A 72,089-nucleotide genomic window follows, 5' to 3' on the forward strand; every position below is an offset into this window, starting at 1 on the left:
TTAGTAGTCTTGCATTTAAAACTTACTCTTTGTCCCCAATAGTTAGCTCTATTTTTGCACTAGTCGGTTAAGATGTGGCACTTACAGATATGGAAATATATATTGCTACTACAAGTATGTACGTCGTCCTATCCCAGTTGAAAATTAGAACTGAGGTTGCCTTCAGTAATACAGAAATTTCTGTTGTACAACAGGATTTTTCTGTAGTATCTACATATTCCTGATGGAGCGACATACTTTTCTGATGCACAACAGACATTTTATTGTGACTACAGAAGTAAACTCTGTCGTATGTCTCTTGTTACAACAGAAAACTTAAGCACTGCAACATATTTTTGTAGTACTATAGAAAAATTTGTCATCACAACAGGCACCCTGTTGTCCCAACAGAAATGTTCCTGAAGTAACCCGACAAACTTCTGTGGTGCTACAGAGAGCTGTTGAAATACTACAGAAACCTATTGCGGCAACAGGCCTCAATTGATATTGATATTACTACCGCACCTATGAAGAATTGTATATCTGACATCGACATGCCAGAAATTGATGTAACCGAAGCGGGCATATTTTCCCTTTAAAGAAAACTGAAAATTTCTTCTCCAAGTGCTCATAGTGGTATCAATAACACTATACTGAAAAATGCACGCCATGGCATTTGTAGTATTCTGACAGCCCTTTTTTCACGATCCCTCGCGACAGGCACTATCCGCGATGATTGGCGATTTGTCAAGGTAGCACCCGTTTTCAAGTCAGGTGACCGTTCTTCACCATGCAACTACAGACCTATTTCACTAACAAGTACCATATGCAAGGTCATGGAGCACGTCATTCACTCCCGAATTGCCAAATGCTTAGCAAGCCACAACATAAAATACCAGTATCAGCACTGTTTCCAGAAGGGCTACTCTTGTGAAACTCAACTTGCAGGGTTTGCTCATGACTTACACTCATCTGTTGACACTGGTTTACAATTAGATGCAGTTTTCGTTGATTTCTCCAAGCTTTTGATCGCGTTCCACACCACATATTTCTTCGCAAACTTGCATGCCTAAACATTCACCCTAACGTCCTCGCATGTGTTAAAGCTTTTCTTTCCTCCAGGCTCCAGTTTACTTCCGCTAACAACTACAATTCTTTTGCCCACGTTACTTCCGGTGTCTCCCAGGGCAGCGTACTAGTTCCTTTACTATCCTTAATATAAATTAACGATCTTCCTTCTTGCGTAACGTCCCGGGTTCGTCTCTTTGCCGATGATGTCGTAATTTACCGCACAATTTCCTCTGATATTGATGCTTGCAATCTGACCTTGATGCAATTACCTTAATTCCTTTAAAGTACTAGGTGTACTTTTCAATGAGAAAATGACGTGGGATGACCACACAAACTACGTAGCTTCTAAACTGTCACGTGTCATCGGATCGATTTACACTCATAAGAACATCCTCCCTGTAACAGTGAAATTGCTCCTTCACAATTCATTGTTCTGTTCGCATCTAAATTATTTTCATTTGGTCTGGGGGGGAAGATCCTTGGCGAATCTACGAAAATTACACATTCAGCAGAAAAGAATGCTCAGAATAATATACAATGTAGCATATGACCACCCATCTAAACCGCTCTTTACGAAAGACAACATAATGCCGATTCATGATCTGTACGCATACCGCCTAATAACTAAATACATTACCGAGGTCAAAAATAACGTCTCGTTCATTGCACAACTGGCATCACTGCAGAAAAGAAATTTCGCCTACGCAACCAGAAACACCGATATTTGGCACATACATTCATCCAGAACAGGTTACGGACAACATATGCTCAGATACACTCTTCCACATCTCTTAAACCTGTGCCAACATTACAATTTAAATCTCCAACGCACCCGGTCAAAAGATTTGCTTCCTTTTGTTTCACTTATGAGTGAAAGGGCGGCACTTTCTGTCTGAAATGTACGACATATTATGCACAACACTTTGTTTTTTGGAATTGTACATTTTTGTAAAAATTGTCATTTGTAATCTTCATTTTTGTCTGTACTGATATGCTTGTACTGTTTGCCTTTTTTTTCTAAACATCATGTATTGTATCGGGGAGGCGAGAGCCCATCAAGCTGGATATGTAGCTTTTTCTCTCCCCCTCCCACATCCTTGAGATGGAAAATAAAGGCATTATTATTATTATTATTATTATTATTATTATTATTATTATTATGGGGCTCCAAATGGCTAATGTCGCCTAATATCTCTAAAACCAAGTTAATGACATTTAACGGCCGAAAGTGTCAAATTAAAAACACTTACTTCATTAATAACGGCACGATTGAGTCTTCCACTTCCAACAAATATCTTGGCCTTTATTTCCAGTCTATCCTAACGTGGCATCACCATATCAATTTAACCCTGGCAGCTGCTAACCGTACTCTTGGAATACTTAAACGAACCCTCAAGGAAGTGCCACCACTCGTACGAAAACAGGCATCTATTATAATCATTCGCCCGAAAATTGAATATGCTGCGGCAATTTGGCATCCCCATCAGGTATATCTAGCCTCTAACCTTGAATCCCTGCAGAACCGTGCTGATCGACTTATTTTTTCAGATTATTCAACATTCACCAGCGTTACATACCTAAAAAAATGTGCCGGTTTGCAATCCTTGAGCCTTCGTCGAAATCATTCTCACTTATCACTATTTGATTAAATTTTTCGCCACTCCTCAATTCGTGATGATTCTTTTCAGTCACCGCCGATTATCTTTCCTAGCCGCGATGACCCTAACGAAGTGAAACGCATTTTGTGTCGGTCATCAACTTTCGCTCAATCCTTTGTACCACGCACTATCATCGATTGGAACGATTTACCCTCATACATAGCCAAATTTAAGGAAACAATTTGCACTACTGTGACGTGCTGTTAAATATGTTGTGTTTTCTTAAGTGTGTTTCCCTGATATTTTGGATGCCTTGCGAGTTGTGGCTTGCTCTTGATGTTTTTATGTACGTAGCTTTTTTTTCTTTTTTTGGGGGGGGGGTTTCTTGGTTCAAATAATAACTACACTGCCTTGTTGAGCGGAACAAAAATCTCTTGTATATGTTTTTCTTTTTATGTATGCTGTACTTGAATGTACAGTTGTGTTTTTTGTTGCATCCCCCCTCCCTATGTAATACCCTCCTTTGAGGGCCTTTAGGGGTATTGAATATAAATAAATAAATAAATTGTCACAACAGAAGTGTTCCTGAAGTAATGCGACCAACTTCTGTTCTACTACAGAAAAATGTTGTACGACAGACACCTATCGTTGCAACAGGCCCCCAATTGTCATAACAGAAGCGTTCCTGAAGTGATGTGACAAACTTCCGTTGTACTACAGAGAACTGTTGTACGACAGAAACCTATCGTCGCAACATGTACCCAATGATGACAACAGAAGTGCACTGAAATTATGCGATGCGACAAGCTTCTGTAGTGCCCAGTTGAAAAAGACAACAGGAATTCCTATCGCAACTACAGAAATTTCTGTTGTACGACAGAAGTTCCTGAGGTTACAACAGAAACTCTGATGTCGCAACAGAAGCATTCTGTCGCGAAGACCAAGAATTCTGAAGTCGCAACAGAAACGTTCTGTCGCCACAAAAGTTTTGAAGTCGGAAAAGCAGCTTTCTATCGTGACAGCGACTCTGACGTTACGACAGCAATTCTGAGGTCGCAACTGAAACGTTCGGTCGCGACAACCAAGAGTTTTGAAGTCGCAACAGAAACGCTTTCTATCGCCGGCCCTTTAAAAATTGTATGTAAGTTTCGCATCGGTGGTGTACACGGTACTTTTCCCTTGCGCGGTATTCAATCGTGTTTCTCTGAAGCCGGCAATGCTGATAGCACCGAAACCGGTAATAAGGTCGACGTGGCGAATTGTTATAATTGTGCTGTGATGACGCGGCACCAGCAATACCCTGCCGGACTCCTAAAAATCGGTCGCTGATCAAAATCATACCATCTGCGGGAATGGCTGCGTATCCGCTTCATTTTATTTGGTAAAATGTCGCACAGGCCTGTGGACTTACATGTGTGGTTACACTGACACATTAGTTAATTTCCCAGAAATATTGCACAAGCTTATGCGAAGCGGAAAAGAAGTTTTGGGTTGTTCCACAAAGTTGCGTGAAAAGCTGTCTAGTTCGGGTCTCATTAATCTGGTATAGCGCTGCCGTGAGAAGCCAGTATGCTGTCAGAATGAAGACTCGTCCACGAGTGTTTATGTAGCTATTTTGCATTGAACATACGAGTTATATGCGCGCTCAAAAGTTTAAAGAGCGAGAGACAACTGTCGAAATCAGCAGTAACAACCCTAACAGTGTCCCCGGTAACCGTGGTCTATTTCTGAATTTCTTATTCAATATGGACATCGTACAGCAAAATCGATGTTCTAGCACTCCACGATGTACCGGTCGATGGTAACAACACTTTTGCTCTTCTAGAGATGCGGCAGTTGACGCGGTGGAGTGAAAGCGCATCTTGGCTTTTAAAATTCAAATGTAAGCAGCAACGCAGACAGCTATTTTGACTGTTGACATAGCCAAAATGTACGGTGATAGACATGTTCGGCGTGGTGCAGTGATAAGATGCTGGGCTCGGGATCCTCATCAGCTTTTTTTTTCTTTTTTTTCCTTGAATATTTTTTCTTTGTTTTTGTACTAATAAATTAACATATCCTTAAAGAGGTATCTGTCCACATTTAATTAAACAATAATTAGGAACTACAGAGCTTTCGACTACAGGACGTCACACTACAGACAACAGAACTACATACAACAGAACGACAGAACTAACGTCCTAAAATACGACAGACTGAAAATTTGCTGTTGTATTTTTCAAGTGGGATGGTTATTCAATATTTGACACTTACTAGATTGATTTATTTCGCATCTGAAAAAAAAATAAGATTCGCTCACCCCTACTTCTTATACGATGCACAAAGATGCGCCCAAGGCATAGTTGTGCTTTCTGAAGTCTTCCGTTGCTGCATATGACAGTGGCAAAAAGCAGCTCTTCAGGGGGAACTTGATTGTGATTGGGGTATTTTGTTCTTCTGCCATATGTATTGTCAATTGGTAATTTTGTTGCAGACCGATATAAAGCCTCTCAATGGAACATAGATTTATTTGATACACAGGAACTCGAACATTGTTCCGCTGGCTTTCACAATAATGCTGATTGTGGGTAGCCAAAACATGTATAGGAGCAAGTCCACGATGTGGTCTGAGGGTACATGTGCAGTGCTACTGTGTAGCTAGGTATTGTTTTCGCAGCAATGCAAGTAAGGCAATTGCGTGATTATTATAAAAAAAAAACAGCATCAGTCAGGTTGTAAGGATGAGAAAAATCATTTGTGCAATTCACCAAACATACAAACACAATATGACTACATACAATGTGCCATTAGTATTTTTATTGGTTAAGAGAATGATATTTGGGCTGTTGTGTTATTCTGCTCCATTTTGTTGTGTTATAACACAGGCTTTTAAGTTAGCTTTAACATGTCGAAGTATATACGAAATTGGGAAGGTGGCAGTGACACTCCTTGGGGAAACAACACATAAGTCGTACTGATGTTATGGCTTCACCATATAATTTCATCATTGCTTGTTTAGAAATATCACGGTGGGTTAGAACCTACGAAATGCCACACCAGCAAGGCAGAACATATATCCTTGCTTCTCGGATGCCTAAATAATGATAAGCAGTTATGCTTTCAAGCACAGTTTGGTAACAAATATACGCCACGTTCATTTCGGTGGAATGAAAAGAGGTGAATGTGCACTGCCATACTTTCTACCATACGTGAAGGAATACAGGAGAGCCGAGGCACTAATACATTTTAATAGAATGAACAGGTAGCTGCGACTTGTAAGGTTATTTTACTCCGCAGAGAATGCTGCAATGGGGTTCGTGTAACTGTAAGCAATATGAGAATGAGCAAAAGATTACTTGTAATACATAGATTTGTATGGTACACGTGGATGTGCGCCCGATTTGCCGCTATGCATTTTTTTCGCTTCTATGTTCAGCAGAGTCTGAGTAACTGTGGCTTCTTAACTGCAAATTTCCGTGTTCCGCTTCGTCGGGCTCATGAGGCTATCTGCATCTGCAAACCAAAAACACGAACGTTTCTCAAAATTATTGGTAGCACTAGACACTGTTCCACATTGCTGCGTAATTGTAAAAGCAGTTCCACTTTCGCTTTATCTGTGCAGAAATAAGACAGGTCATCTGCATAGGCAAGAACACGTATGTCGTTAGATAGGAAACAGAAACCTCTGAAGCTGCGCTCGTGAAGGATACGCACTACAAAGCGGTTCTAAATAGAGCAAAACAAAAGTGGGGACAAAGGTATCCTTTCTCACTGATCACAGAAGATGACCGATTCTGAGAGAAAACCATTAACTACTAACTTCTCGGCTATGTCGAGTCACTCACATAGCAAATTGTGACACCATCCAGAAGGCGAGACTCAATATTTATGTGCTTCAGGGGCCCTTCAACGTAAAACTAATGCAGTCTGTTTTTATTACAGCCTCCTGACGTCAATTTTTTAATCGCCGACGCAAGCATCGAGTGGTGACCCGCAGCGTTCTTTGAAGAGCCCAATCAAATACTCTCCTCATTTATACGATGTCACTTTCTTTGCTTCCAAAGTGAATAGCATTGCCTACGTTGAGATGTCTTTCTAATCTACTTGGCTGACAAGGGGTGAAGAGCACGCATAAGTGGAGATGGTTTTGCTGGGGCTAAGCTAGCGCAGTCAAAGTAGACAACCGGATGTGGAGGGCCGTGCGGTCGTCTGAGATTGGCCCGCTTACCCTTGTTTAGCTTGCGGCGGCTGGTCGAAAATCGCGGCCGCGTGCAACGGAAGGTTAAAAATGCCGTTAAAATGGATCCTCAGCGAGCAGGAGTTGGCAGAGCGATGTGGCATACGTACCAAAAGGTCTCGACATCGTTATACTGCAACGTAAAACAATTTCTTTCATACAACTAAATCCATTCTCCCTGGTAGCTCCAAGTAGTCGGTGCCAAAGCGATCTCTAGGCAGACGTATTCTATTCCCTTCGGAGCGGGGCAGTCTAAAAAAAGAAATTCATTTTTTCGCCATATTAAGGTGCCTCAATGCGTACACGATGAGAAAACGAGAACAGCGTAAAAGCGGGCGCCAACGTTTCCACAAGTGGACTTGTCTAAAGGTGACGTATGCTTTCCTTGGCACAATATACATAGCTAGGTTCTTGTAAAGGGAAGAAGGGGTAAGGTGGGTGGGTGTGGCAACAAGCGAAGGTGGGTCAGCGGCGAGAGTGTAGAATTGAGAATGATAGAGTGCTGCGCACAAGGCCGGCAACACGGCCGTGTGTCAGCCGGCGTGTCAACGGCCGTGTACACAGCACCTTTTTATTACCTGCTTCGCTAGTGGCCGTGGGCTATCGTGTCTCTGAAAGACAATAAAAAGGACAACAGGAAATGGTGCTCGCGAAAGAAAAAATTTAGAAAAACGCGCTGAAATGCAATGAACATATCAATAAAAAAAGGAAAGAAAGGGAGGGAGCAAAAACACTAAGCATCCGAAGTGTTGTTGCCTTGAGCTTAAAAGTTAGCATAGCGAATAGATTCTAAAGCTCCCTTTGAAACGTTTATGCTTATTGGTTAAAACGTCTTGAACTTATGGACAAAGTACGATTCTCTGTATTTTCGTTCTCGTTCAGAAGGGAAGTTTGACTAATAATTTTGAATTCTCGAAGGTCCATAAACCACGTGGTAGCAAAAACGGGAAACTGAACGAAATGTACCTAATTCCTCACTTAAGAAAATTTACACCCTCTGGGGGCTTATGTTGTCCCACAACGATAATCGTCATCTGTCGTACCCGCATTTTCGTTTCTTTAATGCTACTAGCCCGGTGTTTCCATGGCACGAACGGCTGGTGCGTTATCAGCGTGGCAAAGCAATTTTCAAGAAAGGAAATGGAAGCATGGCAGATGGCGATTATCCTTGTGGGACAAACATACACCCCAAAGGCTGCAACTGTTTTGAGAGTGCTGGCTATGAGAATTGACTATTTATGTCGGTGCAATGGAATGCTGCACGCAAAATGAAACGAGAAACTAAAGACTATACGACTTTTCCAGTGAAGAGAAACAGTTTGATCATGCTGTAAATCAATGCATTGGACCTATGCCTAAGAACCTTGGACCTATGAAGAAGCTGCAACTTCTTCCTCACGTCACTTTTTCTTTCTCAAATGCAGTTTGGCAATTGCAGTCCTCATGTCCCTCTGTATTCAATCATGTTTCAATACTGATAACATTAGTCGCCAATAGTTTGCTGTTGATTGCCGCAGCGTTCAACTAGGCACTGACCACCCGCAAGTATACATCTACCGTCCAGAAGAGCAATTGCTAACCAAGATGAGGAAAGTCAGTCTATAAAATGTTTCTTGCCTATTATTTTCTGCCGAATTTTAATGGTAGGGCCGCACATTTCTACGCCGCACTTCTCGGGCGCTTCTTTGTGAGTAGAACTTGGTCGTCTTCGCTTCGGCATGGAAAATGCCCGGTTACAAATAGTGTTCTCTTCAGTTTCTAGGGCGGCAAGTACTTCGGAGCGTCCGGAAGCACAATAGAGACCGCGTCATACGTGAGAATCGTCCGATAACGGGCGTTCTATGCAATCTCATCTTCACCTGGAACGCACGCTGTACGAATAATGCCATGAACTGACATTCACAGACGACGTTTCCTTCGTCGATGGCTCTGCCTGGACGCTTCGCAGTGATCAGACTCAGCTGTGGTATGAAACAATGACAGGGCTTCTACACAACAGCAGCATGCCTTTGTTGAAACGCGATGCGAAGCAGTTTCTGTCTCACTCGACCAGCCACCGTTCTGTGATTTTGTTGGCAATCAGCTACGTGATTAGCGTTTCCTCGTAGCCGCACAAGAACCACAATGAAACGTAATACCACACGCTTCTTTCGACAGCAGCTCTATGAACACCGGAAGGTGCGTATGGGAGAGCGAATGTATTGTAGCACGCCTGCTACGGACAGTGCCCGCTCGCAGTGTAATCACGGTGGCGGTACTCGCGCCGCCCTTCACTCGAGCAGCAGAGGGCACACTTCCCAGTATTCTAATTACAACGTAACATCTGTTCAGAGACATTTAATGCCAATGTGCGCAATAAGATACATGGCGTTTTATTTATTTGTGTGCTTCCGTGCATAAAGCGGCGTTTTGTTAAAAAGGTAAACGGAGCAACGGTGCATTTTTACCTTAAGTTTGGTGGCGCATGTGTTGAAACCCGTGCCATCGTCAGAACTTCGTCAACGAGGACCTACGATGCAAACTCTGCGGATTATCTGGCTCTATTGCAGAACGGTTTGGGTGAGGTCTGCAGTGAACGCCTTTCCTCTGTCGGCGATGTGGACTTCTTGGGCATGATGTCGCAGCAGGATGTTCTCAGCGAAGAATTTATCAGCTTCACCCACATAACTATTAGGCAGAGCTTTGGCTTTGGCGTAGCGGGTAAGATAGTCAGTAGAAACGACGATGCACTTATTTCCAGATGTTGAAGTCGGAAATAGTCCCAACAAATTCATTCCTACCTGCTGAAATGGTCGGCAAGGAGGCTCAATCGGCTGTAGTAATCTCGCTGGCCTTGTCGTCGGTGTCTTGCGTCTCTGACAGCCTCGGCATGTCTTGACGAAACTGGCGACGTCGGTGGTCAGGCACGGCACGTAATACTTTTCCTGTATTCTCAGTAGCGTCTGGGAGAATCCGAGGTACCCGGAGGTCGGATCGCCATGTTGGGTGGGCAGTAATACAAGACACAGTGCTGAAGGAACAACAAGAAGGTAGTCGGCGCTGATGGGTTAGTTCTTTACGAGGACGTCGTTCTGCAGGGAAAACGAAAGAGAATCCTCGCTTAAATGCCCTAGGGATAACGTCGGTGTTCCCTTCCAGGTCCAGGTCCGGGTCTGCTCGTTGCGGTTCAGCGAAGTCTTCCGCGCTTATTGTTCCAAGGAAGGCGTCGACATCCAAGTGGTCTTGTGCCGGCGGGTCAATGGTAGCGCGCAATAGGCAGTCGGCATCAGAGTGCTTCCATCCGGATTTGTAAACAATGGTTATTCCAAATTACTGGAGTCTGACTCCAGCGTGCGAGGCATCCTGAAGGATCCTTCATATTTGCCAGCCGACACAAGGCGCTGTGGACGCTTACCACATTAAAGGGCCTGCCACCAAGGCAAGGGCGGAATTTTGTCGTAGCCCAAATGATGGCAAGGGATTCCGTTTCCGTAGTAGAATAATTGGCTTCCGATTTCGACAGTGACCGACTAGCGTAAGCAATGATCCTTTCACATCCGTCTTTCATTTGGGCTATGACGGCACCGAGGCCTTGCGTCGGTGTGGATTTCGGTGTCGGCGCCTTCGTCAAAGTGGACCAGCACTGCTGTTGACTGCAGGCGCTATTTAAGCTCTTTGAAGCGTTCGGGTTGCGGCACTTCCCACTTGATATTGATGTCTGATGTCACGAGAGAAATTAATGGCTCGGCGATGCACGAAAAGTTATTGATGAAGTGTCTGTAATAGGCCCACAAACCACGGAATTTGTGCACGACCTTTACGGTGTGCTGTGGGAAGTTAGCGATGGCAGATACCTTCTGCGGATGAGGGTGGACTCCACATTTGCTGATGGCGTGGCCAAAAACAGAAGCTCGTCGTAAGGGAAGCGGCACTTTTCCGGCGTAAGAGTGAGCCCTGAAAACCTGATGACCCTCTGGTCGACTTCTATTTGCCAGTAGCCATCGACGAGTAGTACTTAACGTTGCAGGGCCGATCCAATGCGTTGTCTATGCGTGGGAGGGGGTTTACATCCTTCTATGTGATCTTGTTCAACCAACGCTATTCATCGCAGGAACGTAGACTTCTATTGTTTTTCTTCACCAAGAATACAAGTGATGCCTATAGGCTTTTCGACGGTTTGATGATGTAGTGGCGCAGCATTTAATCGACTTGTTGGTTATAGCTTCAAGTTCTCGCATTGAAACTCTGTAAGGGCTCTGGCGGAGAGGTCGAGCGGCTTCTTCGGTTATTATGCGATGTCTTGTAACTGCCATTTGTCGAATCCTAGTGGACGTAGAAAAGCAGTCTTTGTATCGTTAAAGAAGACTTCTAAGCTGCTACTTCTTACTCATGGGGAGACCTGGATTTACGTCGAAGTGTGGTTCGGGAACTGTGGCCGCCGAGGAAGATATAGCAGAATAGGAGAAGACAAACGTATTGCTGGTTTCCACAGTGTCATGGATGTATGGAGTCATGGTGCCCTTGTTGATGTGCTTGAACTGCTGGCTCAAATTAGTCAGCATCACTAGCGTTTTTATCCGTGTAGTCGAGCGATACAACTTGCGACGCAAATTTCGCGGTAAGCAGTATACGTTGGTCATCCTCGATGACGCCATATACGTCTGCGGGTGTTTCGGTGCCCACGGATATGACAATAGTGGAGCGAGGCGGGATGCTCACTTGATCTTCGAGCACATTCAAGGCATGGTGACTATGAGCACTTGATTTTCATATAGCGTTATCCACTTCGACTTCGAGTCAGTGATGGTGCCATGTTGGTTCAGGAAGTCCATGCCGAGAATGACCTCTCGTGAACACTGTTAGAGGATAACGAAGGTGGCAGGGTAGTTCCGGTTATGAATGGCAAATCTTGCCGTGAAGATTCCAGTCGGCGTTTTCAGGTGTGCTACAGCGGTCCGAATTCGGGAGCCTTCCACCCAGTCCTAACTTCCTTCAACTGGGCGGCGAAGGGTCCACTCATGATGGAGTAGTCAGTTGCTGGTTCCATTGACGCGGTTACTGCGCGGCCGTCGAGCAACATGTCGAGGTCGGTGGCTCTTTGTTTGGGGTTACAGTTAGGTCATGGCGTCAATTAACGGCTGCGTCGCGTTGATTTGAGGCTGGTACGTTGCGTCAAGTCGATGCATTCTTTGCTTCCAGTCTTCGTCGGGATGGCGGGGTGTCGTTATGCCATCAAGATAGTCTCTTCGGCGTCTTAGCTTGTGGCCGAGAATCTTCGTCATTTCGACAAACAGCAACCGCAGCTCCATCGGTTGATGCTTTGAGTTTTCCGGATATGGGCTGACGGACCAGCCCCGGGCTGGGCAAGTGTATGATTGGCACTGTGGCGACACGTAGCGCCCTTGTGACGGCGGACGGCGGCTCCACTGAGTGGCGGCGAGGTAGTAGGCGATATCACGGGGCCGTTCACTCGGCTGCGGGCGCGGTGTATTGACGGCGAACCATCGCAGCCCCTAGTCGCGGTATGGGTATCATCAGTAGACATGTCCGATTTGCCCTCAGTGATAGGAGAGCGGGCGGTGGTCGGGGGCACGCCAAATGTCCGCCGTCCTCGGTAAGCTGCGCTGTGCGATTGGTGGGTGTGCTGGCGGTGGACGATGGAATCGCGTTGTTACGGGGCCCTGGCACGTTCGCTAAAGGGGACCTTGACGACTGGTGACGACGGCATAAGTCACCACTTCCGGCTGTGGTTGCGGCGATGCAGGAACTTCTGGTACTTCTAATGCCTGCTGAAACTCTTCTCTTACAATATGAGCGACCGAGGCCGCTTTGGGATCTGGCCTTGGGCACAAGTTCTGCAGCTCTTTCCGTACGACCACTCTGATCCGTTTAGCGCAGATAATTGGCGGCTAGCGCTTGAGCATCGGCGCAGTTGCTTGTCAGCGCAGGTGGTTGTGTTGCCTGGTGCGCGTTTTAAGCGTCTTCTTGAACGCTGTGTCTTCCGAAACAAATTCAGCGACAGTATTGAGAGAGTTGCATGCCAATCCATTGAATAGTTATTTAACACCCGCAGCAAGAACCGAACTTTCTTTTCTTCAGAGATACCCGGGTCGGTGTGGCGGAAGAGGTGAGTCATTTCCTCCGCAAAGATCGCGATTTCGTCATTCCCCAGCTGCTTGCAGGTTTCCAGTAGAGCTTGGGCTCGCTCTTTGCGCAGGATGCTCGTGAAGGTCTGCAAGAAGCCTTTGCGGAACAGGTACCATGTAGTCAGGGTCGATTCTCATGCCGCAGCTTCTCGTCGGAGTTCCGATTGTTGAATGCAGTGAGACATTTGTATGTTTCCAGCCAGTTATCCGGGTATTCAAACGATGATCCACGGAAAGTCGGTGGCTCCCTTGGCTGTTGCAGGCCGATGGGCGACCCTGGGGCTTCCATTGGAATTGCAGACTTGGCCACAATCTATTTGGTTGTATCAGCTAGAAATCCGTGTTGCGGGGGCAGGTGTTCTAGCCTGCGGCTTGTTAAATGGCTCGGGACGACGTTAGTGTTTTCTTCGCGGCTCGGCCTTTGGTGACGGCTAGTCGGTGGCGTCTGGTACATGAACGCAAATCCCCTCCACCGGATGTCACGTGTTAGTGACGGTCAAGAATGCAGTAGCAAACCTGAATGGCGGAACAAACTCTTTATTGGGCGAACCTGGGCCCACGAAAACAGGCTGCACTCAAAGCAGAACGATAGCGGTGAACACAATCGGCGAAAGCAAATGTGATCAGCAGGTCAAGCGCGTCCGATTTTATACATTAGTCATCGAACGTTGCAGAGTAATCCCTGGTGGTCGCGTGTCTTCCAGAAAGTACTACACAATTCGCGTCGCGCATACAGTCAGATTACACAAGGTTCGGTGACAACGGACAGTGGATACTACCATCGATAATATTCGAGAAACGTCCGATACATGCGGGGCCGTCCTCCGCCGAGCGATGACGTTCATTTGACTGAGACGTGGTCAGCCGTGAAAGATAAACAGGCACATGTGTCACTATATAAATGACAACACGAGCCATAGAGTGACTAGTTAAAACTTCATGGATGTTTCTTAATAAGTCGGTTATGCATAACCATTTATCGCGCAATGTTCGCCTTCTCCAGTAATCCAGCTTGATTAAAAATGTGGGATGTGCCTCGGGAAGCTTAAACAAAATTCTGTGCAGTTGAAAAAAATAAAAAGACTGCGTATGTAGACGCTTCAATTGCGATTTGTTTTCTCTACACAAACGGAGTAGTGCTCATTGACCCTACTTAATCGATTCGCGCGTCAGCTGCCAAAGTGGCGGACGTTCGCCTTCACGACTAAAGACGAAAATGACCTTAGTGTCTTGTGCAAGCTTGTTTAACTTTGCATGACTGCGAGGACAGGCAGTGGAAACGTTTGGGTTTCCCATAAGGTTTCAATGCGGCGCTGCAGTCGCCGGCTCACCTTAGGAAGAACAGGAACTACGTGGACTTTCTTTCCTCTAGAACTGTGGAGGGTTTTAGGAAAGCGAATTCAGCGGAGTTGAACGAATAACAGAACAACATATACCACAACACGACAAAAACAATTTCTAGCGTGAGCATGTCGGCTTTATTCGTACATTATCTATATATTCAACACCAAGTATTAAATTGCGATGTTTAACTTCCTGCAAATGTTCATTGCTATATGAGGGTGCCAGACCGGAGGACTCCTAGCCAATTTCGACCAGCTGTGGTCCTCGAAAGTGCGCCTAGATCTAATTGCACGACCACTGTTACATTTCACCTTCACCAAAATACGGCGGCCCCCGCCGGTCGGGACTGAATGCGGCCCTCGTGCTCGACAGCCAAACGACATAGCCACTAAGGAACCACGGCGGGTGTATGTACCACTATAGATAAGCGACTATGCATTTGGAAATCCACATGAAGCAATCCGCATACTGAACTGCCGAATGTGTCAGAGCATGCATTTTAAATGCTTAGATGGATGCGGGTTTGTACGGATATGTTGGCAACTACGTATAGTAAAAAGTGATACTATGGTACTGCGGATCAACCTCGCAAGATAGAGCAAAGTAGTTGTAAATCTCTTTTCATAAAATGACACCTTTACCCACGAGCGTTCTGTGTCCCGGCTAAAAGGAAGTGTCTTTATGAATGCAACACTTCTCATGAGTACATGGTACCTACAGAAAGGTCAAATGCAATATTTATTTGGTTACTCCGTACCGGCGTCAGAAGATAAAATGCTATAAAATATTGTAGTGCACTTTTGAAGAAAGAAGAGCACTGTCGTCATGAACTTGAGATCATTTTAAAACAGGAAAAGCCAACATTGAAAAGCCTCATTCCATGTACGATGATGTTCGCGTACGTGAAGCAACAGTGGAGCCGTAGTCATTGCCACATCAATGAATCCGTACACGTTACGTATTCTTCGGCGGGAACTTCGTCTACATTTAACAAAGTACGTCTGAGTTCATAAATAAGTCTGGCAACTGTGAATGACACAAACATACCACCAATAGCAGCGCTAATGCAAATCAAGGCCTGAGTGTTCAGTGCAAGTTGACGTTGGCAGCCAGAACTGTAATTTGCATTGTAATGTCTCCCCGTGCAGGATATAATGTCTTCCCACGTGTGTCGCATCTCAACCTGCCCATGTAAACCCAATTCAAACTGAATTGTTCACGTCAAAGGTTCCAACTGTCGTTCTCGGAGATCGTGGTTCACGCGAGCACTGTTCTGCGAACGCGAGCAATAGCACAGAAGTGCACCACTTCAGTGCAGCTGTCACGTCCAACCCTACAGAGTGGCCCTGAAGCCGCGGTTGCGTGGCTTGGCGAGTCCTATGAAGGTGGCTGTGGAGCACAGAACACAGGGGCTGTCCTGTACCAGGACGCTGTTCTGACGCTCGTCGTCACGCCGCATCCACGTGATCCGTTTCTCGAGGTCGTCATCCTTGTCCCGATAATGGGCGTGGAAGCAGCGTAAGCGCGGAAGCGTGGAGACAAGCTCCGTGACGTGCTTATCGACGACGTGACTCTCCAGAAGAGCAGTTGACACCAGGCACGAGTACTCCAGCAACTGGACCCGGTGAATGTTAGTCTGTAATGGAAAATTGTACAACCGATTGTACAATTGTACAGTCTTATTTCAAGTTTACCACTCCTAGCGAATGAGTGTCGTTGAAAAAAAAAACACGAAAAAGAGATTGATCATAAGCTCTTTAATGAAATGCAGCGAATCTTTATGCCTATATGTAGCACCCTACATGCTAGTCCGCCCAAGCAAAGAGATCGAGGGCGGGGAAGCTACCAAAGCAACATAACGCACAGATGATAAGGATATGTACATTTCAGGCAAAGATAATTGTGCGTGAAAAAGATGACCTTGTCCATTGAGCAACGCTCTAAGAGGAACAGAAATTTTTAAAAAATCACCGCCCAAGGACCTCGTTGACATGGTTAAACAGCGAAGCTGAAAGGTGCAGCCCCGGTGTTCATCATTGGGTTCAATAAACGATTGCTTGGTAGCATGCCGGATCCTCGGTACTTAGTTGCCGCTTGCGCTCGGCTGCACGGGCCTGTTCTTATGCCCGGGCTGCAGCATGGGCATGGCGTAGACGAGTTCGTTCCCGGTTCTACTCAGGGTGCTGCTGATCGAAAGCTGAGCTCTTGAGTAGTACGTAAGACGCGTGCCCTACCCATTTCCGAACCGAAGAGAAACTGCTGCGCGCGCGCTCGGCTCGGACGCAGAGCAACGTCCCTACTGGCACAGCCAATCGCCCGCCACTCTTTTTTTCGCCCATGGCATTGCAGTTTTCGGTGTACAGATGACGGACGGACGAATCGGCTAGTCATATACAGCTGCGCTGTAAAAATTCACCGACGATTAGGCTATTCCCTCATGCCAAATTTGAGCGTAGCTCTACACGTGCTTTCATTCCCCAATATATGAGCTGACGCGGACACTGTCATGCGGAAGCCCGCAAATGGCGCGAAGTGGGGCGCGACTGCCTTGCTAATCGGGAGGTCGTGAAAAGCAGCGCCTGGGTGACGCGTGGGCGCGATTCACTGCATCCACCGCAAACAGATCTGCTGATGCAACGCTTTGTTTCCATATATGGTATTATTGGTGGGCACGCTCGCCGCATGCCATCGGTGAACAGATGACGGCGCGCCACTATGGCTCCATCTAATAGCGGTCGTCGCCGCAGAGCGCGCCTTGCACGGCACTACGGTTTTTTTCTCACTTTCACGTCATACCCTCCCTCTCCGTTTTCATCCCTCGCGCTCTGTTCGCTATCGCTGTTCCGCTACCGCCGCTCAAAGCAGGAGTGGGCGCCTGAGAGCTGCGCGCTCAAACCATATGGCTGTGGTTTTACATGCGAAAAGTATGAACTGATTATGAGGCACGCCGTAGTGAAGCGTCCGAATTAATTTTAACTACCTAGAGTACGTTATTGTGCACCGAAACGCGGCGGCCAACCATCACGATGGGCCGCCGCGGCTACGATCGAATCCGCGACATCGAACTCTATAGTGCGATGCCATAGCCACTTGGCCTCCCGGGGGGGGGGGGGGAGGGCATGAAAATTCAAAGCTTCACGTATGCTTAACGGAGAAGGCATAGAACCTAGTGTGCTTCTTAGCTTCTAGAATCAACGTATCTGTTGCGTGTCAATACCCTTTAAGTGCGCTTAAAGCGGTTAAATGCGACAGCGTTTCGTTGCCTTGCACCCTATCCAAGTTTGAACCAGAATGGGCTTCTAGCTTTTATGGATATCTCCCTGCAGGGATGGCACCGCAGTGATGTATGATAGATAGGGTAGATTTGGGGGCGCACGAAATAACTGCAAACGAGGCAGCATAGGGAGACAGGGAGTGGACGTCCTTCGAAATATGCAAGATGCAGACGATAACCTGCTTAGAAAAATGACTGACAAAAGTAAATGAAGAGACACAGGTGCCTAAGGTTTTTTTATATATATAACTATGTAGAGAAATTATCGAGCCAAATGGGAAAAAAGAACCAAAAAACTGACAAGAAAATATTAAACTCGCACCGCGAACAGTGACGCAGAAAATGAGTTCAGAGGAAGTTACCAGCATTATGCATAAACCTCCATATTGTGAAAAATCAGATGGCGCTACAGTCGCTATCGTATCACGTTGACGGCTAGCCACTGCAGTTCATGTCGAGGTCATCCATTAGGCCTAGCCACCGCGACGAAGTGAGTTACGTGGATTAGATTCTTTCGCTGGCGCATTTGGTGCACAAGCTGATGTATGCGCACATAAAAACTTCCGGGAATCTCCACGCACGAATTGAAATTTACCACGTTCGTCATTCCCCCAAGCATGAATGAAAGCGTTATTCCCGTGACGCTTGTGCCACCAGTGTCAAGTTAAACGCTAAAACTAGAAAAGGTTAACTGGAAAACACCTTACGCAGGAATGCATTAATGTCTGGTGTCGCACTACAAAATCTCACGCTAAGCGTTCTGAAGTCCCTTAACTACCCTGCATAAAACGAAGCCCGAAAGTGCCATACGCGCAAGCAATCGCTGAAACTACAAAATAAGTAAGCGTACCCAGCGCATCTGTAGTAATTGGTGGTAATAGAAGCTTTCACTTAAATTTACGAAAATGTTCAAGGAAACATTATGCACACGTAACGCTTGTGCCGGAAACGTCTGGGCGAAATGACATTTGCAGCGGAACGTTTATGCAGATGCTACACAATTGCTCAAACGTTTCGATGTATAGGGGCCGCGTGCGTATCAGACGGGCATCAATGCACATGAAATTTATTATGTAGCACCCGTGTCTGTTCTTCTATACATCACATCACCTACACGACTCGTATATCACAGTTTTTTTACGCTCGGCAACGTCAGAAGTCGCCGGTATTCTCCTAGAGGCTTATTTCAGAGCTCCGTTTCTTCCACAGAAAACGCACCGTCTGGCCACAATTTTCACGTTCACTTCCACCTCCACACTCAGCTGTCTCTCTTGCCTCCTTCTCTGCTGCCGACTTTCTCACCTCTTGCTTGCATGCTTGCCTCTTTGGGCCCAGTGTACCAAGTTTTCTACTAAGCAAGGCAGCAGCAACCAGCACCCACAAAGTGAACGGTAGAGTAAAAGAAAGCTTCCCTTTAAAATGCGCGGGTCATTCCATTGAGACCCATGTGGTCCTAAATTTATGCTCACAGTTAGCACATCGCAGGTAGATAACGCAATAAATACGCTGGAAGAATAGCAAAATTTTCCATGTCAGCTGATTTGCAAGGCACCTTTTCCAACGGAGCTGTATAGGGCTAGGGTACCATAGAATTTTCGTGTAAGCAAACGAGAAAGCATCATTATCAATGGCTCATGCCCCCGTAAGCAAGCGAAAAATGCAATGGCTCATAGGCCGGTAAGGCAGATGCTACAAGACATCAGCAAATTAAAGCAAACAGTGCTAATGCTATTTGTAATCGCGCATACAACGGGCAGAACAGCATGTCGAAAACTCACCATCAATGGCTCATACCCCCGTAAGCAAGCAAAATGCAATGGCTGATAGCCCGGTAAGGTTCATTGCTAACCACTTTGCTTGGGTTAGTTGCAATTACTACCCCTGTGGTAGCTGTCCGTAATTTCAATTGGTATGTGTCGCGAGCGAAAAGAGTGTGCCTTGCGCGTTTCGCGTTGCAGACATATCGCTTCCGATGCCACACTGATCCGGCTCAACCGACCATCCAGCGGCGTACGCGCATCGATTTGGCATTATCAAAGAATTTGTTTGCAGTTGCGAGTATGCCGGTCAGTATATATCACAGCGACCACAAAGCTATTGTGACCGTCGCTACTAAGTGACAATTAGTGATGCAATAAAATGTTTACTAGAAGTATTCTTACCACAATGTTTACAGCTCCACTGGTCATCCAGGTTCACAGGGCCGAATGGTATTGAAATGTTTTGCCAAACCACTCAGCGTTAAAACCCCCGCCCAGCAAAGATACATTTATACTGTACGAGTAGAGGGGAAAAATACTGTTCCTGGCTAGGGAGCTCAACTGAGTACATAAGATTTTCGAAGTAATTCCCTGAAAGCCTTGCTACTTGCGCTTTTTTCCTTGGAGAGGGAGAAACGTCGCCCGCGAAAATATTTCTTAGTTGAAAAGCCGTCTTGCAGTGCGGCCGAGTTAGGGAAGCTTGCACATTGCTCCATTACCTGTCAGGTACACAGCTGTACATGCTGTCCTGCCCATCAGAAAAACGCAATGACGACACACGTTGCAGCCAAGCTACGTTCCATTCGCTCGCGGTGACGAGAGTGACAAATCCTGATGCTATTTGTTCGTTGTGCACAAATGAACTGAGCCATTAAGTTAGAGTCTAGGGTGCTTATCAAGGGACAAATTTAGGTTCTCAGCTTGCACCGTGCAATCTATTAGGTTTTACCCACGGGATCGCCTGAAATCGCAGTAGTGCTGCTCCCTTTGTTGTCACCAATTATATATTATATGGGTCAGTGTTTTTTTTTATTCGGGTTCCCGTGCGTCTTAACTTCACTATGAAAATAAATATAAGCACAAAAGCCTGTGTTGAGAAGCTACCGCAACAGTGACTCATCGTTGATAGTGATCTGGTCGGTCACTGTTCGGTTTCACACGCCTAACTACACTTTCGCGAATTGTCTTTGCTCAAGCGCACGCCCAAAGTAGACGGCGAGCGTCCGCTGCAGACGCAGGAGGCGAGCACTTCGGAAACTCGGCATCCTAATGACATGGTCCACCCCAGGTCCAAGCGATGGCTAGTGTAAGGGCCGCCCCGGCCCGAAGTCTCCACAGATATACTTCCTCCACCCGAGAAAGATTGTGAGAAAGGAGACAGACACAGGCGAGGATGAGTGCACACGTGTTGACGGGAGGATAGATTTCCAGGCAATGAGAACAGAACGGAGATCAGAGGGAAGGGAAAGAGGAAGTACGCCTGTCGGGAAAGAGGGAGCAATGCGGTCCACAAGGTCATTGTTGTGGTCATGACCGTCTGCCTACCCCCAGTGGACAATAATGCCCACACATGTGAAACTGCGAATTTTGTCTATATGCTCACAAATACGGAATGTTTTTGTTCCTTGATCAAGTTGCTTAATCGCGCCTAGGCTGTCAGTACGGATATCAGCTTCGTTGATGCTATTTGAATAATAAAGGGCCTGGAAAGTTCGTTGAATAGCTGCGCTTGGCTTGGACCTCAGAGCTTGTTGGACTCGAGAAAGCTATTTGTCCTCCACTTGGGTTAACCGCCTCGTCCGTCGACATGGGTGAGCGATATCATTGGCACCCCACATGACGTTATCGTGACTATACTTCAACCCTGTCACAGCTATAAATTTATTGTTGTAGGTATATACAGGGTGTCTTACGTAACTTGTGAATACTTCAAAATGTGCAAGCGCCACGTACCTGAACGGAACCTAGGTAATATTTGGCTAAGTTAGACTTTTTTTTTTAAATATTTCACCTAATCGCCCAGCGCGGCGGCTTAGCGGCTATGGTGTTGCGCTGCTGAGCACGAGGTAGCGAAATCAAATACCAACTGCGGCGGCCGCATTTCCATGGGGTCGAAATGCAAAAAACGCCCGTCTCCTGGCCGTGCATTGTGGGCACGTTAAACAGCCCCTCGTGGTCAAAATGAACCCGGAGTCCACGGCGTGCCTCATAACCAAATCGTGGTTTTGGAGCATAAAACGCAAGAATTCATTCAATCATTTCGTCTAAATACATAATGAACTGTTAATCATTTAGCTTTCAAATATTATATTCAGAGCGAAATTCTCAATCAAAATTAAACGCCGTCATGAAAAATTGCAATTCCATCTTTGTTTCTCTACACGTGCTAGATAAAAGTTGCTGCTAGTTAGTTGTACGTGTTGAATGCTCTCAGCAGTGAAATAAGACGCTCGGACACAAGGATGAAGACGACACTGGGATATGCTGTTTTTTTAAGTCCATACGCAAACAATTTTGAAATCACCTGTTACATATAACATAATTGTAGACCTTGAGCTGAAATACTTGTTGTGAACACAATTCTTGCACAATAACTCGAAATAAATAACTGAATTAAATTTTACCATGTTCCACCTAATTACTTTACAGCAAGTATTTCAAATTATAAACTTCATCCGGCACATTTTCAAGTCATATCCACGTATAACGAATTTCGAGGATGGCACTAGTTTTTAGATATGCATTGTTAAACTAAAGGTAACTAATAAACTGTTGTTCTACTTTCTTTTTTGAACAAAGCTTGTTTTTATTCTGTGAAGCACAAAAATAAATGGAACGCCAACGTATAGGCTACCGTTGCGCACTTTGGGAATACATTTTTCAAAATTTGTGCCACCCTTATTCTTTTTTTAAATTGATACTTCTTGCAAACTCACAAGTACAATTCGTAATATGAAATAAATTCAAAGAGTAATTTGTCAAAAATCGAATATTGCGATAGCAATCGTGAGGACCCTCTAGGTGAGCTTCCACGATGGTCGTCGCTGTGATGTTCCGTAGGAAGTCCAACTGCGATAAGAGCATATTGTGCCCCGCGGCGCAATGTGTTTCGCGTGCGAGGGAATGCGTGAGAAGGTGAGACGAGAAGGATGGTGCACGACGCGCGACGCCTTCCCGTTCGCTCACTATTTTTGCGCGAAAAGCGGGTCGAAGGGGGTAGGGATGCCGGTGAGCGAGCGAGTCCAATTCTAGCCCGGCTGTGGCTATAGACCAGAACACGATAGTCTCGAACCGGATGGGCTGAGCGCATACCCCGGAACCCAGCGACCGGCCGCCATTTTCTCTGAGCTGCCAAGACGCGTTCGCATGTATGTAGCGTGTGTGTGTTAAGGGTTGTTCAATGTGTATATATGGCTGTGCCCGCAACATCCAAGTACAGAACATCATCGAGGCGTCGCTGCGTCATATATGTATGTGCAAATAGCCAGCGAAAATGAAGCAGATTGCAGCACACCGTTTGCGACGAACACGATGTACGTCGAGAGCTGTGTCGCTGTGGCATATTCAGCCGCGCATGTCCTTTGGCCTCTGTATGTGTGTGTCTGTCTGTGTCTCTCTATGTATGTGTCTGTCTATGGGTCTCGATTACACAAAAGCCTGAGGTGGGCTTCGTACAGCGGCTCTAGCCATAGAACTCCACACCTGATTCACAAGTAAATGCCGCGAAAGTGTTCGTACCGCTACAAAGTTCTGACGCTCATGACACTCGAACTCATGCGTAACAGATTGAATTCCGTGCACTGGCATTATGGGCCACGAAATTTCGCAATACCTTTCAGCAACTATTCGAAACCTTGACGTGTGAAAGCTGGTTTGTGTTGCTTATCGTAACTACTGGCCAGAGGGCAAGAGCGGCGATGTTTGTTAAAAAAGTATGCATACATTGCAGAGTAGATCGGACACGGCTGTACTAATGTTAATTAATTCTTCCACCGTCCCGAGACAAAAAACGGACACGTGTGGGCATCCGCGCACGTCCGCTACGCTTACTCGAACCTACGGCATGCTTCAAGGTGCGGGCCGCGAGATTTTTCCAGGCACTAAAACGCGGAGGTAAAGTATGTGCGCACTGCAAGGTTTTTACTAGTTCATGACGTATTGTCAAACGTGCAAATCAAGGTGGAATAGTCGCAGAACCAATGTTCCCGAGTGCAAAGGTAACGCGGATTTACCCGAACGATCCGCTCCGTCTGCGGACGTTGCCCTTGCCACAGCCATTCCGATGTGCAGCACAATTTTGCCGAGAAGCTGAAGTTTACTAACTAAATTCGCTAGCTAAAATTCACCATCCCGTTCTTTCGTGAGAACTTCAAAGTAATGTCAAAGCGCAAGCACTGCGTCTACCTGCGGTCGCCTCGCCTGGCAGCTCGGAGCCGTTGGAGCAGCAGGTGGCGCCACCGCGCTTTGAAAATGGCGCCACTCGATTTTTTGTTGCGGTGTATACCACAGAGGAAGAATATTTAGGAGCTGAAACACCCACGACCAGATAATATCACAAAAAATAGCATGCGCAGACGGAGGCGCATGCGCTTCATACAAGCCGCATAGAAAAAAAAAGAAAAAAAAACAGCCGCCACTTGGGCCGGCAACTCAGACGCGCTCACTTCGGCGGCATCCGTGTTTCCCGCTCGAAGCAAAACTACAACAAGGTGAAAGCAGAAGTCAACATTTCGACAAGGAAAAAGACAAGTCCATTTGACGAAACGTTGGCTCCTGCTTTGACCTTGTCCTTGTTTTGCTCATCGTAGAAAATTGGAGGAACACTCTTCCAAATTGAAGGAGTCAGAGCCCTGGCACGTTCCCATGTGGCTTTGAAAGCTGAGCTATACTTTTAACTTTTCATGTTGCGTGCGCTCCTGCACGAACATTCCCTTTTGTTTTCTTTCAAAAAGCGAGCGTGGCGCTCTGGGGAACAACAGCACGCTGTGTTCTCAGAAACGTGACACCCGTAACTGCTGGTACTCTCATCCCGCGCGTCGTCTCGACACCTCGACGAGGCCTTTCTTCACGTTTCGCGACGTTTTCTCACAACCCCCGCAAATTTAAGCTGGGCTGGAACACGAGATTGCGATGAATTCGTGTATGCTTGTACTTCCGTCATCGGTAATTGCTCGCATTTACTATCAAGGAGGCAATCAGGAGGGGACCGAAACGACAAATGACTTTCCATTGAGCGAACCTGATTACGGTGCTTCAATCTGTACCGTGTGGGAGTGAGCCTTAACTCATGGGCACGGAGGCGCGTCACCACCAAGGCTGCGTGCATCGACCGTGGCGTGCAGCCTTTCAAGCGACTTCAGTATAGACAAACTCGGCTACTACTGGCCAAGAACTTACGCTGTTTAGCTCGTCCTGTTAGGTAATAATTGTTCCGAGCCAGCAGGTGGGCAAAACCGTGGGTTGTCCATTAGCTGGGAGCACAGGCTGTGCTAATAGTGGCGAAGGAGCGTGAAGACACCACTATACCTTCTGGTGTATGCTGCAGGCTTACTGCAGCAGGCTCCAATTTTTTAGCAAGACTCAGTCACGTGCCTCCATTGTCGGACTTCATAGCTTATCGTAGATAGCAGAGTTTAAATGTCTGCCTAGTATATTTTTCATTCTCTGTTCAATATTTCTTTTTGCAATTTGCATTGCGGCGATTCAGCAATGAATATTGCAATTTTTGCGTTTTTACGCTTACTCTGTAGTGCAATGACGTTCGCGTAATATTTGCTAGTATCTCCCCTGTAAATCCCGTTTTTAGTTTGATGTGTGACATTGCGTTGCGCGAATGTTTTTACTACCCGATGCTTTTTTTTTGCCTCATTGAATAACGCTTCTTTTACGTTGATGGAATCGTATTCTCCGTTATGCAATGCCTTGCTGAAGACATGTAATGTATCGATAAATATGTTTTAACAGATTCAGTGGCCATTCAGCCTAAGTGCGTTAGTATCGCGTCTCAATTTTTTGAGCTACCGGATCTATGATTTAAACCACGTTCGCCACATTGCAGTGTTGTTCACAAGCTCACTCGACACACGTCCTGCCTCTTCCAGGAGGGAAGTACAACTGACGATGGTCCGGAGCAGACCACCGTCAGATGCACCGCGCGTGCATGGCCACGCACGTACACACAACAGATATACGGTGTGCCACGTAATTTGAGTCAACTTAAAAAAAAAAGAAACTTCGAGGACACTTCAGCTTCCCCTCTAAGAGTGGAACGCGATAGCATTCACAGATACCTGACTGCTACTCACGTTTCCCCGCGACAGTAGCTTAATTATGTTACCATAATGTTTACCGGGAAGCACTGGCGGCGAACGTTATGCACGAAGGTTCTGGTAGAAACGAGGCCTCTTGCGTGGGGTGATCCCGGAGGTAGTGCACAGCCGTTTCAGGTTTTAGGTTTCTGTTATTGTTTCACACTTTTATTATTTAAGCCTGGGACGATTAAACATATTGTCGCATGCGTTGTCGGTGTTATGTTTCATGACACTTGTTTGTGTGCTGTCGTTATCGAAATTCAAAGAAATAACTGTCGAAAGCGGAAGACAAGGTATGAACAATTTAGGTGGCAGACTGGCGTGGCAATATAACCTGCATATACGGCACGTCATATAGCAACGCGTGGCTTATACATATACCTAAATATATACAGCAGTTTTCGCAGACAAACGACTCCGCCACCGCCGACAGCGGATTTTTCTTTGACGCGGGGCCCTTACCATCATCATCATCACTGTCATCGAGAGTTTTCGTGCTGTACAATTTTCTCATTATTCAAAAGTCTAGCGCAAATACCAGGGACACAGACAGAGAAGATGACAGGACGAGCGCTAAACATCAACTGAGGTTTTACTGCGAGAGAAGGTACATAATTACATTTCGGTGGAGCATGCGCACACAGGGTTAAAACAGTACACGCACAATCTGATCAAAATGTGGCAAACCATTCTGTACGTACATTTTTTTCTTTTTTGGACAAGGCCAATGATGTCGTGCTGACACAGTTATCACCTTCCCTGTCAATGTGCTTTGCCTCAAAAATGTCGCACCCCCACCTTGTGCCTCCCCTACCAAGCACACACGTTGAATCAAACGCAGGCGCGCACCCGCACCGCTTACAATGCTTGGCCAAATGGCCGCCCCGCGCTACTGAATCTACCAGCGTTCGGTGCTCTCGTAGCCGTTCATTTAGGCAGCGGCCAGGCTGCCCCACGTAGCATCTAGCGCAAGAGAGAGGTATGCGGTATGCGACCCCAACAATGCAGGGTACAAACCTGCATTCATGTTTTATGGCGCAGACCGGTTTTTCTTTTCGTTTACGGCTTTGCACATGCGCACCAGCTTCTCGGGGGCAGTGAACATCACGTCCACGCCGCACTTCTCTCCAACTTTTCTAAGCCGGTGCGATAGCTGGTGCACGTACGGTATCGCTGTACGCTTCAGCTTCTTGCAGCTTTTTCCTGCTGCCTCGCCAGGGCCTCCACCTGCCCTGATTTCTTTCAGGAGGCATTCCGCCACAGCCGTCACGATATCTTTCGGAAAAACCGGCGTTCTGCAACCGGAGCACTTGCATCTGCAAACTAACCTCAGTTTTATGGTGGCAAGACTTTTTCGAGAGCACCACGCAGGCAATTTTTTTGCAATGTCCCTCCTAACCAATTTTTGAGCGAGCCGAATTATATGCAAAAAATTTGCTTTTTTGTGCGTGGCTGATACGACCAGCAGATGTCCCCTCTGCCAAAGTACAAACACAGCTCGAGGAATTGGCGACACCCGTTCATCGGCACTTCATGCGTGAACCTTAGTTTGCCAGAACAATCACCGAAAATCTCTAAAATACTTTTTACAACCTGTGGTTTTTCGGATGTTGGGGCTGTCCAGTTCCAAAATAGTAGCGGGGTTTCCGTAAATGACTTTGTAGCATTATTCGAGTGCTACCTATCTTCCACCGACATTTGTTTTAACGACAACTTGTTCGTGCAAGAACATGGTATTTGCATAGGGTGCTGCATAGCTCCAATACTTAGCGAAATATGTTTAGGCTAATTTGACAAGCGCGTGGCAGCGTGCATAAAAGAGGAAAAACGTGTTGTGAGGTGTTTTAGATATGTCGATGATTTTATTGTGTTTGTGAATGTTGACAGCGAAAGCGAAAAACCACAGGTTGTAAAAAGCATTTTAGAGATTTTCGATGACTGTTCTGGCAAACTAATGTTCACGCATGAAGTGCCGGTGAACGGGTGTCTCCAATTCCTCGAGCTGTGTTTGTACTTTGGCAGAGGGGACATCTGCTGGTCGTATCAGCCACGCACAAAAAAGCAAATTTTTTGCATATAATTCGGCTCGCTCAAAAATTGGTTAAGAGGGGCATTGCAAAAAAATTGCCTGCGTGATGCTCTCGAAAAAGTCTTGCCACCATAAAACTGAGGTTAGTTTGCAGATGCAAGTGCTCCGGTTGCAGAACGCCGGTTTTTCCGAAAGATATCGTGATGGCTGTGGCGGAATGCCTCCTGAAAGAAATCATGGCAGGTGGAGGCCCTGGCGTGGCAGCAGAAAAAAGCTGCAAGAAGCTGAAGCGTACAGCGATACCGTACGTGCACCAGCTATCGCACCGGCTTAGAAAAGTTGGAGAGAAGTGCGGCGTGGACGTGATGTTCACTGCCCCCGAGAAGCTGGTGCGCATGTGCAAAGCCGTAAACGAAAAGAAAAACCGGTCTGCGCCATAAAACATGAATGCAAGTTTGTACCCTGCATTGTTGGGGTCGCATACCGCATACCTCTCTCTTGCGGGAGATGCTACGTGGGGCAGCCTGGCTGCTGCCTAAATGAACGGCTACGAGAGCACCGAACGCTGGTAGATTCAGTAGCGCGGTGCGGCCATTTGGCCAAGCATTGTAAGCGGTGCGGGTGCGCGCCTGCGTTTGATTCCACGTGTGTGCTTGGTAGCGGAGGCACAAGGTGGGGGTGCGACATTTGTGAGGCAAAGCACACTGACAGGGAAGGTGATAACTGCGTCAGCACGACATCATTGGCCTTGTCCAAAAAAGTAAAAAAAAAATGTACGTACAGAATGGTATGCCACATTTTGATAAGATTGTGCTTGTACTGTTTTAACCCATTAAGGACCAGCGTGACCATATGGTCACGTTAGTCTGCACAGTGGATTTCAATTAATTAAGATTAACAGAACGGCACCAAAATCGCCATTGACATGCTGATTGACAAATTAGAATTTCCTTAATGGATACCAAGTGTCAGCAGCTGTCAGTCTTTTTGTGGGAGCCCCTCGCAAATGCAGGAATAAGTGTTGCTCTGCGAGTAGCGTTGCCATGCATCGCTCCAAGGGGGAAGTGTGTTTTTGTTTTACTACTTGTTTAAGCAATAGTCAGATATCCTTACCTCCGTATTGCTCTTTGAATATGTGACCTTCTATGAGCATTTGTGAAAGAATAATGTTTGATTTATCCGTGAACGTACGTATTATCTTGCGCGTTGCCATATGGTCACGCTAGGCCTTTAGGCTACCTAACTTTTTATGTTTTTTAACTGCATTCTCATCTCGTGCACGGCTGCTGGCGCGTTCGCACAGTGGTTATTTCTTATTTTATTGTCGGAATAGGTTGATGTTGGAAGAAATACCGAAGCAGTCATAGAGGAACATTACGACGTGTCAGTGGTTTATATCGAGCCGCCAGAGGCTAGCACCTATTCGGATGAAAACTCGGCCGATGAAGGCTCAGGTGGGCTCATTGATATTCTAAGCAGGTGGTAGCTATTAGCCGGCGCTGAAACTGTTTTCTCTGACGGACGCCGCATTGGTGGATGCGACTCGGACGATGACGACCCCGGCGAGCAAGGTGACAGAATATCAGAGGTTTCTTCTTCTGTAGTTGATGCGGCCATTCCGGCAAAATTATCCACTGCTTCTAAGTGGACGAAGGGTGATCTCTAGACAAGCCTTGGCATATTTCCCGACCCAAACTTTGCTGCTTACAGGGACTTTTTGACAATGCCGTACTCGATAGGGCAAGTACTCGTATGGTGAGAAGAAGTGAATCAAAGTGGCCCATCCGAACACTGTTGCTAAGTACAAGAATAATAGGAGGTACGGACCAGATGGATGCAAATGCAGGCGCCTATAGGATTGCAATCCGTGGCAAAAAGTGGTGGTGGCCGATTTTCACTTCACTTTGCGATGTATCTACCAGCAACGCTTAGGCGCTAATTTGTAGCACAGGGTTTAATGTCACGCGGGTGGAATTCCGCAGGCAAATTGCACAAAGCTACCTGATGCGATGGAACAATAAGCCTAGAGGACCTGGTCAACGCAGAATATCAAAGACTGGTGATGTGCGGACTGGTACACGGTATGACCAAGTGGCCCACTTTGGTGCACCAATACCTGATGGCAAGAGGTGTAGGTGTGCATGAGATAATTGCAACCGCGCGGTACACAAATATGACGCCCGCATGTGTATTCGATTATTTATATCATATCACACTAAATAACTGCTCGACTATTCGCTATATATGTTTTTTGTGATGTTTCATGGCTTGAAATAAATGTTTTTAACTTCGCGTATTTTGCTGTAACGCAAGGGCCCAGTGTGACCATATGGTCACGGGCTATATTTCAAATACTAATTAGGCAAGAGTAATAATTTCTTGCATGTGAATTATTAGTATAAATGTAAGTTAAGATATGACATTTATTTCAAGATAGCAAGAAAATAAAGAAACCGGTCCCTAATGGGTTAACCCTGTGTGCGCATGCACCACCGAAATGTAATTATGTACCTTCTCTCGCAATAAAACCTCAGTTGATGTTTAGCGCTAGTCCTGTCGCCTTCTCTGTCTGTGTCCCTGTTATTTGCGCTAGGCTTGATTAATGATGACACACCAACTAGCCCAGCTTTCTGCCTTGAACAATTTTCTCATTCGCAGTTTTCATGTAATTATAATATTCCAGAAATTGATTAATTAAACAAAACTAATTGCATTATTAGGCGGAATGCAAAAAATAATCTCAGTATCCCCGTGCGACGGCAAACAATATTACCTTGGTTCTGTCCAGCTACGTGGCATTTGCATAACATTAAGGTTTAACTGAAGTTACGTGGGGCACCCGGTATACATTGCACAGAATGGCCCTCATATTCAATAATCTTGCGGAGTGTGTTACAGCATAAGTGACCTAGCTGCCACTGTCGTGAGAGAACGCGCGTGGCGCAAAACGGCTTACCAACATGGACGTCGAACCGAATGGTAGGTCTTTGTCCTTGAGCACAAGGTAACGGAGTCTCCCGTTCTTGCTCAGCACTTCTCCGATGTCCTGAAAGTCCGGGTGTGATGGCTGTATGCAGCTGGAGAGACGTAGTTCCACCACCTGAGAGTACAAGGGGGTTTGCAGTAACGCAACGTGGAATGCGAATCAAACTTTAGAAGGGCAGATGTTAAGCCTAACTAAGTCAGTGTGTAAAGCTGTGCGGGTAGTCAATTGTATCGGAAACAGCGTTCGTAAATGACACATTCACCCACCCACCCACCCACCAACACTTATATATATATATACCCACGCAGGAAAGAGACGACGAACATTTTGGAAGACTTCTTTGACTTAACGTTTTCGGCTGGTGGACCAGCCTTCGTCAGAGTGTGTATATATATATATATATATATATATATATATATATATATATATATATATATATATATATATATATATATACATCGCAGTGTCTCTCTAAAGGCGCAGAATTTGTAGCAATATGCAAAATATTAGTCAGTTAAATGAACCATGGTTCGCAGTTTTGCGGGTTGCACAAATTGCAGTGAACCCGTACCAGAACACGCATTCTGTCAAGCGCGCACAGGCAAACTTAAAAAGTTCTCGCGCGATGACCGCCTGCACTGGTTGTGGCACAGCACTGGCGAATGAGGAGCGCCGGCAGCGAACGCCGTGGTCTGCCGCTCGTTTCACCATTTAAACTGGGCCGCGTCTTCGAAACGAAGATTTCACCACGTTCACCACCAGGTTCACCGCCACCTACAGGCACGCGGCAAGAGTAAGCGTGAAGCACCTTACGCAGCTCGGCTCGTACTGAGCCCTGACAGCCGTCGCCGATGACCTCCAACACGAGGCACCATGTCCACATCCACACACGATTTCCTCCGAACACAACGTATTTCGACAGAACTTCGGCCAGAAGATTGGCCGCGGATATTTGCCACTGTACCACCCGTTCGAAAAAGCAAGGGGCTAAGTTCTGCACCACCCATAAAAGACCCTCGTAACGCTCCAGAGCGCTTGCGTACGTAATTTTTTGCCAATGTCCCAATTAATCATCAACTTACAGCTTTGCCTATATCACTCATTGCCTGTCCTTGACTACACCAAACAAAGCGGCCTTGTTTATTACAGCGACGACACCAGATGAACACGGTGTATCACGCATGGATGGAAACAAAGAAAAAAAAATGAGGGTCCAATAAATATTTGGATGATCAGGTGGTTTCGTCATGAACACGAAAATTTCGGGACACATTTCACTTGTCATGCCCCGCATTTCTCGAAAACGTAAGCTTAGTTTAACATCGCGTTTTTTTTTTTTGATTTGGTAACATAGCTGAAAATTGCAGCGTGTCAACTTCAAAAATTTTCTAAAGGAAATTTTTACAAAAGCCGTACTTTGTCGCCGTGTGTTGAATAAGGTAAACAAAAAAATTCGAAAGTGTTCCTTTCAACTTCACTGAGCTTCATCTTTTGTGGTATTTGTAGTTACGCCGAGGCAGCTGTCTAAATTTCGCACCACTTCTAAAACGCTCCGAAGCAATTTTGTACATAATTTATTAAACCAGAATTAACCCACACAGTGTGAGCTTTGCATACACATTACTCATAGGCTGCCGCTTAATTTTGTGAAATATATATATAAAAAAAAACATGTCATATAGTACGCCGAGGACACCGAAGAAACCAAGTACAGTCTTCGTATGACCCACGCAAATACTAAAGATGCAAGGCTTCAACAATTATTTCCAATGCTTTTCAAGTCTGAAAGATAAACGTTTCGTCACAGCTACTTAATGCACGTTTAAGATTCCCGCTATTTGCAGTGAATTGTGCATCCTTTGCAGCTGTTTTAAGACCATTGAAAGCATCGCAAACAGTGCCAGTGTGACACTTTGGAAGACTTGAATAATATAAACAATCTACACAGCAAGATTAAACATTTGGCGTTTGTCACAACATGCTTCCTACTTCAACGATATTTGAACTACGTGCCTCGCATAGTCAACAGAGGAGACCGCGGAAATCGACCACTCGCCTTGTACAACGCAAAAATGTGGGATGACGAGTATTTGGCAATTAGTTTGAAAGTGCATAATCATTCGGCTTGGACTGGTTGGTAATACATAGTTACACTGGAAGCATATCGCGGGAAGGGGGATCGACAAAGACTAGACAGGACAAGCGCTAAGACAAGCTTAGCGCTTGTCCTGTCTAGTCTTTTTCGATCGTCCTTCCCGCGCTATGCTTTTAGTACATAATCAACCCACACAATTCCAACTTTCGGTGCACCTCAGCCATAGAGTGGCTTCTATTTACTGAAAATACGAATTATTTGTACTTTTTGTTCTCTCAGGCAAGTGGAGAAACTTTTGAAGTCTCTTACTTAATGCCTCCAAGCGGGCCGAAAACGAGGCTCAACAACACTCATTTAACCCGCACCTCGCAACTTGGCTGCGTATTGCCGCTATGATATTCGCCACATTTTATGAAAAAATCTATTTCACGAGCTGTGTAACTTCTTTTTTCTGAAAACCATGATAACTAGCACGTACGATCTTCGAGCGCTTTACCAGTCGCGTTAACAGCTTGGCTGTAAAATGAGGTGTTCAGACCAGGAATATGCGTTGCCGCAATGATTAGTGGCCGCTCTTATCACGGCACCCTACGTTTGATAAACGGCGTTGTACCCTTGTATGGGCTCTTCCTAATGTATGCCTTAAAAGCCAAGCGTCATCCAAAGAGAAGTCACACGTAGTTCTCGATTTACCCGTGCCTCGTTCGATACTTGCAGGAAAGCCGGTCCTTTATTTTGCAAGGCACATTCAGTTGCTAAATAAATTAAAACAAGAGAAGTCAGCCCAACATCGATGGCTGAGAATGACCGAGAACAGGGCGAGTTATGCTGATAAGCTGGTCGTCTTGTCACGATCTCAAAATTGTATACCATCGCGGTTGAATTAGCCACGGTGGTGCATTTTAAACAATACACTACAGAAGCTGCAGTCGCAAGGCTAAGTGCATCGGGACAAAAAGGTGACAATGCTACGACAGCGATTTGCCACTTCGAGAGCTACGCAAAGTAAATTTGAGCGTCACATAAGGGCTTAGTAGTGTAATTTGCTGGACCACTTGGTTCATGATGGCAGTAAAGGAACTCCCAACTAGTGTTTGCGTCTGTATTTACTCGAACTCTCTTTACTGTCAGATATGAGTACCCCAAGCTCGATTGAAATAGGTGAAATTCAGAATGAAAAGCGGGCCCATACCTATTGCCAGAGACATAGCGTAGCCCATCGTTATTGAAGCGCGACTAGTTAGCGGTGCACAAACACTGAAAAAAGAAAAAAAATGTGAAAAAAAAGATTTGAAACGTTTCATCAGAATACTGCCAAAAAAGTAACAATTTTTTTTTGAAATAATGTTCGTGCACTAAAACAGCAAATGTTATTTTTTGTATTCTACAGTGTTCTACACTGTTCTACAGTGTTCTATTCTACAAGAACTAACTAATAGTTAGTTCTTGGTGACAATTACCCACCAGTGCTTCTGGAGCAAGAGATAGCTAACCAGTGCAAGCCTGCGTACAGCTACTATGCCATGTGGAATAACATTGCTCACTCGAACCACGCATTTTCGCCCGTTTCTTATTGTTGTTTTTTTAATTGTCGTTAGTGTTTGTTTAAGGTGGGGCGTGCGCTTAACTTCAAATTTTGTTAGCGCTAGCGTACGGCATTCTTTGGCGAAAGGTGCGAGTGCAGATTGTTTGTTATCGTCCATGTTCCCGCTATTGCATCCGACGGGCTGTCTCTCACCGTGAAGATAAATGCAGCGAAGAAACGTCGCGCTACGTTCGTTCACTCTCCGTAACACAGGCTAAAATGAAGTTAAATAATGGGGTTTTACGTACCAAAACCACTATCTAATCATGAGGCATGGCGTAGTGGGGGGACTCCGGAATAATTTGGACCACCTGGGGTTCTCTAACGTGCACCTAAATCTAAGTACACGGGTGTTTTCGTATTTCGCCCCATCGAAATGCGGCCGCCGTGGCGGGGTTTCGGGACCTCGCCTTTAGCAGCACAATACCAGAGCCGTAACACAGGATCAGAGCGTCCTACAGGCAGCAAAATTGGTAGGTTGAAATGTTGCCTAGACTTTACACTGCCTCGTCTGATAATTGCCGCGAGTCACTTCCATTTCAGGGTGTGGCGCCATACTTGTATATAGAACTTCCGACGACGCCCAGATGACGGTTGCAACACACCGCTTCTTTCTAGACATTTGGGCTCCTATGGAAACTTCGCCACTAGTTTAGATATACCTTGGCGGCCCATCAATTACTCGTTTTTGTTTTGACGCGCTTCGGCACTCTGCCACTTCCTAGAGTCGCGCACTCCCGTTAATAAGTGCGGTATTATGAAGATTCAAAGCACAACAGGAATCAAAGTTATGCGAAGCAATTTGCAAGCGTTTGTAGATGGCACAACGTATCCGTGTAGCGCAAGCAACTGTATGCGGAAGGAAGACGACAGTGATAATGGCGTGGCAACGACGACGATGACATGAACTGATATACTACTCCAAAAAATAAACAAAGATACGTCACCGCCGCAAAAAAGAAATCCTGGAGGAGTTTCATATTATAAAGTTTACGCTGGTGAATGTGATGATTGAATCTATGTATGCCATGGAATATACTTTCTTTAGGTCTTACCTGTAATTCAACGCAAGTCACGTCACGTGCTTTCTAGTGCCTTCATTCTATAAAATGCGCATGCGTCCTATTCATATATTGGCGTCGCTTTGTGGGTATTGAAGCGAAGCTGTATTGCCACTGTCAATTCATCGTATGCGACATTTAAAGTGGGGCTTTATATGCATGAAGAAGTAGACGCAGCGCAAGGTGCCAGCCAATCACAAGCTTTCCCCTGCCGCCGGAGGAGGAGGGAAAGGGTGTGATCGCTTGTTCGCAATGCCGCGCGCCCGCCGATTCCCACCAGTTCAGGCCAGGCAGTCTGATGGGAAGCCATGTTTCGTTTGATCTGCGGAAACGCAGGCTGCGTTTCAGGAACGGCAGCGGGCCGCGCGTGGCACGTTTGGACGAAGAACAGGCGGCATTTGATGAACGCCGCCGGGAACTTGCTCGAGAAAGGGCACGTCGTCGACGTGCTGCCTCGCTGTGAGGAAGCGCGAAGCCGAGGTGTTACGACAACAAAAAGGCGCTGATACCGAGCTTCGCTTGTACCCCTCTTCACAGCAGTGGGAACGCAGTCAATTTCTGTTTGTTCACATCCGCATTCTTCGCTCCAGTTTTACTATCGCATATACGCACAAACTCATTACTACAACAAGCTTTGTGAAACCTTACAACTTGTTCCGCTATAACCTGGGTCCGATCCTCGAAAACTGCACTGAAACAGCGTCTCAAAGCGATAGCGTACCCGATGGGAGGATGAAAGCAACTCGCGCGCAAACCGCTGCTTTCCGAAATTGTTGTCGTGGGTAGTGGCGCAGGCGAAAATCGATTCAAGTGGCATGATGTCGCACGAGAAGCGGCACGGTTGTTATTCACTTATCTTCCGGTCCCACTGGCTACTGCGTCAAGGGGAGCGTTGCAAGAAATCACACATTTGGTAACACAGTAACTCGCTTTTACCCCTTTAATAATGTTTTACGTTAAAGAACAGCACGATTGGACTACGAGAGACGACGTGGTGAAGGGCACTGATTTTCAATTTGTAGCCGTTTGCTATACCGACGCTTTTGTTTTGCACTTTAAAAATGTATCCCTTGCCACGAACCTAGGGCCCGGTAGAACGTAAAGATGCTGTTCCATATCATTTACTTATCGTGCTTCCTCATTGCTGAGAGCGGCAGTCTGGCTTCGTTATCACCGGGTTCCGGCGGCCGTAAGCAGTTAAGGACATCGAAGAAATATATTTGAGTGAAAGCAATGCTTAAATTAAACCAGCCCAGATATAGTCATGTTTATAGCATTACGCCATAGCCATTCAGCTACCGTGGAAAATGTCGTCCCGACGTGAGCTCTATGTTATAAAACGCCATTAAACTATATATCTTTTTAAACTGAAAAACCTTGTAAATAAGGAAAGCAACCACCTCAGATCGCTCCAAGAAGCGTAGTGACGTCAGCGCTGGCACGTCGCTCAAAGTCAGCCGATGGAGCCCGCAACGATACGATGGTACATCGTCGTGTAGTGCGGCCAGATCTTCCGCGTCAAAGCATAACTCCAGATTGCAGGTAGAGCATTCATCGAAGCGCCCCCGCCGGTCCAAGCGAATGTCCAGCTCTTCGAGGTTCCGGCAGAGTTGGGCGAGGCGGCGCAGCGCGAAGGGATGGCGAAGCCCACAAGGCGGCGCTGAGAGCGCTTGCAGGAACCTCAACGCTCCGTCCTGGAGGACTTGCACCAGGTCGAGGCCCGGACCGAAGTGGAACGAGCTGACGTTCAGCTCGACGATGTGCTCGAGCATGGGAGTGAACTCTCGGAGAGCGTCCAAGTAGTCCCCTTCAGCCCTCGGGTAAGTGGTGGACAAGGACTGCCCTGGGAATAAGACGAGACACATACAGCGGACCTGCGACCAGACATGTCCGTGGATAGCATCGCCGATTCTGCCACTGACCAAGTCTTCGTCGTGCTCCACGACCAGCACCAACTGCGAGGGAAGGTTTCGGCACTCAGGTGCGGTTGCCAAGTCTTTTAACCTAGCGCAGCTGGAGGACTCGCCAAACTTCCAGTAAGTGACGTTGCCACAGACAAAAGACCAAACCAAAAGATCAGCGGCCTCCCTAGGCACTTGCTGCATTGGTGAAGGAACCTCAGAGCTGAACGTGAAGGTTTCTAGAAACGAACTGTCATCTATGATTCTCAGAATAGCCTGCACCACTTCCTTGAAGCTCCCCCTGAGAAGGTGTACATGCAAGCATTGCATTAAGGGGAAATACGTCAGCAGCGACCGAAGCAGCCAGCAGTTGAGTCGGCCGTCCAATTCGACGTACAGACTGCCCGCCGTGGTTGCTCAGTGGCTATGGTGTTAGGCTGCTGAGCACGAGGTCGCGGGATCGAATCCCGGCCACGGCGGCCGCGTTTCGATGGGGGCGAAATGCGAAAACACCCGTGTACTTAGATATAGGTGCACGTTAAAGAACCCCAGGTGGTCGAAATTTCCGGAGTCCTCCACTACGGCGTGCCTCATAATCAGAAAGTGGTTTTGGCACGTAAAACCCCATAATTTTAATTCGACGTACACTCGGCGTACGGCCCGCACTTGGTGGCTTGGTTTCAACAGTTGCAGTTCTCTAATCTCCCGGTCGAATTCGCCAGGAGGCGTCGCCAGTGTGAACTCGATGTGCTGCAGCTTCCAAAGCCGTCTGCTCAAGGTCTGTATGAGTGAGCTCAGAATGAGTGGGCATGCGATACAGCGAAGGCGCAGCACGTTGTGACACCAGCCTATATATTCGTGCACCCAGTATCGGTCGAGGACGACGCAGTCTGTAAGGTCTAGTTCGAGAATCTGCGACGTCACGACGAGGTATTGTAGCAGCGACTCGGCAAGCTCGCATGCATTAGTGTGGACAGGAGCGCGAAAGGTCATACCGGCGGTGCCCAGCATGGATTCGGTCCGAGGAGTACGCCTTTGTGGTCTGCTTGATGGCACGGCGGGGGCCTAAGCGTGATCCTGGGCCGGTATATTGAGCTTTCTAAGTGTGAACACTGAAGCCCGTGGCTTTCCGTACTATCAGAGATTCGAAGCCGCCTAACGGTGCGACGATGAAGCTCGATGCTTGTGCAGTATTAAAGGGAAGCTGAAAGGTTTCCCAGAAAAACTGAGTGAACATGTGTACATAATGGTTTTCAACCCTCCGAATTCGAATATCGTATCGAAATTGAGCGAAAGAAAGCGCAAATATATTTTATTTCGACGAAAAGTGCAGCAGCGGACACGCCCAGCTCGCGCGTCTCGTTTCCGCCTGTGATTGGTCGGGCGACCCGTGACGTCAACTTTAGCGACCGACCGCTGCCGCTCCACATGAAGCGCGGTGCCAGGTTGTTTGGTGCCGTAATGGAAAATTAAGAGGTAATAGAAAATTTAGAGAGACTGCGTTTTTCTGAAGAGTTCGGCGTTGCTCCCTACATGTACGAGCCGATTGCAAAGAGCCGGCCTCTCGAAGAAGCAAACGATGCTGGTGCGAGCAGTGCTTTCGACGAGAACGAAAGCGAAGTCTTGGGATCTCCTCGTGTTGGAAATGCTCTTTGGTGAGTATGTTTTTTTGCAAAGCGATCTCGTGATCTCGCCGATCTTTCGCCGATCTAGTGAGCTCGTTTCCGGTCAAACAACTGCAGTGTTGTGTTCCTGCATGCCTCCTCGTGGAACGTAAGCGGGGATGCGATCGTCGGCATTTGTGCGCTGTCCAAAGCTGTCGGCAACCTACAAAGACGGTTCAAACGGTGAAAAGCTTCCCGGTTCATGCAGTACGTGTAGTGACCTTCATCTGTGCGCCATCCGCACACTACTCGTAACCGAAGTCGTAAAGGCGGCGGATTCCGTCGGCTAAGTGAGACGGTCGGTTTCTCGCTGTGCGCGAGAGACGGGGGGAGCGTTGCGTCCTGGCGTGCGCCGGCTTTCCAGCACATGCAAACTCTACATTTGCACTGCGTTATGGTAGCTGCGTGCAGGCTGTTTTACAACACACGTGCAAATAGAAAATTCGCGGTGCTTTGCGACGAAACCTGCGTCGAGGGCGGGAAATAAACATGCACCTTCCGTTCAGCGTGCTAACATGAAGGAGCTCGCAGTAAATCAAAATCCAGGTTTGGGCGAGTTGGTGTATTCATAAGGCCTTCCAACACCAGTTATCAGTCAGTCCGCACTCGTGCCGTCTTTGTTTTCGTTGCTCCGATCTTCTCGCGCTGCGTTTAGAAAGCCTGCTAGTGGAAATTCTGGTGATAATCGTCGTCACGGAAGTGGTTGGAGCACAACAGTGTTGTTCTTGAGGGCTTGAAATTCTTTCGCTTTACAGCAGCCTCCCACTTCCTTAAAAGCTTCTTGTCTTGTTGGAAGCAATGGAAGACAACATCGTCGCGGCCGCTGGTGTTCGTGCAACCGTAGGCTGCACAGAAAGACGGCATGATCGGCCCACCACATCAGTTGATGCTGCGCACGTTGACCACCACTCTACATACACACAGACGCACCAACAAAGAAATGCAGGGTCGATCGAAGCAGATTACGACGGCACGCACGCAGAAACAAGCACGGTCAGGCACGGTCGCTCAGGCTGCGAAGGAGCAAAACACTAAAGTTGATGTCACAACACCGCGGTTTCCGGTCTCCGCTAGCATCGTCAGCATCAGCAGCAGCGCGCGGCATTCGACGGGGGGCGGAGCTACAGCGCAATTTCAACCGACGATTACGTCGCTCCTATTTGAAAACAAGAACCCAAATTTGACCTACATGGTTTCTAAGGTTCCCGCATCCGTATATGAGCGTCTTATTGAATTCGACAGACTCTTCAGCTTCCCTTTAATGCGATGTGTATAAACCTCCCTCGCACGCATCGCGTCAGCAGAGCAGACGCGCCGTGTGCTATCTCACATGATGAAAAAAATGCGCCTTTTCAGCTGATAATGTCCAATCGGGGAGCCAAATATTACAACATACACCCTTCATACTACACGACAGTAGAATGAAACCTCATCTGGCCTTAGGCATTTGTTATAGTACCGCGAGCCACACGTTTTATTCTTTCCAAGCAGTTCCTGCTTGGCAATAATATTTAAGATAGCATGCTGTGCATTTCCCTGATTTCGGGCTTTCACAATGGCTCGTGCGATGCCCCATGCGTGACGTGTAACTTGAGCACGTGCATGCACCTTTCATTTCACAAGAGGGTGTTCGATCTTTGACAGCCTTGAGAAACATTTGTCATAGCAAAAAAGTGCGCAGATGCCGCGCACGATGGGAATCGGTAAAAGCGAAGCGCTCATGAATTGGCAGTAGCAAACGGCACACTACCACAAGCGACGTGTTGCCGGTTTCAGTGACGAACGCGGGCCCCTGGCACCTCGCAGAGCAAGCGCTAGTTTCATTCATCATTAGCACGTGTAGCCACAGCGCGCAAAATAATGTCAAACGCGTCCCCGAACTTCCATCTTGATCGTTAGCTATATAAAAGATGCGCCTGTTCACATTTTATAAGTATCGCTATGCGACGCGGCTAATGCCCTAACCGTCTCAATGTGTCTGCTTACTGAAGGAAAATTCGTAAGAGTGATCTTTTCCCCGTTTTTAGCCATGCGTTGATGAACTAATCGTTCTGTGGGAACCAGCTTCGAAACCAGAAATCGGGCACGTAAGTACTGCTATAGAAACACGCCGCAGACAGGCCAGCCACCCAGCTGCAACCCGTTTTTCACTCCAAGGTCCTCAAGGTCACAAGAAAGTCGCAGTTTCGCCCGAAGGGTAAAGCATTGATTGCGATAGCAAATTAGTTGACAGCTATACGAAGTAAGAATGGTAAGGCGAACATAAACACATCTCACTCGATGAGCGCGGAATCTCGCTGTTATAACGCTGTCGTGATGAATAGCGGCAGCAGCAGCGACAGAAGTGATGCTTCAACGCAAACTGAGGGGTGAGAACACAGCGCGTGCAAAGCTACGGGCTCTGCGCACTTTCCTCCCTTCCGCACGCGGGATTCAGCCATCATGGTCGGCTCACCGACGCACGCTTTCACGTCGGTGTTTCACGTAGGTGTTGAAAAGGTGCCTCAGACTCATCGATTTCCTATAAGCGGCATACAACTCCATACAGCCCATCCTGGTCAATATGGTGTATGTCGGCAGGCTGGAACCTGATGGCAACGGCTGGCCAGCGTGATGTGCGGCGACCTAGGCTGGAAAGGCGGTTTTCTAAACCAGCTTGAGCCAGTACCGCGCCGGATGATTTATTCGCAGAGACAGCGGCCTGGAGAAGGATGGCTAGATTCGAGAAGTGTTGCGAATAAACCTGAAAATACAGGCGCTTACACTGAGGAGCCTGGAGAATGAGCTGTAGTTTTCGAGGTCCAGCAATGGTGTCGGTGGACGTATGGCTTACGGTGAGGCTGCGGTTGGGCACTCGGACACAAGTTCGCTGTTCAGGTCATGCGCCGTCAGCACAGCGCAAGGTTTCAAACGCCAGTTGCCTTCTGGTTCGGCCAACCACAGAGATCCAGTCCACCACTTCGTATCTCATGTTAGAACCGCTGCTGCTACTCTGCGCACCAGAAAGACTGCTGGGTTGTCATGCACTGACGCAGTGCCGCCAAGTGTAGCCTTGGGTCACAGTCTGAATCTCACAAACATGGTTCCTCACGAAGGTCTACAAGCGGTTAGCGTCGCCACAGACCAAATGTAACGCTATCGTTGAAGCAGTCTATAAGAAGGCGGTGCATCATGTGACATTGGGCATTTTCTCGTATAATGCCATAATTTCGCCGCTAAAAGACACGCAAGAAACTCTAAACACGGTAGAGAAATCGCATTCAGTGGTGCAAGGAAAGACTTGCTAATATAGAGCCGGACGGTAAAACTGCCGTCGGCTAGTGGTCGGCGTACAAACACTGCGACATCGTGTGCATGAGGGCTGGCGTCACCGACGAAATGTGTTATCACGCGTCCATGATCTTGCGATGCTAGTGAGAGGCAACGTGGAATGTGAAGGGTAGACAGGACAGGCAATTCCGATACCAAGTTCTTCCATAAGTTCTCAACGTCAACTGGTAGAGGCTCGTCCCAATCAATGCCATGCCGCCATATCCGTTGGAACAGGCGTCGAGTTTTCACCATTTCTCTATGTTAGTAAAGTTAGCGCTACGTCTTATGCTAGAATTGTGCTTCGTTAGTTTCTTCAGTTTAGGTTTGTTATGCATTGCAACACAAATACATTGTATTTTTTTTCTTTTCGAGTAAGAGCGCACGTTTTTAATTAATGCATAGTGATATTCTACTATCTGTGCAAATACTTTTCGTGTGTGAAACTTTTAAATATCTGTTATCAGTTTACCTGCCACATTTTGCCATGTATGTGTGGTCTCCGAGGCACCGTCAAGCTGTTTTCTTGCACATTTTAGCCCAGGAGTCTGGCCAGGATATTTTCTTGTAAATAAAGAGAATCTAATTGAAGAAAGGAAATGGAGCGACGGAGCCCTGTGGGTCAAATAGCCTGGCGAACGCAGGTACAACGGTTCGCTTCGTCGATGGATGAGTTTAAATCTATGATAGTACGGTTTGCATGGTGTGAATGATGTCCAAGGATCGACATTTTGACGAGTGGGTACTGGTTGAAGATATTGAAGGGGCAGCGCAAGATGACGAAACCAGAAGGCAGGAACACACAGGGGAGCGTTGAACTCAGAATTAACACTATTCGAAGGCATACGCAAACTTGTGTACTACAACCCATAGCCACATGCTCTGCCATCAATGGCGTCTTTATCAGTGCGCAGGAAAAAACGCATAATCCTGTAATCTAATGCTACACTATGAGGCGGTTTAAAAATTCAAATTCACTGTCATACAAATATAATCATGGCATGCTCAGAGCAATGCCGCGCGACATGTGAGTAGGCATTACCCGTTAGCGAGCGCCTATGCTCAAAGAATTTAATGCTCAGGCATCAACCTGTTTGGCCCATATAGACGTTAACGTGGGAGAATGGAAGCTCGTAAACAACTCCCATTCTACAGTGCACAGGCGGGGACGTGTGCTTAAAAGTGCAGCTATTCCCAGCATGAGTGGAGGCAGCCTCAACCAACTTCCTATCAATCGTACAGCAAATTTTGATCATCTTGTTAGGGGCAGAAAAAAGAACCTTTACATGAAACCTGCCTGCTACATTTCTGAGGCTGTGTGATAGTTTATGTACATATCGAATTACAATTAGTTTTTTGTTCTTGTCGGCTGGCTCTGGATTATTAATTCTTGTGGGTGCTCCTAATTTCACACGCTTAACAAGCTTCTATGCAGTCATGCGCGTAGCATCCTCGCGAAAACCTGCCAATCTCAAAGGCTCAAGTTGTTTTAAGAAACTCCCAGAAGTCTGGTGAAAAGACGATTTCGAAAGTGCGGAACACAGAATCGAAAAAGCAATAATGCCATTTTTACCACCTTCGAATGTGCGGAGTGAACATGTAAAATTGACTTTCCTGACCTTCGGCAATATATTCAGCCCACATGTTTATCAGTTAGTTTAGGCCTTGTATCTAAAAATTCTAGCTCGTTCTTATCTGGCGCTTTATGTGTGAAATCTAACCCTGAGCCACATTTGTGGAATACTTGAAGTACATCATGAGCCATTTGTTGGAAATCAGTATTCTTCAGAAAGACCAGAAAATCATAAACATATCTTAGCACTTTGGTTGTTGGGTCATGTAGGTTACTTTTTATATTTCTATCAACCTTGCCTAGGTAAATGTTAGTACCGGAGCAACTTTGCAGCCAATGCAAATGTCAGATTTTTGTCGGTATAAATTTCCTTTCCATTCAACAACAGCTGAAGCTGAGAGAGAATCTCCAGAAAACTACTAACAGATACGCCACAGCGTTAAATTTGTATGACAGTGAATTTTAATTTTTAAACCACCTCATAGTGTAGCATTATATCACAGGATTTTGCGCTTTTGCCTGCGCACTGATAATGACGCCATCGAAGGGAGAGCACGTGGCCATGGGTTGTAGTACATAAGTTTGTGTAGGCCTTCCAATAAAATTAGTTGTGTGTTCAGCGCTGTCCTGTGTATTCCTGCCTTATGTCTTCGTCGTCTTGGGCTGCCCCTTCAACATGTTCATGTGGATGATGTCGCCTGATGAGCGGTTCCAAAGAAGACCAAGCACCTTGAAATTAGAGCTCTACTCACTAACATTCATAAGTGAGAGGCCGTCGTTCAAGAAATGTGTGCAGAGCAGATGGGAGTTCAAGCACGATTTTCTCAGTTCCGTTCCTGCATCTACAATAATGAAATTCGCTCGCCGCTAAAACTCCAATGCCTTCACTTGGGAAGGCGTATACCTCTGACTAAGTTCGCCATGCAGAATGACGGTTGTAGGAGTACTGCCATGTCCGGGTGCGTTGTCTTCGATGTTTTCATGTGGTACTGCAGGGTTGCTGACGGCAAGAACGGGCTAGAAGACGCTCCGAAAGGAACTCGAGTCATGCGCCACTCGATCATTGTCGGAATGGGATGCTCACTTGTCGGTAGTTGGTCAATTCACAGAAAACGCAGATCGTCTCTGTCTTCTGATCGAATGTATATCTGGAGGACGGCCTTCCGGATATTAACGATGAGAACGAACTTGCTGCATCTAGACTGCAGGAACAGCTGCAGGAGTTCGGGACCAAGCTTGATGCTTTTTGCGAGCATGTCGTTTAAAGACTGTTCGCCGTATTCATGCGATGATGCATCAACCATGACGCGGACCCTTTTAGCCACGGATTCGCGTCGGACTATTCCACGATGACTCAGGTAGTAGACAGTATTTCCGAGGCGTTCAAACAGCGCTACTCCCTAGGCATGAGCTTCGTTAAACTACTCGCTGATGGCGGCATAGTATTCCTGCAGAAGTGCTGGGTAATATTCGAACCGCTGAAGCTGACGCTTGAGCCTGCCCTCAGCTACAGCCCGGTTCATACATGACATGAGGCCTGGTGTCTTGGCGATCAGCGGTACTACATAGCGTCCTGCGCTTTTGTGTCTGCGCTGCGAATGTGAATGAGCGCCGGGTATTTTTTGATGCCGTGAGCCTCGTGTCTGTCGGTTATACCTATGGCATACAAGCGCCACACCTCTGATGGGTCCCCAGGTCGGACCTCACTGCGCCAGCAGTCAGAACAAGTCAGGAACAAGGCTTTCGAGTGTTGTTACGTGGTGACAGAGGATGAGTGATATTAGCTTTAATTCCTTCAATGACCCAGCCAAATAAAGTCGGTAGTGCACATAGGTTGTAGGTGAAAACCGCATGCAAAGTAATTGTCTGAGCCGATTAAAATACTTAACGTCGAGCCTTAAAGGTGGTCCTCTTAAGGTTCGTCAGAAAAGTGTAGATTGTGGTCACGCATCATGTTAATAATGGTGCGTTCTATGGCCGGACTCTTTACGGTACAGACCTCTGGCACCTGCAGAGCTTCAAGAGTGACGTCATTACACTCAATGCGGCCACGTAGTGTGACATTTGCCATTCGGCATTCGTGATACCATGAGGAGTTGAACACGCCTAATGTAAACACCTCTAATTCTTCATTTCCAATGCACGGCAGAGATAGCTGCTTAAGTCAGTACGGATAAAAGTCCGTTGCCTGCCGTTGCCCACCGGTAGGCAACGGACTTTTGTCAGCACGGATGCAGTGGCTAGCGGCCAAAGTTCTCGAACGCACACATTGTGGCTTTTTGAAGCAACACAGATAATGAGCGCGTGCTGCTTGCACGAGCTGTCATTACCCGCTTTCCTCGTTGTGTGGCCTCCTCTCAGTTTTCATCTCCAACAGGAGTAGTTGATTGTCGACTGTGGGTTCCTAGTAATCCCCAAATATCGCACAGTGCAGAAATGTCTCGTCTTGAGCATCGGTTCCACTTGATCTACGCTGCTGCTCGGCAACAGTGAGCAGTGTGCCCCTGCTTCGCTCACTGCAAGCAGCAATTCTTGATCGAAAGCCGTTAACGCTTTTCCTCCGCTGACAGTGTGGCTCCGCAATCGCCCGTCACATGCACTGTGATGCCGCAGGTGCAACACGTGGTCTGTCCAGGCACTGAAGTGTTATCTGGCAAATGAAGACTGCAATGCCCATGCTAGGACGGATGGTGTACGAGGTGCTGTCAAGGTTTCCGCTAACTTGCAGTTCGCGGACTTCTCTGAAGTGAGTGTCTCGCTTGGCACTCCACTCTGCTCCCTACAGTCGACTTCAAATTGAAGGGACTTCATAATTGCCTTCACTTGCTCTTCTCTCGACTACACTGCAGAGTCCGCGACACCTGTGTCTGCCTTCGTGGTCTTACAGTACAGGATGGTTAAGTCCTCTAGCAATGACTGCATCAGCACTCGGGGCAAAACAACCGCGTATAATATAGACGGCATACGAACGCTCTACAAACAGCCGGTCATTAACTGGATCTGCTTATACAGGTCCCGCACCTTTGATACTTGTGACGATGACCCGATAGGTTCAATGGCAAGCAGGCTGTCTATGTAGTCATCGATGAGGACATCGTTTCGACCGCGCCGTTCAGTGAGCACTTTGACGACAATATTGTAGTTCGCCCCAGTCAGGCGTATTCGATCAATGGCCCGTTTCGCAGCGCCCGCCAAGTACGTCTTCAAGTACCTAAAGCTTTCAACGTCCGGGAGATCGGAGTGGGTGTGAATGGTTGCCCCGTAGTGCTCCCAAATCCCTGCCGCTCACGGTTCTCACTGCTAAAGACGGGTACTTGAAGCTTCGGCAAGGCGACTCGTAGGCCTGGTGCTCGCGGCCCCCTGTGAACGGCGAGGGTTTGACCGATAGTCAGCAGCTCCCATTGTATTGTTGGATCCGTCATTAGCACCCACATATCTCGATTGGTTGTATCCGATGGCGGCAGGGCCGGCCGATGCACGTGTGTTCAGTGCGCACAGAAGCCTGCCGACTGCGGTGGGGACCTTCTCGTAGTAATCCATAGCACCATAAATTTCTTCGTGAAACTCCTCACCGACAAGGAAGTCGGCGATCTGTTTGTCCAGTTTGACGAAAGTTGAGTCCTTGTCGTGGAGCCCATCGCTCATTTCCTGCAGGTCGGTGAATGAGGGTTGAGTGCATTGCAGGAGGATATGGCTGGTGATGGAAATGAGCTGGGTATTGAAACCACGATGCATGCGCAACTTCTCTATCCTCGGTGCGGTATCGGTGGGAAGGATGACGGCTTTCTCCCGGGCTTCAGTGCCAATAATGTAGCGACAGGCAAGAGGCTGACACACGCGTTGCCCTGATCTAACAGTTTTTCCTTTTTTATTATGTGTTCACGAGAAGATCCGCTCACAGCCTCTTTGGCTCTCGTCTTCCTTTGTTGTCTTGTTCGACGCATGGCGTTTACCACCGCTGCTTTACCGCGGTTGACAAAACCGTTGTTCTGGGAGGCGGCACGGAAGAAATAGCCGCCGTGGCCACGGTTTATTTAGGAAGGCCAGCCTTAGTGCCGCGGAATCTCGAGAATGGCAACTACCACGGCCGCTCAGGTCGAGGGCGCTAGCGCACGCAGCTTCCTATCGTAGGGTTCCCAGAGCGACACTGTGCCATACAGAGACCCAGACACCAAGAGGTCGTTGGAGAGAGACCACTAGAAGCCAGTTACTTTACCATAGTGTCCCTTGAGCAAGTAAATAAAGCACGCAGGGCTGGTCCAACCAGCAGATGGACAGGTTCAAATCCGCAGATGAGTTGTCATCATGCCAATGCAGTCGTCTAAGTTTTGAGCAAGTTTTACACCACTCGTAAAAGAGACTAATAACGCTATGGACCACTTGCATACGTATTATACTGGAAAAGGCATATCTATCCCACCCATTTGGAACATTGCCTACACCTTACCCATACTATGCTCCTAATTTTCCGCAGATATAAAGAATATCCTTGTTTAGCTCGCTGACTAAACCTTAGAAACAAACTACAAATCTCGTGAGATGCACGAAAACGCACGGAAAAAAATTGGGAGGATGCTTAAGCTTCGCCTTGAAGAGTGGAACGCGATACCATTCAAAGATACCTGACTGCTACTAACACTTCCCGGCCAATGCAGCTTATGTAACCCTAAAGCTCAGACCAGGCGTACGCTTGCGGACGCGCGCAAGCTCGCGTCCGCGTGCTCTCGCATGCGCAGATGCTGCGGCACGGCTCGGACTTGTGAAAACGCGGGGCGATATCGGTGAACAGCTCCTCTCTGTTATTGCGCGCTTGTGCTGCCCCGCTTCGGCGCGCCTGGCTACGTAGCTACGGCACGCTACATTCAACTCTCAGTGAAGTAGATTTCTATCATGCAAGAAAGCGGTTCTTCTTTCATTTTTCTGCTCATCTAACAGCTATAAAACTATAACAATTACGTTTTTATATATCGACGCATTTTGAAAGGGTTCTGAAACACTATCATTAACAAAGTAGGAAGTGGCATCTGCCAAGGCGCCTATGAGTCAGCCAAGTGACGGCGCGCTGTCGCGCGTCTTTGTGGATGCAAACCGCCATTCTTCGCGAGTCGCGAAAGGCGCAAGGCGCCTAGACGCGATCTCACGCGCGTCCGCAAGCGTACGTGTGGTCTGGGCTTAACGGTTACCGGGAAATGCTGTTGCCGAACGCTACACACGAAGGCGAGCTTTCTGATAGAAACGACAAGCGATACGGTGGAGGCGAGCGCCATCTCGAGGTGGTGCAAGAGAACGGGTGCGCTGCTCCATGGCCTCCGTAATTGGCTGGCGCGTGCAAATCTCGGTGGCCATAGCTGCTCTATAAATGGTAGGCATGCTACAAAGGGAGTTCATGTTTGAGTTTCCGCGTAATAAAATTATCTTTCCTGGTATCTTCGAATTCCAATCCGGCGCTGTCCTGTCTGTAGGTTGTGTTTAGGTTGCATTTTACGATTTTTCCGGCGCATCTTACTCTGATAAATTCAATTAGTTCAGTAACGGCCCTGCTACACGCGGGCGGCTTGGGTGGTTGTGGTCCCGAATGATTTTTCGCGACGCGATGTCCGAAGCCTACATTTGGTTTTTGGCGACACGGGGCCCTAACGCTGTCGCTTTAAAACGATGGTTTAGTAATTATCTGCGACACTTCCGTTTAAAATAGCAAAGTGAAAGTTTTGCAAAGCAATGAGCTGAAAAGTTTCCATATTTTCTAGAAATTGCAAGTGCGTATCTCGTGCTGTTGCTTTAGGAGTCTGGGAAACATGTCGATTAGCGGCAGTATGACACCCTGGAATGCTTTGAGGAGTAACATTCCATGAAGGCTGTGTTCAACCTACACAGAATGAACAGTTATCGTTCACCACTCAGATCATTGCTTCACACGTGGAATAAATATAAACACAGTGCCCCACATAGTTTACCAAGGATACCGAAGGAAACAACAAAATGCCGTGTATAACCATCGAATTTCGGAGAAAGCGAGTATTCTGCAACTCTTTCCAGAGCACATAAGGAACCTAGACAGTTCAAACGTTCCGTAGACGTCACCAAATTGTGGCCATAATTTTTCCTGTTTTCACTTCTTCCTGGAAATAAGTGACAATGTAGCTCTATTTAGAAACAGTCTGAAAACGAAAACTGTCAGAAGTGACATATGCCTTTCGAAAAAATTCAAGTATGTGTTCTATTGGTATGGCAATGCACGATCACGATGCACGATCGACTAATGCCGATGCACGATCGACTAAGGCTATTTTCCCGAATATATCTACGATAACTCGTGATTACGCAATGAAATTGGAGAGGTATAGCTGTAAGAGATTTCGTTAGAATTATGATGGCGATAAGATACTGAGACAGCAATACTGTGGAGGCTACCTCTGGACAGAGATTTAACAGTTCCAGCATTTCTTAATCCAACGATTTTATGCCGTAAGACACACCAGTCGCTGGGCGCGGCTGATTAGGATACTTTATCCTTACCGCACCCTCGCCCGCAGGATAAGTATCGGCAAGCTGACTGAGTGAGCAGATAAACGGCATATCCACCCCCCCCCCCCCTCCCCATTTTGACGGTGAGAGGGTGAGTGCCCCCTTCTCTGCCCCCCCGACCCTAGTAACTACGCCAATGCCTGAAGAGAACAGAATTCAAGCGATCAGCTCTTTGTATTGTACGCGCTGAGAAGCAAACAAATATCACAGGTACGTCGACGAAAACAGAAACGTACAATTTTGTACAACATTATGATCCATTCACACCTGCGTATATATGCCAAAGGCTCAAGTGATAACAGGCCAACATAATGCGAAGGGAAGAAACTGTGATCATATCCATCAACATTAAATCTAACAGCTTTGATACATCAGATGCGCAGTGAGGTGACAAGACAAAAGATGCATATTCTAGAGCAGGCTGACAGGGAATTTCTGAGCTGTTAGATTGAATAACTTGCTTGCTCTTTTTAGTGTTCTTTTTATATAGGGGAGTCTCTTTGCTCTGGAAGAAATTAAGTCGACATGTAAAGACCACTTTAGGTTGAAAAAGAAGCGTTACTCGAAGATACTTGAACTCGTTGACACAACTCAAAGTCTTGATTAGTGCAGGTGAACTTCAATGGCTGTTGTTTGTTCAAGAAGGTCATGGATACTACTTTTTGGAAGTTAATTTCCATTTGCAAAGGTGTTTCTCCAGTCGCAGAAGAAATAGAACACGTTATTCAGCATTTTCTGGTCATCGATGCTAGAGAAGAAGGCACAGTCATCTGCATACATGTGGAGCCTTATAGCAGTGTTAGTAACAACGTTCACGATATCATTGATGTAAGTATTAACCCATTAGGGACCGGTTTCTTTATTTTCTTGCTATCTTGAAATAAATGTCATATCTTAACTTACATTGATACTAATAATTCACATGCAAGAAATTATTACTCTTGCCTAATTAGTTTTTGAAATATAGCCTGTGACCATATGGTCACACTGGGCCCTTACGCTACAGCAAAATATGCGAAGTTAAAAACATTTATTTCAAGCCATGAAACATCATAAACACATATATAGCGAATAGTCGAGCACTTATTTAGTGTGATATGGTTTAAATCTTGGAATATACATGCTGACGTCATACTTTGTGCATTGTGTGTGCACCGCGCTGTTGCAATTATCTCATGCACACCTCCATCTCTTGCCATTAGGTATTGGTGCAACAAAGTGGGCCCCTTGGTCACACCGCGTACCAGTCAGGACATCACCAGTCTTTGGTATTCTGCGTTGACCAGGTCCTCTAGGCGTATTGTCCCATCGCATCAGGTACCTTTGTGCAATTTGCCTGTGGAATTCCACCTGCGTGACGTTGAACCCTGTGCTACGAATTAGCGCCCAAGCGTTGCTGATAGATACATCACAAAGTGAAGTGAAAATCGGCCACCACCACTTTTTTCCCATGGATTGCAATCCTATAGGTGCCTGCATTTGCATCCATCTGGTCCGTACCTCCTATAAATCTTGTACTTAGCAACAGTGTTTGGATGGGCCACCTTGATTCGCTTCTCAACATACGAGTACTTGCCCGATCGAGTACGGCGTTGTCAAAAAGATCGAACAACTCAACAGGTGAAAAGTCCCTGTAAGCAGCAAAGTTTGGGTCGGGAAATATGCCAAGGCTTGTCTGGAGATCACCCTTCGTCCACTTAGAAGCAGTGGATAATTTTACCGGAATGGCCGCATCAACTACAGAAGAAGAAACCTCTGATATTCTGTCACCTCGCTCGCCGGGGTCGTCATCGTCCGAGTCGCATCCACCAATGCGGCGTCCATCAGAGAAAACAGTTTCAGCGCCGGCTAATAGCTACCACCTGCTTAGAATGTCAATGAGCCCACCTGAGCCTTCATCGGCCGAGTTTTCACCCGAATAGGTGCTAGCCTCTGGCGGCTCGATATACCTCACTGACACGTCGTCATGTTCCTCTAAGGACTGCTTCGCTATTTCTTCCAACATCAACCTATTCAAACAATAAAATAAGAAATAACCGTTGCGACAACGCGCCAACAGCCGTGCAGGAGATTAGAATGCAGTTAAAAATTAAATAAAAAGTTAGGTAGCCTAAAGGCCCAGCTTGACCATATGGCAACGCGCAAGATAACACGCTCGTTCATGGATAAATCAAACATTAATCCTTCACAAATGCTCATCGAAGGTCACATATCCAAATAACAATATGGAGGTAAGGATATCTGACTATTGCTTAAAGAAGAAGTGAAAAAAAAAACACGCTTACCGCTTGGAGCAATGCATGGGAACGCTACTCCAAGAGCAACACTTATTCCCTCCTTTGCGAGGGGCTCCCACAAAACGACTGACAGCTGCTGCTACTTGGTGTCCATAAAGGGAACTCTAATTTGTCAAACGGCACGTCAAAGGCGATTTTAGTGCCGTTTCGTTAATCGTAATTTATTGAAATCCACTGTGCAGACTACCGTGACCATATGGTCACGCTGCTCTTTAATGGGTTTTAAGTAAAAGTGGTCCTAGAACGAAGCTTTGCGGGACGCCGGATGAAACAAAAATTTGAGATGAGTGCGCTCGATTAAATGAAACAATCTGGGACCGCAGATGCAAGTGGTGCCTTATCTAGCAAAGCAAAAGTTTTCCATGTATACCTCAGGGAATTGTGTCAAGTTTCATAGTTAGCTTGTAATACCATACCATGTAGAACCCTTTAGATAATTCAACAAAACTGGCGTCAATCTGCTCACGAATATCAAGTGCACGTGCAACATCGTGAGTGAATTCGATTAGTTGCGCAAGGGTGCAGAAACCTGATCTAAAACCATGCTGGTGGTGTGAAAGGCTGTTATCATCCGGATATGGAATAATATGCTTATGAATTATATGTTCTAGTAGTCTACAACAAGATAATAACAAAATTGGTTTATAATTGCAAATTGTTTACGTGTTGACAGATTTGTGCACTGGAACAACGTGAACAACTTTCCAGACACGGGGAACATTTTACGAACAAATTTCTGAAAGATGATAGTCAGATACAGCACCAGTATTCCGAATAACTATTCAGGAACATTTTTTAATGCTATTGATGGACCTGAACATTTTCTAGGGTCAATATTTCAAAAGTAGGAATAATATTGTTGTATTCAATAAGAACAGATTTAAAATAAGCATTGAACACTACCGATCATGAAAGCATTTAGAGCAAGACTGTCCATTAACAACCATAGAAGTTGAGTTGAGGACAGAGGGGGAACGATTGTTCTCCTCATCTTGCAGGGGTTTTCTTTTAGGAATGCCATCAGAATATTGTTGTAGTAGAATTCGTTTTTCTCGGCAACAACTTCATGAAATTTGGTGAGGTTTGTTGCATTTAAAAGAAACATTTCGAATCTAGTGGCTGTTTGTTCGGAATTTTTATTTAGGTCGTCAATATCTGTAAAAAATTGGCAAAAAGACGAAAATTTTCAGAGAAGGATTTTATCAAATTTACAACTCTAATTCAGCAACGAAAAATGTTACCACAATTCTTTGAGCTGCAACTAATAGTACATAAAAAGCACACAAGATTGATGTGTTACGCAAGAATCTAAAAAAAATTGTAACATGGAAATACAGCTTTTGCAGAACCCTCGTAAACAACGCAACAAATTCACGCAAGCTATAACATCACATATCGAACTCGTCCGCTTTCACTGATCTAATTGGTGCCGTTTACAGAACCACGATATCTGTTCTTGATGCAGAGCTCATAATTTGTAAATTCGTTACTGCTATATTTTTCAAACTTTCGAATTTTTGAAAATTCTTGTAACGAAATTGAGGCCATAAACCGAAATTCCACTTCCAATGGTCACTAGAATTTTGCTTTCTTTCTCAAATACAACCAATTTCTTTAAAATCGGTCTAGGAGTTACCTCAGAAATATAATTTTCAATAGGCCGCGCCGGAGTTGGGCGAGAGTTGAAGCTTCCTCTGAAGAATATTTCTAAAGGATGGCAGCAGAGAGCTTTGTCCGGCTTTCTGCGAGCGCGAGGCTAACTGTATGTACAACGGGTGCTTCAGATGTTGCTTTACATGCTTTCTTTTTGGGATTGAACTTAGACATACACTCATTGACAATGTTGTGAAACATTTTAACTAACGTGTTAAAACTTGAGGAATCACCCAAAAACAAACTCCTCATATTATGATGCAAGCAGGGCGACAATGGAACTTTCGACAGTACGAGAAAAATTGTGAACAGTACTGTGTGTTGACTTGTTTGGCGCCAGAGCAAGAATAGAGGTGGCTTCAGGCACCCGCTGGGGAGTGATGATCCTGCTAGCAGAAAAATCTGACAACTTCGGTTGTGTGATTCTGCTAAGCCGTGTTCGACGGCCAAACGTTTTGAATTCTTTTGTACTCTATCGACAAATGACATAGGAAGCGGCTTTTATATAGGATTGTCCTGGTTTTAGCATTTCACGTACAGGTAAAAAAAAAGGCCTGTTCGCACTGTGGGATACGTTGTGGCAAAACAGAGGAATGCCAAGAAGACAGCACTAACCATCCCCGCTAAGGCAACTCGACTTCATACTCCTAACCTTCGTAACTGCACATTATCCATCTCATATACATGTTTATAAATGTCGTTCTGAAAGTTACCGCTGAATCCCTTTGACCAAAAATCCTGCTGCCCTTCCTGGTAAACCTCCCTCACGCATTAAAAAAATATCAATAATAAACTTGGCCTCTGTAGCCCCGCCTCAGCCCCACCTGGCGCACAATGAGAGCAACTTATTCTCAGCCTTCAGTGATTGACTCCAGATGGCACCGGAAGCACAGTTCCTAATAGGATCACTCAGTGAACAACAATAGCGCCACCCTTTGAACTCTGTCGCCCTGGTGCCGGCTCTGCGCCAAATGCTGTCGGTCGTTCTCCCTCACCTAGAGGTGTGCGCCGTGTCGGCAGGCCCCGCACACTCTCAAGTTCAAGGGATCGCAACAGAGGGCGAAAAATCAACTGCGGCGCATTCCAGCAGGAAGCTCGCGAGTGGAGCTGCTATAATTTGGTAAATACCTTAATTTTTTATTTTTTCGGCTAGGGGCGCTCAACGCAGCTAAATATCTTATCTGAAAATGCTCATATAATAACCGACAAAGATAATTAACGTGTCATTTTTTACAAAATAAGCAGACAATGGTTTTTATTGTACATACGTTATTAAAGCCTGTGCTTTATCACTTGAATAAAGGTTTTTGAGACGTCACTGACGTGTGATGAGCAGCAGCCCACTAGTATCGATTGCAATCCGTGCCGTTTATGGATTCAAATTGTACAGCGGTTATATTTGAGAACGGGGTGGTCGTTTCCTTTGAGCAGCATCACGCGGGTTAGTTTTAGTTAGATAGCAATATCTAAGCTACTTTATCTAAGCGTAATGACGTGTTGCTTGAAAAAAATGTGCTAGCTAGCGTGAAAACTCGTCGCTCGTACTCGGTACTCTGTTTGCAAACTACCCAAGAAAGAGGATTAACCTTGCAGCCTCTGGGTGTGTGCACCGGTGAGTGAAAAAGCACTGCTTCGCATTTTCAACTTCGAATTTTTTCGCGTGCGAGGCGGATAAAATAGATTAGTGTTATTTTTTCTTCAAAGTAGAAACTAATGACGCATTTATTGCTCTTCAAAGGCAATTCAAACAAGGCTCTTTTTATTTTGCCACGTTGCTAAACTTCCTAACACGGAGTACAGTATGAAAAATATATAGTTTTGGCTCTGTCTGCATGAATAGTACACTGCGATAAATTCGCTGAACTTTAGGGCAAATATACTTCCGGTGATACAGCTGGATTAATAGGATTTGATATATAACAAAATTACTGTGTTTATTATCTAGTATGTGGCAAAAAAAATTCATCTAATCCAGGCTTTACTAATACAGCCCGCACAAGAACACCATTGAAACAAATGCACACCCAAATCAATCAAGTGTTTGTGTGCTTTTCTGTCATACAGCGTTTGTGCACTGTTAGTCATACATGAATCACAAACTCACCCACGCTTCCACCATAGTAATTGAGGCTCTTTCTTCTTTGCGTCCAGCGTCGAAGACGCTACTCATATTTGTTCACCCCTTTGGACTCTATTGTCTCGACGTACAAGTAAACAGTGAATGTGTCACCACGGAGCCAAAATCGTTGCAAGATATGTTTCTTAACACTTCAACTAGAATCGTGATTTGTTCGTTAATTCGACTAACTTTTGTTCCACCATTGTTTCCTTGCAGGTTTGTCATGACTTCACGATTTCTCTTTTCAGGAAGAAGGACTAAAGAGAGATTATTGGTTTTCAAGCTGCCCACGCCAAGCCATAAAGAGCTCAATGGCCCCCGTAATCACAACAGGTCCTCTTGAACTACGTGTGTCACCATGAAATCTTTGCAATTTTACCATATAGAGGGCTGTGAGCCCTATCAGGAAAGCAGCAGTCTACAGTTTTGTATCGTACCAAAGGGGAATGCTAAAATTTGATATACAGCCGTACTTGCTTTTAAGGGCGTTTTATGACAATCGGACAAGTAACATGTTCAGTGCGAACTTGTTTCTTTTCTCGTCGTTATAGCCATGACGACGAGAATAGAAAGAATGTGCAAGCTCCTACTTGCTAATGCACAAACTCTGTCATCTGCTATTTGCAAATCAGGTTCACGGGCATTACCACAAATTATCACATGCTCCCTCATAGCTTTAATTTCTTACACGAAACTGCAAAGAATTTTAAAACCTTCAAAACCGCTCAGTGAAATTTTCAGGAAATGACGCTTCACGTTGACTGGAACTATGGCAGTCAATGTTCACTTTATTTTTTCTATTTTTTATTTAAGGCACCCTAAGGGCCATATGCCATAAAAGAGGGCAGTGGTTACAAAGCAATAGGGTAAAACAGGCGAACAAGAGCAGCGAGTTGTGGCAACGCAGTGATTCTCCTGATTATACATTGTTAGCTAATGTTTTGCAAGAACAGTTTTTTGTGGGTGATGGCTACGATTCTTGAGGGAAGGTAGTTCCATTTCGGAGATATACGGAAGATGAAAGATTGAAAGATCTCCTGTAACAAGACCTAATTCCTACCTTACTGCAATGATCGATGCTGTTTGACATGTACTTGAGGCCGCGGGATGAAATCGCCGTGAAGGTGTGGTATGATGGCAAATTTAATGAAATTGCGAAACGCGGTCGACTGCGGCGGTTAGCTTTGGGAATAAGCGCTGTTTGATTCCATTGAGGTTATACTCGCGGTACGGGTATAATTAGAAAGAATGAAACGAGCAGGGTTATCTTGTACTAATCAAAGTGAAGCGATAAGATTAACGCGACTCGGATGCCATTTTGCGGATCTGTATTCAAGTTTTGAGTGTATTAGAGTCTTGTTAAGATGTAGTTTTAAAGTAAACAATGCTTTGGAAAAGTTGCGCCGTGAGTACCCGATCATGTAAATAGCATTGTTAATTACGTACTCTATATTGGTCCACTTTAAGTTATTTGCAATGTGTATAGCAATGTATTTATAGGACATCAAGAAACCTAAGGGAATGCTGTTAAAGTGGAGAGAGAGAGGATTAGAATTAGATCTTGATATATGCATTATTTTTCATTAGTTAACTACAAAAAGCTCATGTAGAGTTGGCATGAAATCAGTAACTAGGCTAGCCCTGCACCGTAAGAGATGGCTAGAAAACGCAACTTCCCACAACCCGCCTACTCCACACTTCTCAAACATGACAAACTCATAAAACCAATTTTTCTTTCTCTTCAAACAGCAGATGCCATTGCTGAGGAACGTGTGTGCACAAAATGGTTTTGAAATATACTCGAATTTTGGCTGAACATTCAGCCAATGAACAGTGGACGAGCAAAGGAAGCCTCAGCGTTGGAACATGTCTTCGTCACGGCACTCACAAATATGTTTGATTGTTGAAATGTCGACTACAGACTGAGGCTTCACTTGCTCACCTATGTTACTCAACTGCAGTCCTCACCTCCTTGTAACCTTTTTGCATTGTTTGAACACACAAACCGAGATATTTTTTGTAATGTTGAACACACAAACCGTAAATTGCATTTTCCAAGGATTCGTGAGCATTCATTGGGCATATGTATATGTTTATTTAGTGTCCTTGTTTATACACAATATTTGCAGAGGTCCTTTCAAGCACTATTGTCTCGACAACGTTCCTCGCTTTCCTACGAGTACTCCACTTGTGTCAAAACATTTACTGCTGCACCTGAACACTAAATGCGCAGCAGAAATATCAAGAATAGATTATGTGATGCCAAATTTAGTATAAGTTTTCTTTTTCCCTCTCCACTTCGCGCCTATAGCCAATGTGTTATGAAAACAACGCAACATTGCAACTCGAACTTATTTTGCTGACAGTACATCTTTTCCGAGCACGTCTTATGTTTCTTCCTTTAATTTAGCTGAAATCGTCGAAGGCACACAAGATACATATAGCATGCAACACGTCAAACAGCACTGTACGTAATAGACGTACGACTGCAGCCGAGCACAAATATCGTTCTCTGAAGCTTCGGTCTTCTTGCTTTAGCGGCACGGCAAACACGATGAGAAAACTTCGCTCGATTTCAACTTTGAATTCCATTACACAGATTATTATCTCTGTTTCTGTATGTTGTAAAATCAGTTGCTGACAGCATTAGCTCCACCTAACCTGTACGAAAATTGTGGGCGTGTACTGCTTCATACACGACTGACAATAAAGAATCGAAGCTTACTTGTCTGATGTGTTTTTTACCAGTTGACGCCTCTCAGTCGCCTGGCGATAAAAATATCTGTAGTAATTTTAGAGTACCGTACACACGAGCACCGCCCCGAAAGCGTTAACAAAACGCCCAAAACCAGCGAGCGAGCAGCGCAACGAGCCCCACCAACCGCTATTGTAGCGGCCATATTGCTAACTACGTAATGATGATGATAGTAGTTTTTATTTTGCCGGCGCCATCTCTCGGTCGCATACTATAGTTCACAACGCCACCACTACTCTTACTTCCGTTGCACTGTGGTAGGTACAGTCCACCTTCTCTAAGTTTATACAGGTGTTCTGCGGTGTCGGTTTCGACGGGCGGTGGCGTGATGGTCGTTTCTAGTCGGCGGCGGCACACGGACATTTTTCGTTGGGGGTGGCGGCGCCGGTGGCGTGGAAACCGAAACCACAAATTTAAAAAGCCATTTCGCTACATCATTCTTTGCTAAACTGGTTGAAATTCTGGCCTTTTCATACTACGCTCTGAGAGGACCGAATACAAAGGTGCTCAAAGTGAAATACGTAGAAAACGATTTGCAAGACTTCTGCTCTTCAGCCCACATATCTTTAAAAAAATTGGGCACATATCTAAAAGCGTCTGTGTTGATTGTGTTTTTATATTCCTTTCTCCACGAATATGCAGAGCCTTGCTGTTGCGTTGTAGCCGGAATTGTTGTTGTTTTTTGCTATGCAACGGTTTATACGAGATATTTTTGGACTGAGCAAATAGTCAGTGAATTCGTCTAGAATTGCTAGGCCAGCACCGACGCCCGCGACACTTTCTAGATATTTTAACCTTGCTTCCACTTGTTCTCAATGAGATTGCGTTTATACGATCTGCTTTATGTTTAAAAGAAAACGACCTCTTCTATGAGCAACGTTTGCTGGGTTCAGCCCTCAAGCTGTCAACCACTCACCAGATGTTATAACGTACCTTGCAGACTGCACAATCAGTGAAATCATTTCTTCTGAATATTAGTCACCCTTTGCTTATGTAACTTTTCTTACAACGTCCTTTTCCCTGAGAAAAAAATAATCAAAATACTTTCTTTTTTTGTGCAGCAGCTGAACATTCTTTTTTCAGCGGTGACATGTTATGATGCGGTATAAAACAAATTTGCTCAATTTGTTAACTCGTCCTCACCAAGTTCAATGAACGAAGTGTGGATGAGTAGAAATGCAGGCATTGATTGGATGCAGAATTATTTCCGAAAAAAACGTTATTTCCTAACCTGCACGATGAAACTGTTTTATAGTTCACCGCAGCTATCGGTGTCAGCTGCATTCATTTTTTATAGGAATGCTACAGAGAAACAGCACCACAGAGCAGAAATTGAATATATATATATATATATATATATATATATATATATACATATATATATATATATATATATATATATATATATATATATATATTGCATGTAGACATGCAGAAAAACTCTTTCGAATGGAGCAGTCGGAATAATGCGATAACTTACAATCGGAATCTTCAACACATCGGTGCCAGAAGTTTATATCTTGCTATATGTTGCATCTCTCGCGTTGATGCCGCTATCAGACATATCACCGATTCTACCGGCAACTACAGTGCCCGCAACCCTCAAGCCGTGATTCAGACGTTCCGAGGCTGCCGTTTCCTCTCGTTGCGCCATATCACGCTTTTAGAGAAGTTTCGCAAACCCTCGTTGCGCTGAGTTGTGACGACACGCATGCGCAGACGCGGGCAGAGCAGGGTTACTTGTTTGAATTGTGCTATTCATTACTCTTCTGCTTGACATGAATCTATGCTTGAGACAGGCAAACGAATTAAGCAAAACAATGCAAAATCTCAACCGAAGCTGAATTGACCTATGACATTTTCACTGGTCGATCTGGAGCACGATTTTTGTCTCCTCGGTGGCGAATCCAATTTTACTGGTCTACCTGGAGCGCGTTCGCGCTTTCCACTGGTCGTTTAGGATGAACCCGCTCCATGCCGGATCGCCCTCACTTGCTGCGCTACCGACGCGCTGATTCGGGTGGAAATAGGACGAGAAGAGTACGTCCCTTCCGCTCGCTGCGGGACGGCAATTTTGGTGGTCATGGAAACGCACAAATCAGAAGTCAGTTTGTGTGACGTGTGCGGACAGAGTTCCTGTACGACCCTACGGGGAGCACTTCGCTCTCCGCTGGCAAATTCGGATTGGCGAAACGCGAGCACTCGCTCCAGGATTTTGGCGACCGTTTCAGATCGTCCACTGAAAATCACTATTAAAAAAAAGCCATCTTTACACCTATTTAAATACCGCGCCGATCTCGACGACAAGAAACATCGGTGGCAAGGCGCCGAGCAGTATGCGTCGATGTGCGTCGGCGGCTGCGGCGCGCACGACCTCTCGGCGCACACCTCTACCCTCACCGCACTTCGAGCTGGCCGCCTCCTCCTTCCTGTTGAAGTACCGGCGTCACGTGACACGCATGGTTTTGATTTCATTGTTTCTGTTTTTCCTCCCGGAAAGAAAGCGCTCGCTTTCTTAGAAGGCTCTCTATCGCGATTTCTGCTGCAGCTGCGTGCATACACGTCGGCGGGTACCGCGTGTCGGAGGGTAGAACACCGAGAACATGCTCCCCCTCACCCTAAAAAAATAATTTATGTGTTAGTGTGCCGCCTGCCCAGCCCTCCTCCCTCTCCGCACCCCTCCCTGTGACCGGTCCAGTGCGTGCAACCCCGAAAAAAATTTCTGGCTACGCCAGTGGCCGCGTGCAATGCCTCAAACTCCGTCCTTGCACCGCGTTCCGGAGCGCACGTTGACCCGGCACGCACATCGAATACCTGTGACGAGGAGAACAGTTGAGAAGAAGCCACAAGGACAGCGGGGCCCCAGCGACAATTCTTACTCGGCGGTACAGCCGCACAACCGAAAAGATTGGCATCACACTTAGCTGTATGTCGTAATTAAGATTTAAAAAAAAACACTTGAATCTAGTATCCTGCATTATTTCTGCCACAGGCGTCACGTGTATGTGAACTTTTTGGGTGATGGAAACTGGTCAAGAGAGAGAGAGAGAATGAAGCGGAAAGGCAGGGAGCTTTACCAGATATGAGTCTCCGGTTTGCTACCCTACACTGGGGATGGGTATGGGGGTTAGAAAGATGACAGAGAGGAAAACGCTAAAAAAAAGGAAAAAAGAACCACGCACACATGGAGACACACACACAAAAGGCGTTCCAGTTAAAGGCGTTCGCAAAGGCCGGTAGATCGCGGAAAGCCAGGTCACGTTCATGGCGAAGGCATTCCCTCTGTGGCCCGTACTACGAGCAAGTGCACGAAATATGGCCAATTGATTCTTCATGTCCGCAGTGGTCACAGGTTGGGGTGTCGGTCATCCCTATGCGTAACGCGTAGGCTTTGGTAAAGGCAACACCCCACCACAGTCGATGCAAAAGCATGGCGTCTCCACGGCGAAGCTGTGATGGTTCTCGAAGACTTAATGTTGGTTCAAGTGAGTACAGTCGCGTATTTCTTAAAATGGGATCATTCCATTGGGACATGGTGTACTGCCAAGCAAGCAGGCGGAGTTTCCGTGCTGCCTCAGTTCTGGAAAGTGGAATTGGTACGTGGTGCTCCTCAGTATGGGCTGAACGGGCAGCTTTATCGGCCCGTTCATTGCCGATAATCCCGCAGTGACTTGGAAGCCATCGGAAAGTTATTTTATGGCCTGCATCACTTATATGATGTAACGTCTCTGTAATGTGAAATATTAGCTGTTCGGGTGGTCCGCGTCATAAAGGTGGTAGTAGCGGCTGCAGTGCCGCCTTAGAATCACAGAATATCGCCCACTTGTGTGGCAGTTCATTACCAATGTATTGAAGGGCACTAAAGATCGCTGCGAGCTCTGCTGCTGTCGACGTTGTCGCGTGAGTCGTCTTAAATTTGACTGTTGGGACTGTCGGTGGTATCACGATTGCCGCCGCGGAGCTGTTTGGTAAGACAGATTCATCAGTGTAGATATGTGTAGAATCACGGTAGTTCTCGTACAGAAATAGTAGCGTGAGCTGTTTAAGGGCTGGTGATGATAGGTCAGCTTTTTTTGTGATGCCAGGTATTGTGAAATTGATTTTTGGCTGAGGGAGGCACCATGCAGGAACCGAAGGTCTCGCAGCCGGAGTGAAACAAGTTGGCAATGATTCATCATGTGCGGTAATTGTTTGGCTGAAAGATGTGCGAGGTCTGTCCGCTGGTACAAAGGCTAAGTGGTGACGAGGAGTCCGGGTTAGATGCCTTATATGGGTCCTGGGCACTTCGATTTCAATGTGGGTCTTCACAAAGAGGTCTCTAGACATTGCTATCGTAGCCGCTGTTGATGCACTCTGAGGCAGGCCTAGACAGATCCGGAGCGCTTGATCTTGAACACTTTGTATTATACGCAGATTCGTTTTACCTGTATTGGTTATTGCTGGCAAACTGTATCGCAGAAAGCCTAAAAAAAGCACCCTGTACAGTTGTAAAATGGCACTTGTGGACATTTCCCAAGTCTTGCCGATGAAAAACGTGAACAGGTGGCAGATGCCTGTCAACCATTTTTTCACATATGATACGTGAGGGCTCCATGATAAGTTCCTGTCCATTATGACGCCTAGAAACTTGTGCGATTGAACATGTGGTATTATTTGGCCATTTATCATTACGCCGTAGTTTGTCATGGGTTCAAGCATAAATGGCACTAGTGCGCATTTCTCGGAGGAAATTTCCAGGCCTCGATTACGGAAGTAGATAGCAGTTTGGATGGCGGCTCTCGGAATTTTCGCTCGCAACTGTAGGCGTGTTACTGCAGACGTCCATATGCAGATGTCATCCGCGTGCATTGATAACCTGACTGTACTAGGTACGTGCTCAAGGAGAGCAATTAGATTTAGATTAAATTACACAGGGCTAAGTACACCACCTTGGGAGACCCTGCGGCAGCTATAATGTAGAGAAGTGTGGCCTTCCTCGGTGCTTACTAAAAATGATCGCATGGAGAGAGAGCTCCGTATCCACTGAAACATCCGACCACCTACTCCTACGTCCGTGAGAGCAGAGAGGATGGTTTCATGCGTAACGTTGTCATAAGCCCCTTTGACGTCGATGAACAAAGAAGCGCAGAGACACTTCATTCCTCATCCTGAATGTAGATGACCAGGTCGATGACGTTATCGATCGATGATTGACCACGTCGAAAGCCCGCCATGGCATCCGGGCAGGTGTTGGGGTACTCCAAGTACCACGTACCACTCCAGGCGTCCTAGGACCATCCTCTCCATTACTTTGCTCACACAGCTTGCCAAAGCGATCGGGCGATATGACGAGAGTTCCAACGGCGACTCGCCAGGCTTCAACAGTGGAACAAGGCGACTTGTCTTCCAGCTTGTTGGTAGCGCACCATCTCTCCAAGATTCATTGCACAGCTCAACGAGAGCACCTATCGCTCGCTCACCCAGATGACACAGAGCTTGATAGGAAATTCCATCAGGTCCTGGCGCTGATGCACGGCCACACCAAGCTAATGCTGCCTTGATTTCATGGATTCAGAATGGTAGATCCATGCGGACCCGAAGGCGCTGGAATGTTGGGAGGTGTCAGTTGGCCAGATAATCTGGTGCAGAAGTCCACTGCCATGTCAATATCCGGTATCTTTTGAGAAAGGGCAAGAGCCTTGAATGGGAACCGCTGTACGAGGAGTGTCCGCAGACCGCGCACCGTTCTCCATAGTTGGGACAAAGGCTTGCGCGGATCTAGCGACTCAAAGAAGGCAGTCCAACGTTGCGATTCAAGCTTGTTCAAGCGGCGCTGGATCTTCTTTTGCGTGCGGCTGGCGGTCCGTAGATCGTCCATTGTCTTCGTACGTCGGTATCTTCGTTCAGCACGTCGTCAGATTGCCCGAAGTCGTTGTAGTTCCACATCAAATTCCGTGAGTTTCGAAGAGCATGTGAGAGTGCGCATAGTGTCTTGTTCCGCGCTCTTGATTGCCTCTCCAAGTCGAAAGATGGATTGGCGTCGCATTGTTCTTCCATCACAGACTGAAATTGAGAACAGTCCACTCTTTGGATTGTATCTCGTATTTTGGAAGGGGGCAATCCTCTGATCTTGACGTACGTGGGGATATGGTCGCTCCTATGCGTCTCTATGTCCGCAAACCACCCAACACGTCTGACACGGCTTCGCGAGACACAAGCCAAATCAAGACAGCTGCTGTATGTGGAGCCACGTAGGAACGTAGGGCTTCCATCATTCAGCAGCCAAAGTTCATTACTGGAGGCGAAAGACACCACTGCTCTGCTTCTCGCGTTGACCTTCGAACTTCCCCAGAGTGTATGATGGGCATTGAAATCTGAAATAATGACCCAGAGACCGGGAGTATAGGATACAATGTCTCGCAGTCTTTTGTGACCAAATCGACTTGACGGAGATAGGTAGGCGCCCACAAAAGTAAGCGCAAAATTCTTTTTCCTTACTGTTAGGCATATATATTGATTATCGTCGTTAGGTGGCACAGGATTATGAATGTAAGGGAGGTCACGGAGAATAAACACCAAAAGCTTACTGTTTTCATCAACAGTTGACGACATAAACGATTGATATCCAGAAAGTTTGATCGGCTTGGATAAGTTCGGCTCGCAAATGATGGTAATGGGAAACATATTGGCATACACGAAGCGACGGAAATCCGAAATGCGCGCTCTGAGTCCGCGGGAATTCCACTTAAATATAGCTGCTTGTCGGACCTCATCCCTGAAATACAGTGGCTGGGGAGCCATGATCTACTCAAGGGTTGCCAGCACCGGACTGAGAGCGTCCAGTACTTGAAGTGCACTTCTGGCAGACGGTGTGTGCATGTTGCTTAGTAACACATGAATGGCATTCATTAAAGGCCTAATAAGCGCTATCACTCGCTCATCTGTTTTCCGCGACTCCTCGGATACAGCACCTTGCTGTACTGGGGGCGGCTTCTTCTGCGACTCTTCTGCCGGTCGTGAACGCGGAAATGGCGGCCATTCCTTTGTCTGGCAGTTTTCTGCCTTCCAACATCGGTGTTTGGGGCGCTGGAAACTTCCGCTGATGGTGCTGCTTGGCGAGTTGACTTTTCTGGAAAAGTTGATATTCTCCGTCGTGAAGTCCTTCGACGGTGACGTCTTCTTCGCCGCACTTTCACCGCAGCCTCTTTGTGGGTAGAGTTGTCTCTCACCATTTGTTTAAGAATGGTGATCTCTTTCTTGATCTGGGGACAGTCTTTGGAAGAGGCGCCGTGATCACCCTGACAGTTAGGACACTTCAACGTGGTTGCGCTGCAGTTGTCTTCTGAGTGAGGTTGGGCGCTTCGAGGGCACACGGTGGAATTTCTGCGAACACCCTTCACATGGCCAATCTTCTGACAATTGAAGCAATGCATTGGTCTTGGAATAAATGGTTGAACCTGATGGTGAATGTGGCCAACCTTCACGTAGGTTGGAAGGCAGTCACCTGTGAACGTTATCCTCACACAACGTGTGTTACCGAGGCGACCAACCTGCACAATGACGTTGTGTGCACTTGCTGGTTTTATTAGAACTGGGAGGTCTGCGTTAGGTATTTCAATGCTGTCGAAAAAGTTTTTTAAAATGCGAATTACTTGACGATTTCTGTGTTGTAACCGACGACTACGAGGTACTTACCCTAAAATCTAATTCCTTGCTTTTTACTGTCACCTACCGCCCACCCAGGGGAAGCAGTAACAAATTTCTTCGTTTTTTGGACGAGTACTTCAGCTGGGTAAATGATAATAAATACACACTCATATTAGGTGGCGACTTGAACATAATCTTGCTTGAAAAGTCAACACTTCAACAAGAGTTCTATACTATACTAGAGACCAACGCATTTTTCAATATCATAAATCAACCAACACGCATTACGCCCGAAATATCAACGTTACTAGACACCTTCATTACTAATGCATGTGATGAATTGCCAATATCCGGTGCACTGGCAGCTGATCTTAGTGATCACTTACCAATTTATTTAATTACAAATCACACAGTTCCCCTTAACAAACCTACAAGGTTTGCTATGCGTGTTCAAGGCATAAACCAGACTACTTTACAAACGTTCTATGATAAACTGTCGCAAGTAAACTGGAGCAACGTCTATGAGGAAACCAATGTTGATGAAGCTTATGGTACTTTTATTTCCACCTACAAGCAGCTGTATTGTGAAACTTTTCTATACAAAACACGAGTGCGAGCTTTGAAGGCGCGTAAGCCGTGGATAACCAAGGAATGCCTAAAGACAGTACGAATTAAAAACATACTTTTTAAGCGCTTTCTAAAAACAAAAGATATTGACGATTTCAAGAAGTTTAAGGCTGCAAGAAATAAAGCTAACAGTATTAATCGGCAAGCCAAAAGGAACTATATGAGTAACCAATTTAACGACGAAGTAATAAAGCACTCCGATATTGTTTGGGGGAGGCTCAATAATTTACTCAACTTAAAAAAGAAGACTGTAGTAGATGGAATAGTCACACATGGCACTCACTTATCCGGTTCTCAACTAGCAGATGCTTTCAATGATTTCTCCGTGTCCATCGCAGACGGCACGCAGCCCAACCAATACCTAAGCAGCATGAGTCAAAAGGTTAGCGAAACCGCGTTTTTAACCCCTGTTACAACTAACGAAGTTCTGTCGGTCCTACAATCACTGAAAAACAGTAAAAGTAAAGATATTGACGACCTACAAATATTGCCAGCGAAGTACACATCGCACATACTTGCACCGATATTAGAATACATAATAAACTTGGCATTTTCCTCAGCAACATTCCCGAAAAAGCTTCAGGTAGCCAAGGTTACCATAATTTTTAAAGGAGGAGACGAAAATAATTTCTCCAACTACCGACCTATATCGATCTTACCAGTTTTTTCGAAAAGTTTTAAAAAGCTTTTACTAGTGCGCATTACAAGCTTTATTAACAAGCACAAAGTCATATCAGCTTCCCAGATTGGTTTTGTCACAGGCAAATCAACAGAAACAGCATTATTAACCATGAAGGAAATTATATTAGAGTCATTTGAAGGAAAAGAACTAACTCTCGGGGTTTTCGTGGATTTTTCCAAAGCATTCGACTCCATAAATCACAACCTATTATTCCTTAAACTTGAACACTATGGATTTCGCGGCACATTCCTTCAGCTTTTAATAACATATTTAGAGCGCTGCCAGCAACGGGTTGTAATTAACAATTCTTCATCGCACTTTAGATCCATTCATTCTGGGGTGCCGCAAGGCAGTATTCTCGGACCTACACTCTTTAACATCTATATCAACGACATTGTGAATATTGACAACAGCGCTAAATGTATAATGTATGCAGATGATGTCAGCATATTTTTGAGGACTAAAACACTTAATGACTTGACATTAAACGCTAATGAAACTCTGCGCAAATTGGTCGAATGGAGTACTAAATCTTTATTGAAAATTAACGCTACCAAAACTAAAGCTGTACTTTTTAGACCTAAGAACAAACCACTCGAACACTTACCTACACTAACGCTTAGTTTTCAAAGCATTGAAATAGCGGAGTCAGTAAAGTGTCTGGGTGTGACACTGCAGTGCAATTTTCATGGGACATACACATCGACAATCTGGTTAAAAAACTTGAAAAATGCACAGGCATGTTATACAGAGTCCGCTCTCTACTACCTCTGAGTTTTAGACTTTTAGTTTATAATGCACTATTTTTATCTAACCTTTCATATTGTCATCTGGTGTGGGGTACAACAACATGGTCAAATACATATAGGTTACAGAAAATACAAAAAAAAGGTCATTCGTATCATTGCGAATGCCCCGTTTACTGCTCACACTCAACCTCTTTTCGCATCATTAAAAGTAACACCAATTATTGACTTATATAATTTATTGCTAAGTAAACGATATGAAAGAAAACGGAAAAATCATGACACATTCTTTGATGACACAGCTAACTTACGGCCCAAAGCTAATTACTACACAACACGTAACAACGACGTCTGGCATGTGCCATCCTTTCGTACTAATTACGGTCATCAAATGCTCCGACATATAATACCAATTCTTCTTAATCGGCGCAATGAGCACTGAAAACCTTACGATACGGGTGTTTTTTACTGCGCACCTCCTTCCTCTTTTTTTATTCTCTTATTGTTATTCTTCATTTTGCATTCTTAGTGTTCCTGAGCGTATCGTGTTAGTTCTGCCGCCTTCATTTATTTGTTATTTCAAGAAGAAGTTCACTAATATTTATTGAATATGATGTTTACCTATGCACTGTAGTCTTTTTTTATTACTATTGTTCTGTCCGTGTTCTGTTGCTGCCGGGTTTTATGTACGGGGGTGCGCCCCTCTGTCAAGTCAGTCATAGGCTTTTTGGGTGCACCCCTAACATCCCTGATGTTGAAATAAAGGTATTTGTATTTGTATTTGTATTAATCAATGTCATAGATGACTCCTGTTATTGTGGCTCCATTCGCTGGCACGATGGAGCGGACTTTGATGTTACCCAGCTGCGTTGCATGTTGTATTATGTTCAGCACGCTCCGGTTCATCGCATTGATTGCCAGGATGTTTCGCCCAGCGTTTATCCTGACATCCTTGGTCTCGCTCTGCACGGTGTTCTCTAGAGATGCGGAGAGTGCTTGCCTGTTGAGGACGCGTAGGTTGTCAGTGGCGTTCTGTGGCGCAAACAGGATGGAGTGAGGCCGTCGTTGAGGGGCGGTTTTCACATTGTTCGAGCTGCATGCTGAAGATCCGTTGAGAATTCTCCGTTTGGTCTTGCGGTACTGGACAAGTCGAAAACTTTCTTCAGAGGACTCGTCACCTGATGCGGAGTACCGGTCTGTGCCTTCGCTATCACTCGATGTATTTCCTCGCTTCCTCGAACCGATGTCCGCAGGTGAACGGGCACCGTGAGGGTCCTCGGGGTGCTGTACATCCATCACCGTGATGTAGGGGGTGGTAGACCCCACAAGTGCAGTGAGAAGTCCAGAAAAGCACAGAGACGGGCGAGATGTGTTCCACAAGAGAAGCACTTCGTTTTCCTCCAAATAACTGGTCCTAAGAACTGGTCAATAAACCCACACAAGCTACCTGAATGCATCAATGTTGCCTTCAGAAAGGATGCTCCGTATCCGCCGCCAAAGCCTCTGAGTGGTGAAGCTGGCTAACACTCCCAGAGTTACTTCTAGTAGACCAGCATAAAATACCCCAGAGAGGATGGGAGAAAGGCGCCGCGGTAGCTGAATTGGTAAGAGCATCGCACACGTAATGCGAAGATGTGGATTCGCATCCCACCTGCGGCAGTTTTTTTTATGCACTTTCATTTCCATAAATTTCTCACGCCTTTAAGTCGATTATTATGTACAAGTAATTTCCCCTACGCTGTCCTTGGTGGTTTTGTTTGATGGCGTCTTATGATATGACAAATAACAATCGGGCCCCTTGGCTTCCTTTCTTCTAGTTCATATCCTAAGGTTAGTTCATAACAATCAGAATTACTAGCTTGATGTTAGCAAATACAAAGACCTTGCTCTCGCCGCAGGGGCGTATGCTTGAGCAGGCCTTTGGTGTGTTGCGACACCACGGCCCCGAGCACATGAGGGTTGGACCCTCCCGCGTGTAGCCGTGCGCGGCTTAGCCGTGTCTGGGGAAAAGGGGATCCTGGGGGTTGAGCCGATGCTGGGTGTTTGGACCTTTAAGGCCCCCCGGCGGAGGCGACACACCCCTTTGGCCTCTGCTTCACATAAACGGCACCCCCGGACTGACCCATCCGGGGGAAATCGGCTGTCGCCTTTTCCTGTCCTCCTCTCCAATCTTCGTCTTTCTCTCTCGTCTTTTTCATCTTTCCTGTCTTCTCGTCACTTCTCCTCACTTCCTAGTTTCCGGGCGACAAGGGTTAACCTTGTGTAGCTGGCCAGCCTTGGTTGTGCTGTATTTGGTTATAGCAGCGATGTACGGCTGGCGTTGGCAGGGTTTCTGTAGCAGGAGCTCCTGTCACGTCCCCCTGTTGGGTGGGTGGTCGGCATCGCGGCCGAAAACCCAACTGTACTTATGGAAAACGCTTTTCCTAAAATCCCTGATGGTCCTCAGAAACGAGGGCACACCGAAGAGGTCTTTCAGTTTTTCGGACGCCAAGTCCACAATTTTCCTCGTTTTCATGTCATCCACGCAGAAAAACCAGCTAAACAAGTACTAACAATGTCCCCGTTCCTTGTGTCTAAGTCTCTTACCGAAGTTTTTGGCCCAGGATATAAGGTGTCGAGGATGGCTAGCGGTGACCTCCTCTTGGAGCTCCGCGACCTGAAACAATTTTTGAAACTGCCTAAACTAGTATCATTTGGGGAGACCCAAGTAGTAGTAACCCCACACCGCGCGATGAATACCTCCCGCGGCGTTGTCTCCGACGATGATCTGCTAGAGCTCACTGAGGCTGAACTGTTGGAGGGCTTCAGTGAACAAAATGTCATAAACGTCAAAAGAATCAAGATGAGGCGAGACGGTAAAAAAATTGGGACCAAACACATAATACTCACATTCAATTCAAGTGTCCTGCCCGAGTCAATCGAGGCCGGGTACATCAAGCTTCGTGTAAGACCGTACGTGCCAAATCCCTTGAGATGTTTCAAATGCCAGCGTTTCGGCCACAGCTCGCAGAGCTGCCGAGGCCGCCAAACATGTGCGAAATGTAGTGCCCTTGAACACGCCACTGAAGCATGTAATAACTATCTCCACTGTGTAAACTGTGACGGGGATCACGCCGCGTACTCGCGGTCGTGCCCCTCCTAGAAGAAGGAAAAAGAAATAGTAACTATAAAAGTAAAA

General features: G+C 46.2%; 1 protein-coding gene across 2 annotated transcripts; it reads right to left on the reverse strand.

Moving 5' to 3' along the window:
* Positions 1-13,872: 13,872 nt before the first annotated feature.
* On the reverse strand, positions 13,873-38,504 carry LOC139051499 (uncharacterized). Of its 2 annotated transcripts, XM_070528483.1 has the most exons (4): positions 38,331-38,504; positions 36,835-37,277; positions 30,664-30,807; positions 13,873-15,969 (listed from the first exon to the last, which is right to left on the reverse strand). In XM_070528483.1, the coding sequence occupies exons 1-4, from the start codon at positions 38,344-38,346 to the stop codon at positions 15,667-15,669; spliced, it is 906 nt and encodes a 301-aa protein (XP_070384584.1). In that variant the 5' UTR covers positions 38,347-38,504; the 3' UTR covers positions 13,873-15,666. The 2 variants fall into 2 exon arrangements, with proteins under 2 accessions (XP_070384584.1, XP_070384583.1); XM_070528482.1 differs by lacking the exon at positions 38,331-38,504 and having other exon boundaries at positions 36,835-37,727.
* Between the last annotated feature and the right edge of the window lie 33,585 nt (positions 38,505-72,089).

This window comes from Dermacentor albipictus, unplaced genomic scaffold, assembly GCF_038994185.2.
Source record: "Dermacentor albipictus isolate Rhodes 1998 colony unplaced genomic scaffold, USDA_Dalb.pri_finalv2 scaffold_12, whole genome shotgun sequence".
Lineage (NCBI taxonomy): Eukaryota > Metazoa > Arthropoda > Arachnida > Ixodida > Ixodidae > Dermacentor > Dermacentor albipictus.

What these genes read in the sequence shown, in the direction of transcription:
- LOC139051499 (XM_070528482.1), bottom strand. Translation starts at nt 37,665, where the DNA reads ATGCAATGCTTGCATGTACACCTTCTCAGGGGGAGCTTCAAGGAAGTG. An exon ending in GCTTCTTGGAGCGATCTGAG is followed by an intron (nt 30,808 to 36,834) that starts GTGGTTGCTTTC and finishes TTGTACTCTCAG; the next exon opens with GTGGTGGAACTACGTCTCTC. An exon ending in TCGGTTCGACGTCCATGTTG is followed by an intron (nt 15,970 to 30,663) that starts GTAAGCCGTTTT and finishes TTTCCATTACAG; the next exon opens with ACTAACATTCACCGGGTCCA.